General features: G+C 45.5%; 1 long non-coding RNA gene across 5 annotated transcripts; it reads right to left on the reverse strand.

Annotated features, from left to right (window-relative positions):
• Positions 1–23234: 23234 nt before the first annotated feature.
• On the reverse strand, positions 23235–37441 carry LOC142836548 (uncharacterized). 5 transcript variants are annotated; one of them, XR_012908109.1, is made up of 4 exons: positions 37365–37441; positions 36745–36912; positions 25379–25543; positions 23235–24104 (listed from the first exon to the last, which is right to left on the reverse strand). It is a non-coding gene; the product is annotated as an uncharacterized LOC142836548 (long non-coding RNA). The 5 variants fall into 5 exon arrangements; XR_012908106.1 differs by having other exon boundaries at positions 25379–26990; XR_012908107.1 differs by lacking the exon at positions 37365–37441 and adding an exon at positions 37028–37119 and having other exon boundaries at positions 25379–26990.
• Positions 37442–72089: the final 34648 nt, after the last annotated feature.

The following is a 72089-nucleotide window of genomic DNA, read 5'->3' on the forward strand; positions in this document are numbered from 1 at the left end:
AGCCACTTCCCCAACCTTTCAAGGCTCATCTTTGTCTTCAGCTTTCCTAATAAAGTAAGCACAGAACTGAGGGAGGGGAAGGCACACCTATGTGTAGGTTGGCTTTCCGTTACTGTAACAAACTAGGAGAAAAATAAACACAAAGGGCCTGTTTTAAATCATGTTTTCAGAGATACATGTGTGGTGGGTCCCTGCTGCTTTGGGGTCCATGGCAAGGCGGTGGTGTATCAAGGCGGATCTTACGGTGAGGTAACAAAGTTACTTATGTAACGGCTTCCAGGAAGTGAAAGAGACACAGGAAGGGAATACTCCACACCCATACACATACACAATGACCCAACTTTCTCCTGTAAGGCTGACCTACTAAAGACTCCAGTACTTCCCAATAGCACCATGGGCCGAAGACGGAGCTTTTATACCACAGGCCTGTTGGGAACATTTATGATCCATATTATATTACCTAAATAGTACACAGAACTTCACCAAAGGGTTTATTAAACAAAACTTTAGAATCCGCTAATTGGACAGCAAATTGTCACTAATGCTGTGGAATCAGCAATTTTATTCAAGAGAATTTGTTAAATCTGTCTCAGCACATCAGGGTCGGTTTGCATAGTTCATGAGAAGATAGAAATATCCTCATTATACAGCGATGATCAAAATCCTGAGTCCATCTCACAGTCCAGGCTGTGAGAGCTGGGAAGTGAGTCTGTTGGCTTTAGGTCCACGGTCTTTGAAAGTAAATGTTAATTCTAAAATTGTAGTAGAATCAGGTCCTTGGATATAATTAGTGAAGACATATGTGCTTTCCCTATCTGTCCTAGTTGGTGCTCTGTTTCTATGATAAAACACTGACCAAAAGCAACTTGGGGAGGCGTGATAGTCTGAATGTATTTGGATCCCATAAGGTCATAGGAAGTGTCACTATTAAGAGGTGTGACCTTATTGGAGGAGGCTGGATAACACACATCTTTAACCAGATCTCAAGGCTGGAGGGCACACCTTTAATCTGGGCCACATCTTCTGTTGGAAGTGTGTCACTGTGGGGGCGGGTTTTGTGGTCTTTTTCTCGAGCGTCACTCAGTGTGACAGTCAGGCGACTTCCTGTTGCCTGCAGGATCTAGGACACTCGGCTATTTCCCCAGAACCTTGCCTGCCTGCAAGCCACCATGCTCCCCACAATGATGGACTGAAACTCTGAACTGTAAATGAGCCACTACAATAAAATATTTTCTTTATAAGAGTTACCGTGGTCATGGTGTCTCTTCACAGCAATAAAAACCCAAACTAAGGCTGGAGGAAGGGTTTATTTCAACTTCTAGCACGCGGCCCATTGTGAAGTCAAGGCAGGAGCTGAAGCAAGGTGTGTGAAGGAATGCTACTGACCAACTTGTTCTCTGTGACTTCCTTAGCCTGTTTCTTATCCCTCCCAGGACCACCTGCCCAGAGGGGTCACTGCCTTCCTACATCAATCACTAATCAAGAAAATGCCTCAGTCTGATAAAGGCATCTTCTCAATTGAGAGTCCCTGGCTTGTGTCAAGTAGACAAAACAAAAACAAACAAACAGAAACCAAAAACCACCCACCCAGCACACCAGCTCAGTGTCCATGGAGGGAAAGAGCATGGTGTTTAAACATGGATGGTCGTGGTACGCATGTATTCAAAGACAAGAAAGAGACGAATGCAGTGAGTGGAAGCTAAGGCTTAATTAGAGTTACATAGTTACAACCCTCGTTCCTTTAGTCATTCACGTATTTCTGCTTTCTGAATTAACACAGACCCAGCCCCATGAGAACCTGGAGCAGTCCCGGGGACAGCTCCGTAGGGGCAGCCACTCTACTTAGTGAGCTGGCCTTAGCAGATGAGGCCTGTCACCTTGTGCACAGGTCACATGGCCCATAATAAAGGCTAAGCAGAGAATATAGCTAGGCACTTTTCCAGGAACACCAGCGGTTGACTCATAGCTGACGGCAGTGGCGAGGTCACTGTCATGGCACCCAGCTAAGGATGTCAGGATCCTTGGGTGGTGTATGGCTTTCAGCTCCAGAGAGAAGGGACATACGCACTCCAGTAGGGAAAGGAACACAAGATGCAGCCCCATTAGAAACCAGTGAGCCTTGAGGAAGAACCCCTGAAGCTTGCTGTCAAGGCCTGTTAGGAGCTCAGGCCAGGCCATACTGAAAGTCGTGAAGCCACTGTTCCTAGCTGTGTGAAGGCTGGGAGTGGGACCATGAGGTGGAGGTGGCAAAGGATATAGTTTCACAGGTGGTAAAATCAACCAGATAGGCAGGTTTTAAGCCCTGTGACACGCTAACCCTATCATGTACCTATCAGAAGGGGGAGCGATGAAGATTTACTTCAAGGCTTCCTGATATTTCCATTAATGCTGGTCTCAAAAATAGTCAAAAATCGATCCTGCGCTGTTTCCTTTAATGAAGAAGGCCTTTGCCCCTCTGTGTGAGGAAGACAGGAGTAAATAGCCACCCAAGCTAGATGACTGGAGGAGAGTGTTATGGAGGGGTCGTTTACAAAGGGGTGGGGTTGGGAGTGCTCTCCTAGCATATATGAGGCCCTGGGTTCCATCTCCAAATCCATGAAAAACAAGAAAACTAAACAACAACCACAAAAACCCACAAAGGTGTGGGCAGGATTGAGGAAACCAAAGGGATTAGCAATGTTGAGCTCTAGTGGGCTGCTCTGCCTCCTGGGACAGAAAGGGTATCATGTGGAGATCAGTTTCCACTGTGGTCTTCATAAGGAGATGCCTTAGTTAGGATTGAGATTGCTGTGATGAAACATCGTGATTAAGGCAACTTATATCTAATTGGGGACTTGTTTATTGTTTCAGAGGGCTCGTCCATGAGCATCATGGATGGTATCAAGCATGGCAGCCAGTAGGCATGGCATTGGAGCATTAGCTGAGAGCTACACCCTGGTTGGCAGTTAGGAGGCTAAGCCTGGCAGGGGCTTCTGAAACCTCAAAGCCCACCCCAAAGACACACCTCCTCCAATAAGACCCCGCCCCCAATCCTTTCCAAACAGTTCCACTGACTGGGGACCTCACATTCAAACAAATATGAGCCAATGGGAGGCATTCTTATTCAAACCATGGGCATATACACCACAAACCCACCGTCTCCTCTCTCACCCATCTCCTACCACCTTGTGCTGGCTAAAGCCAATCCAAAGCCAAAAGTCAGGCAGGCGAGCAGAACAATGTGGAGAAGAGTGGAGAGTGAGCCAGGAGGGTCAAGGAGAAGGCAGTCTGCCTGGCTCCAGTGGAGATCCGTAGTAAGATGATGACAAGAGACCTCACAGAACAAGCAAAAGTCTGCATTAGTGAAGACGGCCAAGATGGGCTCCAAGTGGCTTCTTATTGTGTTTAATATCGGTTCACATGTCTATAGTCACTGATAGACAGGAGGGCAGAAACTGGGCTCTCGTCTTTGGCCTTACCCCAGCACAGAATCTGGCACATAGCCTGCCCAGTAGCCATTCACTGACTGGTTGGCTAAATGAATAAGAAAGAGAAGAAAGTATTACATCCTGGTAAATTTAATTTTCTTGTCAAGTGAATTTTTATCCAAAAAGAAAAACAATCACAGAAAACCCCTTTGATCTTCTTCCTCCATGTTTGAAAACCCTTTCTAAAGTATAATATTGGCTGTTGCAGCCATTCAGAAAGGATTATGCTAAGCTTGGAGGAATATGTCTTTGATGACTGTGAGTCGAGCAGCACTCAGGGCTGTCAATCTAAACTGGAAGTGTGGGCAACAGGGCCAACTTGCAAGGCACCAAAGACACAAATAAACAAACACATTGGAATCGCCATAGCCGATCACACTGGCAGTTTATTCTGCCAAGAATTCTCTTCAAGGCTACATGTTCTATATTTTCCCCTAAGTGTAAGCATTGAAGTTAATTTAGGATTGGGGTTAGATACCAAGGAACAGAGATTTTACTTCTCCATTGAAGACCCTTTTTTTGGTCACTGCTTTTATTTTAACTTCTTTTTCTGGAACTTACCCAGATTTCCAAAATGACGTGACTATCTTTACTGCATTAAGTATTCAGACTCTATTTCTTATTGCTCTTGCAAAGATCATCTAACTCTCTCATCTGTCTAGCAGGGCTTGGATAGGCCATTTCATCTTTCAAAACAGAAGAAACCTATAGGATATTCCTTTGCATTGTGTTAATATATGTCCCTATGATTGGCTTAATAAAGAAACTGACTGGCCAATAGCTGGACAGGATAAGGTTAGGAGGGAGAACCAGACTAAAGACCCTGGGAAGAAGGACAGAGTCAGAGGAGTCACCAGCGAGACATGGAGAGGAAACAGAATGTGCATGATGAAAGAGAGGTAATGCCACACAACAGAATATAGATTAATATAAATGGATTAATTTAACTTGTAGGAGCTAGTTAGTAGTAAGCCTGATCTATTGGCCAAGCATTTATAATTAATATTTAGTCTCCATGTTGGTTATTTGGGAACTGGTGGGAAGGAAAGAAAAGTCTGCCTACAGAAATCATTGCAATTTTCTCAAACTATCTCTATAATCTGAATTCCATTTGAAGCTCTTTAATAAACTCCTTCAGACCTGGTAGAATAATCCTGAAATCTTAAGGGTCACTCGCCTGCCTCCCCTGGAGTTTTGGAGGTGGCCTGCTAGGAATTTTGCCACAAGTCTGCCTCCATCAGAGAACTCTGACTCCTACAACCAACAAGAGGATTGCGGCCCCACATGTAAGTATACTTAAGTATGTCCCTCATCCTCTCCTTCCTTCTCCAACCCCATCCTAAGCTTTTCATCTTGCACTGCTGTCTTCCCTGATTACCTTTGGAACCTATGAATGACCGTGGCGGCTCACCTAAGAATGCCCATCTTAGTTTAATCCTAACATATTTAAGAAGTGGGAAATCATGTTTTAATACAAGCATAAAGTTTAGGCTCAAAACAAATGCTGAGTCATACTACATACCAGAAAATGCATTTAACAGAACCATTGAAAAATTACCAGCTACAGATAAGTAAATGTACTGTCTAACTTTTAAAAATATGCTAATAGTGTTGTGTGTGTGTGTGTGTTTTCAATAAAATGGAAGAACATGTCTATTTTTTCCTTAAGACACTAGAGCTCAGGGCCTGGTTTGAGCTTGCAAGCTCTCTACCACCTACCTGTATCACCACAGACTTCCTGCCACTTTTGATATCAAGAGAGGACTTCACTAAGTTGTCCAGGTTGGCCTTGAATTTGCAGTGGCACCAGGCTTACAGACAGGCCTATGCCACCAGGCTCAGTAAACAACCCTGCTTATAGAAATCTTTTTTTCTCTCAAATAAATAATGTCAGAGATGTTTTTCCATGTTGTTAATCTTTCATGTTATTAGAAATGACTGCATAATATTCCAATTTGGCTGTGTTTATAACTTATTCAACAAATGTCTTATTCGTCTCTGAGGCTCTGATGGTTACTGTTATGCCTGAGTACACACCAGTATAAAGAAATAGCTCTAGGAGAATTACTGGATCAAGGAGTGCACATAATACTGAAGCTACATGAATGAAGTCTGGAGTCTGATCTATTGGGAGAATTGAGAATTAGGATCAGAGGAAAATGTGGCTCTTTGGGAGGAATGACAAAAACATCACTGATGACAGAGACCATAACGTCTTCAGAGAGGGGTATAAGGAAACTTTGACAACAACAGCAGCTCCTGGGAGAATAGAGTCCAGGGTCCATGCTGCCATTCAGAACTCTGAGCAGTCTCTGCAGTTAATGGAAAACTGTCTCTGTTGAGTGGACAACTCCACTCTTCTCCAGAAAGCTCTTGTGTGTTCCATCAGTGAAATATTTCTATGCTGTAAAACAGGTGGCAAGTTCAGAATCTTACCTGAGTGAGAGAAAGAGGGGAGGAAAGGAAGAAAACATGGAAAGGGGGAGAACTTGCTAAAAGAAGTGGGTGTTAGTTTTATGTTTGTTGGGTTTTTTGAGATTTTAGATTTTGTTTTGTTTTTTGTTTCTGCTGTTGCCTTTGTTTTTTTGGTAAGGATTATAGATCTCACAGAGCTCTTTGGGACTCCATCACTGTGGATCCCATGGGCTCTGTGAACTCCATCACTGTAGACCCCATGGGCTCTGTGGACTCCATCACTGTGGACCCCATGGGCTCTGTGGACTCCATCACTGTGGATCCCATGGGCTCTGTGGACTCCATCACTGTGGATCCCATGGGCTCTGTGGACTCCATGACTGTGGATCCCATGGATCTCTGTGGACTCCATGACTGTGGATCCCATGGGCTCTGCGGACTCCATCACTGTGGATCCCATGGATCTCTGTGGACTCCATGACTGTGGATCCCATGGATCTCTGTGGACTCCATGACTGTGGATCCCATGGATCTCTGTGGACTCCATGACTGTGGATCCCATGGATCTCTGTGGACTCCATGACTGTGGATCCCATGGGCTCTGCAGACTCCATCACTGTGGATCCCAAGGGCTCTGCGGACTCCATCACTGTGGATCCCATGGGCTCTGTAAACTCCATCACTGTGGATCCCATGGGCTCTGCGGACTCCATCACTGTGGATCCTATGGGGCTCTGCGGACTCCATCACTGTGGATCCCATGGATCTCTGCGGACTCCATCACTGTGGATCCCATGGGCTCTGTGGACTCCATCACTGTGGATCCCATGGGCTCTGTGGACTCCATCACTGTGGATCCCATGGGCTCTGTGGACTCCATCACTGTGGATCCCATGGGCTCTGCGGACTCCATCACTGTGGATCCCATGGGCTCTGCGGACTCCATCACTGTGGATCCCATGGGCTCTGTAAACTCCATCACTGTGGATCCCATGGGCTCTGTGGACTCCATCACGGTGGATCCCATGGGCTCTGTGAACTCCATCACTGTAGATCCCATGGATCTCTGTGGACTCCATGACTGTGGATCCCATGGGCTCTGTGGACTCCATCACTGTGGATCCTATGGGGCTCTGCGGACTCCATCACTGTGGATCCCATGGATCTCTGCGGACTCCATCACTGTGGATCCCATGGGCTCTGCGGACTCCATCACTGTGGATCCCATGGGCTCTGTGGACTCCATCACTGTGGATCCCATGGGCTCTGCGGACTCCATCACTGTGGATCCCATGGGCTCTGTGGACTCCATCACTGTGGATCCCATGGATCTCTGTGGACTCCATCACTGTGGATCCCATGGGCTCTGTAAACTCCATCACTGTGGATCCCATGGGCTCTGTAAACTCCATCACTGTGGATCCCATGGGCTCTGTGGACTCCATCACGGTGGATCCCATGGGCTCTGTGAACTCCATCACTGTAGATCCCATGGATCTCTGTGGACTCCATGACTGTGGATCCCATGGGCTCTGTGGACTCCATCACTGTGGATCCTATGGGGCTCTGCGGACTCCATCACTGTGGATCCCATGGATCTCTGCGGACTCCATCACTGTGGATCCCATGGGCTCTGCGGACTCCATCACTGTGGATCCCATGGGCTCTGTGGACTCCATCACTGTGGATCCCATGGGCTCTGCGGACTCCATCACTGTGGATCCCATGGGCTCTGCGGACTCCATCACTGTGGATCCCATGGGCTCTGTGGACTCCATCACTGTGGATCCCATGGGCTCTGTGGACTCCATGACTGTGGATCCCATGGGCTCTGTGGACTCCATCACTGTGGATCCCATGGATCTCTGTGGACTCCATGACTGTGGATCCCATGGGCTCTGTGGACTCCATCACTGTGGATCCCATGGATCTCTGTGGACTCCATCACTGTGGATCCCATGGGCTCTGTGGACTCCATCACTGTGGATCCCATGGGCTCTGCGGACTCCATCACTGTGGATCCCATGGGCTCTGTGGACTCCATCACTGTGGATCCCATGGATCTCTGTGGACTCCATCACTGTGGATCCCATGGGCTCTGTGGACTCCATCACTGTGGATCCCATGGGCTCTGTGAACTCCATCACTGTAGACCCCATGGGCTCTGTGGACTCCATCACTGTGGATCCCATGGATCTCTGTGGACTCCATCACGGTGGATCCCATGGGCTCTGTGGACTCCATCACTGTGGATCCCATGGGCTCTGTGGACTCCATGACTGTGGATCCCATGGATCTCTGTGGACTCCATGACTGTGGATCCTATGGGGCTCTGTGGACTCCATCACTGTGGATCCCATGGGCTCTGTGGACTCCATGACTGTGGATCCCATGGGCTCTGTGGACTCCATCACTGTGGATCCCATGGATCTCTGTGGACTCCATCACTGTGGATCCCATGGGCTCTGTGGACTCCATCACGGTGGATCCCATGGGCTCTGTGGACTCCATCACGGTGGATCCCATGGGCTCTGTGGACTCCATCACGGTGGATCCCATGGAGTGCTGTAGAGCCCATCATTGTGGTCCCTCCAGGCATCATCCAATGACCCTTGAAATATTGATGCAAAACATCTCTATGGACGCGTTTGTCTCCACTGTGACTAGCCAGGCCAGGGTGTTGTCCCAGTTGCTTTGACACAGCACTGAAATAGCGGTTCACATAAATATAGAAGGCTGTGCATTTCCAGCATAGTCCACAAATGGGCTGGGGGAGGGATTCTGAGACTGTACCCAATGATGCCATTTCAATTATAACTCTAGGAAATTAACGGTAGAGGGCATCAACCATTGTCTTAAATAACTATGGAATGTATCTTCATTTCTATGGCACAGCAAGTGTGCCCAGAGCAAACATGCAGGACATTTGCAGAGGAAGGAAAGAGAGAAGACCAAAGAAGGGAGACTAAAAATAGAAAAGAGAGAGAAGGGGAGAAAAGACAGACTAGAGGGGGGAAATGCCTGGCTTCATTGCATCAGAAGCATGAAAGTCATGATTTGGGGAACTACCCTGAAGACTTCCTGGACAAGGAGTCCTGGAAATACTCCATCCTCTTCCTCTCCACAGCAGGGGGTGTGGAATTCCTAAACACTGACCCTTCCAGTCCTGCCCCCTCTCACATGTACTCAGCAGACCCTCCCGGAAACAACTGGGGGACTATAGGATCCTTGGTGAGCAACTGTATTGATGCTGTAGAAACGCATTTCTATGAAGTCCCATCATGTGAGCACGCCATGTAGGTCCTAACAAGACCTGAGTTAAGGATCTTTGGCGTCCGTGCTTTCTGAGTGCCTGCTTTTGCACCGACCTGGGCAAGATCATAAGCCCTGCTTACAACACTGTCACCTGGGATGGAGGGCCGTCTCAGCTGACAGCAGAGACTGGCAGGAGCCTGGAAAAGTACAATAATATTCGAAGTTGCCTTCAGTCTTATTTTTATTTGTGCTAATTTGCATGACTGGTGGATGCCAAAAGAAGATATTTTTCTTTCTCCTCGGAATAGCTTCATTTTAAAATATCGTTCTTTACAGAGTGCCCAAATATCGCCGTGGTGAATAATGAGGCAGATGGAAAGTGGGAAGGGCGGGGCAAGTTCAAAATGCTTCACACTCGGCAGAGTCGCTTAATTTTTCAGCTTTCCAGCCTCCCTCTCTTTTGCTCATCCGAGGGCGCCATGCCCTCCATCCATCCTGTGGAGACGCCACCGCCAGAGAGCCCCCACCAAACTCCATCGACCTCCTACACAAAGCCTATTTGAAGGGCGCGAGCTCGCGCGCGGCAGCTGCCCTCCGCAGGTTCAGCGTGACTCATTCTATGAGCGAGGGAAAGCTTCCAGGCTGTGGGACTTGGCTACTTGCAACTCTGCCGGAAGCATCCATCACTTTGCAGAGACGTGAAAAACAATCCAATGTCTCATCGGATCATAGACACTTAGGAACTGGAGCTGCAAGGAGTTCTTTTTCCCTTTCTGAGCAGGCGATATCAGAAGCTACCGGCAGCTAAACGTTTGACTGATTTGGGTGCACAGCTTTGTTTTTAGGAGACTAGAGTGTATCTGTCTGGTTCCCAGAATGGCAGGCGCCATAGTGCGGAGCTCCAGCGTTATTTCCCAGCCCTAGTGCATAGCTGTCTCTCCCTCCTCTACCCAAAGCCTCATCGCCCTCCCAGGTCCTTGCAAAATGTCAGCTGTTCTTCCAGGAAGCCTCGCCCGTGTACCAGTTCATCTCGTCACCAAACAATTTAGAGATTAATAATGTAGCAACAGGAGAGAGATTAAAAGGCCATCTGGTGAACAAGCCCAAGCTCAGCTTAAAATACCTACAGCACCAGAAAGGGATGAGTACACAAAGAGCAAGGACTGGGGCATCAGGGCCTTTTCAACTCAGCATCTAAATCGGCTACTTCCTAGCTGTGTCCATTTGTGTGGGTCACTTAACTTCTTCCTGCAGTTCAGGGACTGCAAATCATCCTCCCTCCAAAGGGCTTTAGAAATGAGTTTATTGTCATTGGAAACAGCCTAGTGTAAATGGCATAAGCATATTAAACCTGCCGCAGGATTGACCATCGTCCATCCTGGAGGAACACCACTGACCTTGGGGCTGCTAGAGCCAGACTGACAATGTGCTTGGCAATACCCTTCACATCTGACTATAGAGGTCTGTGAATGCCCGGGTCTAGACAAAAAGGCTCACTGTCTCTGACCCTCATGGGTTCTGCGTGTTCAAACTCACAACATCAAAGTACATTCATTCATTCAACCAACAGACACATGAGCCTTATGTACTGGCTGCTCATCTTGGAGCTGACAAGCATCCTTACCCCCCAAGGACTACTGCTGTAACAGGAAACAGGCGGCACATTGGAGACTTAGGGAGGTCAGGACTGGCCCACCTAAGTAGATGGTGGCGGAGCAAAGAGCAGAGGAAATGAGAAAGCAGGCAGTGAGGGACAGGGGTGACGTCATAATACCCCCTCTTCTCCCCACAGCCCCGAGCATCGGGACAACGGGAATTCACGGAAAGTACTATGGAGTGGGAGATGGTAGTCAGAGAGTGAGGCTGGGTGTCTGTCAAAAGGGCAGAGAGACCTGATCACTCTTTGGAGCAGGGTCATTTATCCCTCAACAGCTCTGGCTACGCGTGGGAAGCCACAGGTGGTGGTTGTGAGGATAACGAACACTGGCCACCTTCAGGAGGACTACCCCAACTGAGAACCTGAACTCTGAAACTCAGGCTCCTTTGAGTCTGCTCAAAGGTGCTCCTTCCTGTTCTGACCTGATCCCCCCCATAGGTGGTCCAGAGAGAATCGTTAAAAATTGCTCAGTATTTGTATTCATTGGGCTTATCTTATTGAAGATAAACTGAAGACAGAGACTAATTCTTACACCTGAACTGCCCACAATTTCCTTAGGGCTAAGAAATAATAATCACCGACAGTTGCTGAATCTTCACCACAAACCATGGCACCGGGTACTTCTAGGCACCAACTCTTTCGGTTGTCAGGCCTGCTACTCAGTGAGGTGGAACTTTTATTTCCAAATGAGATGTAGAGGCACAGAGAGCGTAGACACTTCATTTGAGGTCACGTGGTGAAAGGGAATTAGTCTTTAGAGAAGTTGATCTTGACCTGTAGTCACAACCCGCTTGGGGTCGAATGCCCCTTTCACAGGGGTCACATATCAGATATTTGCGTTATGATTCATAACAGTACAATTACAGTTATGAAGTAGCAATGAAAATGATTTTACGGTTAGGGGTCGCCACAACGTGAGGAATTATATTAAAGAGTCACAGCAGTAGGAAGACTGAGAACCACTGGTCTAGACGGACAATAGACAGACAGCTGCAACCTGAACTGTGAATTCCTGAGTTTCATCTTCTGAAGCCCTGGACCCCAGGACCTCACAATGGGTCTGTAGTTGGTGGCAGGGCTTTTGAAGAGGTAATTCAGATAAAGTAAGGTCATTATGGGGTGCGCTGAGCCAGGGACCAGCATCCTTACAAGAAGGTTGAATACAAACAGGCATGTGAGGAAGATGTAGTGACATAGAAAGACAGGTCACCTCTAAAACCAAAGTTCTCCTCAAAAGGAGTCATCCTGGCTGACAACTGGATCCCAAACCACAGCTTCAGGACCATGAAGCAATCAGTTTCTGTTGCTTCTACCTCCCAAGCCTGTGGTATTTTGCCACGGCAGCCCTAGAAAATGAACTCAGAGAGCTAATGAAAGCTGAAAGATGACCCGGGAAAGCTTCCTTTCTGGTTACCCAGTGTGTCCCAACCATGGCTCCTAGGGCAGCATGAAGAGGGCTCAGCCAGCTCCTGTAGATCAGCACCCAGTTGATGAAATGTCCAGGGCTTCCTCAGGGTCACCTCACCAAGAGGCAAAGCTTCATTAGAGTTTAAAAGAAAAACAACTGCTCAGGCAAATGAGAAATAGAAGCTGCTGCCTGGCAAAAGGAGAGCTAACCCATTGGGTTCAGAAGTGGGAGTCAGCTGCGTGGTGGACAGACAGCCACATGGTGGAGAGGCAGCCACATGGTGGACAGACAGCCACGTGGTGGAACAGGAAGGCTTCAGAGAAAGAGTAAGAAAACGCAACGTGTTAAAGAGGGACATGCCCAAGTTCAAGCCAGCATCAGAAAAGAAGAAGGAAATAGTTACACCAATCTGAGTCTGTGCTCAGAAAGGCAGGGATACCAGGTTTCTGGGAAGAAAAGGGGCATTATCTCATTAAAGGGATAGTTACTCTACTTATCTCTGAATGGATGTTAGGTCTTTACTGGGACCAAAGAGCCCATGGTCTTGGCCAGAAGGACAGCGCATTCCCTTAATGAGCCTTCAACGCTAGCACAGCAGTGAGAATATAAAGGTGACCAGAAACTCATTGTATGTCTGCAGAACAATCCTGAAGACACAGTTAGGCCTCTAACTACACAGGATCTGTATCCATTGATCCAACCAGACATGGGTGGCAATTTTTTTTTTTAAAATGACAATTGTGTTGAGCATGCATGGACTATTTTTCTTCTCATCGCCATTCCACAAACAACACAACAGAATAACTATGTATCTAGCACTCACGTTACACTGGGAATTATTAGTGTTCTAAAGGTAGTTCAGATATATGGAGGATTTGTAATATATGCTATTTTACACAAAGGATGTGAGTAGCCAAGCCAGCTAAGGTCCTGAAGTCAACCCCTGAGGGAATGACTATAATTTTAAATTTGACTTTAAGCAACCATTCAGACATAGGTGCGCTGGGATGAGAGCTGAGAAGTCCAAGACTACAATGCTGTGGAAGCAGAAGTTAATAAAAGTCAACCCAGTGAGAGTGGTCAGCAAGAGCTTGCAAGTCCAGTACAGGGAAGAGCTTAGCAAGCCCAAGATCTGTATGTATGTGTACACACACACACAGACACACACACACACACATATAAACACACACACACACACAGAGAGAGAGAGAGAGAGAGAGAGAGGAAGAAAGAAGAGGAGGGGAAGGAAGAGAGGAGTTTTTGTCTCCCTCTCTCTCTCTCTCTCTCTCTCTCTCTCTCTCTCTCTCTCACACACATACACACACACACACACACACACACAGAGAGAGAGAGTGTTGCACAATGAGAGGGGGGAGCATAGATCAAAACCATTTTACCCTCATGCATTTATGAGCCACCTTCAAAAGGTCCCATCACACTCAGGTCAGAGCAATCCATTCAGTTTCCCGTATTCCAGCTGCTGTACTTGGCCCTCGCTCCACTCCCTCCTTTCCAAAAGAATACCAGCAATAGCTAAATGACTTTTGCTAACTGTATCTCAAAAAATATGACTGGTAGCCTAATGCTCTACCTGGCTCAAGATCTGTTAAGAGAATTTTGTTCTTAAATCCATTGCTCAGAAAGGCTTTGTTTCTCTTCCAATAAGAGGACAAGATGTATAAAATTCATTAGACTTAGTGTAGCGGTCACTAGGTTTCCCGTTCACCGTTGCTACTAGGAGGCTTGACATGATTAAGATCAATAGTTGCACCGGTGTTGGTATTGTTTGTTTACTCCTGATTTTCTATTCCTAATCACTTATGACTCCCTTGAATTTATTTTGCTGAGCATTCTGAGGGAAAGAAGTAACAAAATGTAAGTGAGTCTTACCTGCCTCTGGACCAACTTCCCAAACTAAAATCCTAACTAATCCCTGTCCCTTGGTGGTTGTTGCAGTCTCTCAGCCACTCTGACTTAACAGTGACATCGACATAGCCCAATTCGGCCCCCACTGAGAATCTGAGAATAACTCAAGCTTGGTATATATACTTTATCTATTGCTATTTTAAAACTTTCCCCCCAAACTTAGCAATTCCAACAACAAGCATTTCCTGTGGCTACCCAGTTTCCATGTTTAGGGATCCCAGGAGCTGCTGAGCTGAGCAGCCCTACAGGGAGAGTCTGATGTCTCTGGTAAGGTTGCAGGCAAGATGCTATCCAGGGTCACAGACAGGTGAAGGCTCACAGGTCAGGCATTGCTGCATGAGCCTCTCTATAAGGCTGTTGGAGTGTTTCATAAGAGAGTAGCTGATTTTCCCCAAAGAAAATGAAGAGAGAGAGAGCACGCACAATGGCCACAATGCCTTTCATGACCAATGCTAGAGAGTCATACTGCAACCTTTCTGCCATCTGTGTATTAGAGTTGAGTTACCATGTGCTGAGGGTGATCTAGGGGGAGGGGCAGGCTCTGCCTTGCAAAAGGAGGGGCAGCGAAGAACTTAAAATGAATAGAAACCACCACTCAGTGTGAAGTTTTCTTCCATTTTCTGAAGTCCTGAGGTAGCTGGAGCACAGCTGGGTACTCAGCACGTCTTTGCCCAGACGCAAAGCAAGGTAGAAAAAAAAGCAGAGGAGACAGCATTTGCCAATTGGGAAATCAATTTCCCGATTGATGGACACACGTCAGGAAAGTGTCTGCAACTGCCTGGTGCCTCCTCATTCCACACACAGTGGGGACTTTGAAGACAGCACCTTGGATTCAGAAACTGCTGGGATGTTTTTCTCACAGTTCTGGAGGCTGGGAAGTCCATGGTCAAAGACTTTTGGTGCCAGAATGGTTGGCATTTCACGGGGGTCAGTTTTTAATAAGCAGCGATTTCCTGCGGCCCTCTGAAGAGAGATTCAGATTCGCAGGGCAAGCTTTTGAGCAGTGGATCTCAACTGTCAATTTACTAAGTCTAGAATCTCATCCAGAGATGGGCCTCTGGGCATGTGGGCGGGAGGGCATCTTAACTGAAGCAGGAAGGTCTGTCCACTGTGGGTGGCATGATGCCCTGGGCTGGAATCCTACACTGCATGGAAAGGAGAAAGTGCACAGAGCACAGACATTCATCTCTGCTCCCAGGCTGCAGAAGTGACCGGCTGCCTCCAGCTCCTGCTGCCAATCTTGTCACCAAGGTGGGTTATACCCTTGGACTGTGAAGTAGGGAGAGCCATTTCTCTCTTTTCTCAGAGTATTATTTAGATTTAGATTAATTCATTTTATGTCGATGAATAGTTTGTTCACATATATGTCTGTGCCTGTTGCCTGCAGAAGTCAGAAGAGGGCATTGGGTTGATTGGAACTGGAGTTGTGAACAGGTGTGAGCTGCCATGTAGGTGCTGGGAATTGAACCCAGGTCCTCTGGAAGAGCAGCTAGTGCTCTTAACAACTGTCCCGGTCTCTCTAGCCCCTTGGCAGAACATTTTATCACAATAAAAATAAACTTAACTAAGATAGTACTCCCACCTCATCACTTTCCAGAGGTCCCACTCCTAGTGCCATTATCTTGGGTGTCAGTTTCAACAGAGAAATTTTGTGGGTGCGTTGGTCACTTTTGTCTTGCTGTGACAAATGCCTAGAAGAAGGATATCATTTGTCTCACAGTGTGAAGGGTGTGCGTCCTGGCAAAGGGACGGTGGTGGCAGATTCGGGGTCCATAGTCAAGAAGCAGAGAAAGAGCAGGAAGAGGGACTGGGCTACAAAGCCTAATGGTCCACACATGCACAACCTCCCCAAGTATCCACTTTTTCTAGCCAAGTTCTACCTCCTCAGCGTGCCCAGTTTTCCAAAACAGCCCTACCAGCCGTGGCCAAATGTTCAGACACGTGAGCCTGTAGGGGGCATATCAACTCAAACTGCAATCGTGGGAGATGCAGAGACTCGACTTTATGTGGGAATAAAAGAAAGGACCAATTCTTCAAAGAGGAGGGGAACAGCGCTCCTGGCCAACCCCAAAGATCATCTCCTCTTGAGACAGAATTGAAGACTAAGAAATCCGCACATCATTCTGTTTTCTAGATCTTTCTTGCTAGATCCCAGGTGACTCTCAGAGTCCATATGAGAGATAAGAGCTGAATCCATCACTGGAGAGATGGGGGTGCTGGCAAATGAGAAATGAGAACACCCTCCAGACGATTGCAGACCCACACCAGTGGTCAGGAGAGTGGGTCACCTGGGGCAGGGATGCCCCACTCCTCCCTTCTCGCTTCTCTTCAGCTGGAGAGCGCCCTTCCTTCTGTTATGCCCCTGATGATTCCTTCCCAGGGCAAACAGCCTGAGTGCTGAGGGCAACTCTCAAAGGAGTGGGCTTCTCTCCTTCAGAAAGCAATCTCCGCCCTTGCAAAAACACCATAAAATACTCCAATACACACCAGCTAAGTAACCGGATCTGTGAGGTGTTTAACACTCCTGTCATGTGGGAATTAAGTAGCCGGGAAAAAAAAAAGAACCAGCCAGCAAGTATCTTATGGAATAAAGCATGCAGCTTGAAGCCCTATATATTTTTTCTTTATTAAGAAACTTAGATGCCTAAATGTGCTCATTCAATATAATTAAGTCCACCTTGGGTTCTTATTCCCTTGGTCACATACCACATCTATATTCTGATCTACAGTCCCTATATTCTGATGCCACTGTCCCTCTTGGACTGAGTTCTGCACCTTCCCAGGCACACAACAAGTCCCTGGGCTTGCCATTTTATGATCACCTACAGATGAGTGGCCTGGCAGAAGAGGGTCTTAAGGTGTATTCCTGAGGTAGTCACAATGCATTGGGAGCATTTGTCTTGACTGCCGCCCTTAACTGGCCCAGAGTTACCACCTGGTGCAATCTGCCATCCCTAGGTTGGGGCAGCAAACACTGGGGAGGGAAAGGCTAAGACAGATGAGAAGGGGGTGCTGCTACCATGCTAATGGATTGCTTCAATAGCAGCAGCTCATCTCTGCAGAAAACAGCAGCATGAGGTAAGATCCAAGGAGTAAGCACTGCCTAATGGGACAGGAGAAGGAATAACAATGTGAAAGCCATTATAGCGTTCCTGTCAGAGGTGACGATGCCTGTCAGAATTCACACTGTGGTTACAGAGACAGAGACCAGAGAGCTAGAGGAAGATTAGTGACATTGGGAGTCTGCAGAGTCCATGTTGATGAGCGGCGGGGATTACAGATGTCTCTTGGGTTCTGACCCAGCTACCGAGAAGACAGTGAAAAAAATAGAGGAGGAGGAAGGAGATGGGAGTTGCAAAACCTGTTGGGTGCTCCATCACCATGGAGATTGGAAGCAGATGGGGACACCACAGTTTAGGAAATGGGATGACCAAACCAATAAGGCTCGAGCGAACAAGGGGATGAGATTTATCGCGGCCCCACACTGCCGGGTGCTGACATTTCCTACAGGGTGGACAGGAGCAAGCCGTGTTTACAGCAAGCTTGCTCTCAGTTTGAGGTTTGATCAGCTAGGTCTGTCTGGAGGGTCACAGAACCAAGGACAGAAAATTCGAAAGCTCCAGACCATGTGTTAAAATTTAGGGAGGGCTCTAGCTGATTCCTGAAAACTGCTCCTATGTTACAGATTCTTCAGTTAATCTACACAGTATGATTTCTCCCATCTGTGACCCAAGAAAGAAAAGCAACATCCCTGATGTTGGTGCTGCTGGATGTTTTGTGGCCAAAATCAGATGGCTTTGCAAACAGCACTATCCAAAGGAGTACAAAGCAGGTTTCCAGTTAAGACCAGCCAGGTGGGTTCCTCAGATGGGCTGAACACTTAAAAAAAAACTCACCCTGGCTTGGCCGCTTGGCTCCTACTGTTAGGTTGGTGCCTGGTCCTATGACTGTGCTTCTTAAAGCCAAAGGGACTTTTTTTTTTTTTTTTTTTTTTTTAAGCAGCCTCCTCCAACTCCAAGCTCTGTAGTGGTTTTTATTTTAGATTTCAACATTCCTACCCTATCCCTCCCTGTCCCTGCCTCCTTCCAGTCACAGGTGCCATAAAGTGACAAGAAATGTTTGAATCCATCCCAACATACCCTGTAAGTCATTTCCTCGAGTACTGAGCTGGTTTTGTAAGCACTCCAATTACCTGGAGAGCCCCATGTGCCCCGAGGCATATGGGCCAGCTGAGAGTCCTGTCCCCATCCACACGACAGGGTACATGACATGTCAGGGTGGAAGACACTCCTGCCTGTGCTCCTGCAGCATGGGGCAGGGGAGGGGAGCGAGACCTTATCTCAACTCTGCTGACAGCCCCGGGGCTTGGCTTCCTTTTTTAAAAAGCTGCCTCTGTTCCTGCACACATGCTTCCATCCCCAATGAGATTTCAAACCCTTGGCATTTGCTTTAAAGGTGAGCCTGCTTTGAAGACTGGTGGGAATCTCAATCACGTTCCTATTCACAGTCAAGGAGGGAGTAGAAACTAAAAATACCAGCCTTTCGGATTTCTCTTTCTCTTCTGAAGCACTGAGGAGAGCCTCACCAAGTCCTCTAAGGGAGTCAGAGAGAATGACTGGCTCCCCTGCACCAGCGCTGACACCCTGTGGCAGGGTCCGGTCCAGATGCCCAGGACCTCTCAACGGGGTGCTGCCGCCAGGATTCCAAGGCCGTTTTCCCAAACATGTAAAATGAAGTCTCCTTAATGCAGCGCATATTTACCAAGCAAGACAATTTGGTTGTGGAAAAAGTCTCAGAGACACCAGGACGTTCGGATTATTGAGAGCCAAATTAGCGGACAAGTATTATCCACTCTGTGTGGGCCTCGACACCGAGCCGTTCTCGTGTTATTAGCAGGCCGTTGAGACCAGACAGCGCCTCAGGCCACACTCTCTCGCCCCCTGCCCAGGCTGCGCTGATGATGCCGGCAGGTGGATATGGTGTTGGGAGGTCAGTCAGTCTTTTCTAAAAGAAGAAATGTTCCTTTAAAGGGCGGGGGCGGGGTCCTTTGAAATCTGTCTGCTGGTTTTTTTCTTCTTCTTTCTGTCTTTTGGAATCAGATTTAAATTAAGACTAGATGAATCACTCTGCCAGTGCCTCACAGAAACAGAGATACCTTAAGAGGGCCAGAAGTATGGACCGTGAGGTTGTATACAAACTGTTCTCCCAATCTGGGGGCTTTCCTCTGTCTGGAGAAAGGCAGCTGGCAAAATACCGATCTTTCTTGCCCACTAGGGTCAGGTTGACCCTTGGCAAAGTATGTGGGCATTCTGATTGGCAGGCTGCATTCTGATTGGCAGGCTGGCTAGCCATCCCTGGCCAAGGTAGTAGCCATTTGGTAGGACCATATCGAAACTAACTAATAAAGCTAATTAACAGGAAGCTTAATGAACTTATTAACCACCCAACAGTGGAGGAATTGCTAAAAGGTCACTTCAGGACCAGCCGGTCCTTTGCCATCCAATTTCAGCTCAAAGACAAAGTAAGAAAAATATTTACCAAGTAAAACTGAACAAAAGGAAAAATTGCGGAAGATCACAGGCGCCATGGTAACACTCCGTTCCGAGTGCCTCGTGCCTCCAGAAGACAAGCGATAATGATGACAATTTCTGGAAAATTGTATTAGATAATGCTTGCCACCGAGGCTTAAGCGACTCAGCCATTGTTCCCTTGCGTTAAACTTATTTATTCCTTTCATTTGAAATCCCAGGGAGATAAACTCACCCAGAAGAAAACAAGTGGTTTTTGGGATAAACTGCCGAAGAGATTTGCCAGTGCAGCAGGCATGACACCTGGTGACAGAGAAGTGACGGTCTTAGTGGGTCCCATCCGCCCTTCCTCGCTCCCTGTGCCCACCTGGGCCCATCCCAAAGCTCCTCCTGACGGTATGGTGTCTATCAGATGCTTCCAAATCCACAGAGGCCATGATGGAAAGATGGAGGTCTGACCATGACCAATGGAGATTTAATGACCAACTCTGATAGTCGTTGGCTCTATGTCTTGAACAGGTGCCTTGACTACACTGGGCTTAACTTGCAGTGTATTAAGAAATAAAGGTAGTAAGACCTGAGTTATTTACACATTCCCAGCATGAAGCCAGGGCCCCATAAATCATATTATCAATGTAAGTGGACTGTTTACATAACAGGGAGCAAGGGGGCTGCTTCCTCGATAAGCTCTTACTGTATACTCTTCTTCTGTACCAGGACCCTGGGTCACTTTGAAACAATGACGCCTTTGGCAACCAAGTATTTAACAATGGCCATCTCCAAGGGGGGTCATTATAATGACTTGAGAGGGCCGGGTTTCGAGCTGGGAACTAGTTAATAACACGTCTGACTCCATCAAAGCTGTTCTCGGGTGGCTACAAGTTGTGATTCTCAAACTCTTTGGAACTGGTACACCTCCACAGTCTTAGGAATGTACTGATGAGCCTGTATTGGTGTCCCATTTGTGCTGAAGCAAATAACTCTAAGTGCAGTTAAATGTCATAGTGCAAGACACCTGGATATCTTAGTGGCCAGAAATACAAAATAGGGCCCACTGGGCTCAGGTCAAGGTGCCAGCATGGTTGACTAACAGGAGTCTGGTTGTCTGCCTTGTTCAGCTTTCAGAGGCCACCTGTACTGCTCGTGGTCCATTCCTTACGTCATTGTGGCTTCTTTCCCGAGCCTTGCATCTACTTATTCTGCTTTGCTTGTTTCTCTCTGTCCCTTTGTGAGGAACAAGATGAGTGAGGAACGAGATCCCATCTGATGAATCCAGGGTTATTGCTTCTTCTAAAGGTCTTTAGCTCAACCATGTTTATGCAGTTTCTAGAGGTTCAGGTATGTACAGTTTGGGAGAGTCAGTCTTTGCTTCCATTACAGGATGCACCCGGAGCTGCCTCACACACACACATACTCCCACGGCTGTAGAGCCATTCTGCAAAGGTGGGCTGAGCGCTATGAAACCGTGAGCCCAAATAAATCCTTCCTCCCTCAAGCCGTGTCTGTTGGTACGTGTGCTCACAACAATAAGGAAAGTCCCTGATAGAGTGACAGTGTACATCATAAGTGAGAAGTCATAAAACTACGAACTCTTTATTGTTATGATAAATTATATTGGTCTGTTCTGAACAGCCTTCCCTGGCATGTGGATTTATAATACCATCAGACTGGTCATTTGGAAAATATTGGCTCACTAGAAGGCAGACCAATCCTACATTCACACATTTCATGAGATAATAAAACATACTAATTAGTGTCATAACAAGCTTATCAGCAAAGCCTTACATACTGAGAAACAGCCAGTAAATATTCAAAAATTCTAATAGCTGCTTGATATCACAAAAGATGCCTTTAGCAGCAAACCCTGTTAGCTGATTTCTTCGAAGTTATGGCTTTGCCTATCACTATGGAAAAATGACTTCTAAATACTTATCTCAAGTAAAGATGATTCTGTGGGAGGGAGTAGCAAGTTCAGTTTGTCACTCAAGCAATTGCACAAATGATATTTTCCAAGGCAACCACAACAATGTGTCCTATAATATCAGGGCTTTATCATGTATTACATTTTGTCACGCAATATTAAAAATAATTAGTAAAGTGACTGCTACTTGTTTTTGCTTCATCAAGAACATTTATATGTAAAAATGATTTGGTTTTCCAGTGTTTCTGTGTTTAGTTTACTGTGAATCTTTCTAATGAAGAAGAGGATGATCCCAGGAGGACTGGCTGCCCATACAGTGGCAGGTAAGGCAGTCTTACCTGTGAGTGCCTTTGCACCACGTTAGCAAATACCAGTGTGATGATGACCCTGTGAAACTCATGATTTTCCTGGGAGCTTAAAATTTCTCTCATATGAAAGACTAAATATGTGTCTTAGTTAGGGTTTCTATGGCATGGTAAGAGACACCATGACCATGGCAACACTTACATGGAAAACATTATTGGGGGGGCTTGCTTACAGTTTCAGAGGTTCAGTCCATTATCATCAGGATGAGGAGCATGGTAGCACACAGACAGACGTGGTGCTGGAGGAGCAGCTGAGAGTCCTACATCTTGAAGTCAACAGGAAGTTGACTGAGACACTGGGAGGTATCCTGAGCATAGGAAACCTCAAAGCCCGCCCCCACAACGACACACTTCCTTAACAAGGCCATACCTACTCCACCAAAGCCACACCTCCTAACAATGCCACTCCATATTATGGGGGCCAATTATATACAACCACCACAGTATTTTTCTGAATAACTTCATAATTTTGTTCTGAGAAGCAAACTTCGTTAGCGTATGTAAAAGTGATTGCATGTGTGGGAAGAGGAGCAGCTAGAGGGCAGCGTCAGAGAGCGTCCTCCCTTTCTTTCTAGTTTATTATTTGAGCATGGTTTCTGGCTCAAGCCTCTCCACAACTTGGCATGGTCAGGCTTAGCCACTCTGATAAACATGTAGTACTTATTAAAGTGATTTGAATACAGAAAAATACATGGGCAAATGCAAGCCTTGATTAACAGTGCCTCTATCTTATATAATCTTGGGATCTGTAAATGTAGCTTGCATAAACTTTCTCATCATTAAATCAGCTGTACTTTCCAAGGATTTGGGGTTATTTTTGGATTTTTTAATAAGACTCTGATGGGATTTTTATTTATTCAATTTTTTAAAGTTCTGATGACTAATCTGCAAAAATAATATCTTTGTATCTTTCTCTCCAAATTCTCTATGTTATTTTATATCAATATTTATATCTAGTCAAACAGACAAGCCCTTGAAGAAACTTAAAAATTAGAAGGCCATTTGACTACTGCGTCCCAATGACGCTGACGATTCCTGTTGACATTTGTTTGGTCCATACATCATTAAATTAGTTCTTATTTTCAGTGCAACAGCAACTCCAGCTAGAGGATTTAGAACTTGAGATAACTGGAGGCAGAATTGTAGACAGTCCTCCCACAGCCACGTCTTAAATAGGACTAATCTACACAATGCAATCTATCTCACAGCCATTCCCAGAACCACCCTGAGTCTCCTGCCAGCGGGCTTCGCTAACTCTGATTACTGGGGAGAAAAAAATAGAACATTAAGTAGAGAAGACCAGTATGATGTCTAAAAATAGGCACTAATTAGATATGCTTTTAAAAAAAAGACAAAGGCTTAGATCCTTGTTTTTCCTCTCAATGTTAATTTATTGTATAACTGCATATTGTTAATAAACCGTTTTCACTGGTGTTAATGAGTTGACAATTTATAAAACTCCTTTAGATAGGTTATCTCACTAAATTGAGTTGGAATATTTATTTCAGAATTTTTTTTAAAAAAAAGAGAAAGAAAACTGGGATGTCAGAAAAGCTAAGTGATGCATCTAATTACCCTCTATTAGCTTTTATTGCTGTGTAACAGATTGCCACAGACATGGTGACTAAGCAACACGTACGTATTTAGCATATGCCACGTGCACAGGTCAGGAGCCCAGGCACACTTTGGCTAAGCCCTCTACTCTGAAATCAAGGTCCTGGTAAGAGTTGCAGACTCACGTCAGGCTTGGCGTTCTTTTCCAAACTCACATCGTGGCTGCAGAATGCAGTTTCTTGTAGTTGTTCCTTAAAGCTTGAACTGCCAGACTTCCTGCTGTTGTCAGCTGGGTTCTGTCTCAGCTCCCAGATGTCCTCCTGGGGTCCCAGTCACTTGACCACATGGCAGCCCACTTCTAAGGCAGCAGGGAAACCTCTCTCCAGCTGGCGGGTGATGGTGTCTTTTTTTTCTGTACTGCGTGACTATCCTTACATCCGTCAGTCAGCTGTCCATCGCGGTGCTATCTTAAAGAAAAAGGTTGATTTTGTCACAGAGTCTCAGAAGTTTCAGCTCACAATTCTGATCCTCATCTCCTTGGGCCTGTGGCCAGACAGAGTACCATGGTGGAAACCTGCTGCCAATCAAGATCACTCCTATCATGGCAGCTGGAAAGCAGAAGACAGAAGAAGGGAATGAACCAGGATTCCAAATCAAATTGAGCCAATGATCTCAATACCCTCATCAAGAGCACACGCCCAGTGCCCTCTTCGTTCCTCTAGGTCACACCTCCCAAGGGTTCTGTTACCTCCCAATACTGTCAAAGGCTGGCAACCAAGTCTTTTACATGTGGGCATTTAAGAGCCAAGCCCATAACTTAACAGCTTTGCCCTTTAACACAAATTAATTCTTGGAGCCACCGTCCATTATGACAACAGGTACCAAGCACTCCCAAAAGGAGGGTTCATGGTGTTTGTACCAAGGAATGAGAATGTTAGGGTCATCTTAGAACAATGCCCTCCCCAGATAGCAAGTTATGACAGCCATAACTGTCATATTTCAGACCCAGATGAGTCAAGAGCTCTTCTTACAAGCTGAGTTATGGGTCATCAAAGGCCTGAGCACCAGTGTGTCACTCCAAGTGACATCCATCTCTCTTCAGATACCCTTTGCCCACGGAAGATACAACTGAAGTGTATTCAGAAGGACCCGGATTAGGTCGTGGACAAGGGCTGGTCCAGTCTAAAGTGGTCACAAATGCACCCTGGGGACAGGAACTAGAACTGTTGATGGGAACTTTCCCTGGGTGGCCAACAGCACTGACTCATCGTGTTCACAGATATGGCAGGCCTGTTGGCGTGTGGCTGCCAGCTCCCTTTGTGGAACCACTGTCTTCGCTTCTTCTCATAGGCTTCCCCTAACCCTGACCAGAACCAACATTACCTCCGGCCTCCAGCCCCCTGGTTTCTACTGTTTGTTTAACATTTGTTTCCATGGCTAACAAATGGTCATCTTATGACATCCTCCTACCACAGGAGACTCTCCTGGGGAGGTCACCAGTAGTTACACTAAGTGCTTCCACAGCCTGTCTTGTACCATGGTTTGGCCTTGTGGCTCAGCAGTCTCTGATGGAGATCACCTGATCAGGCCTTCTCCTTGTCCATTCCGAGAATTTTCTCACACTGTTCATCTCTGATTTTTTTCCACTTGATCTGGCAGTTGTGGATGAGGAGAGGACATTGGGGGGTGATGAAGAAATCACAGATGGAGGAACATGGAGGGCTGTCTGTCCCTTCAACCTGAGTCCTTTCCCAGAGCACTCCCCTGAGAAAGACCTGGTGGTCTACAATGTGATGTTGGGAATTGGCTATTTCTGCCGACTTGGCACATCTGATTTCATTGCTGCATCCACTCCTGCGTCCTGGCTGAGTGCAGCACTTACCATAGAGTGCAAAGCTGGTCAGAGGCTGAAGAAGTACCTGGCAATCCCACCACCATGTAACCATTTTCTTCTGGTGACTTCATAGAGTCTCCTCATCGTCAACACCGAGCACTCTAAAGCCTCGGGTATTGGCACCAGATATTCTGGGTCTTGGTCATGGATACCCTTGATATGACATTGAAATTTTTGGTCAGTTTAAGCACTGGGAAGTCATTTTCTTATTTAGGGGCTGGCCAAAAGAGATGAGAAAATTGGTGCCGGCACATTGCCAGCCAAGAGCCCTGGTGACAATGGAGAATCTCTCAGTTTATAACAATGTGACAGTGGGTTAAGAATATCAATAGTGAAATGATTGCTCTGACATTGTGGCTAACAAAAGACCAGATAAACACACACACTAAACAACACGCTTAGATGCTGCTACCACTGTTCTCATTCTTGTGATAGATAAGACACCAAATTCATCAGTAGAGGGACACGTGCAGAACCCTAAGTGGTAAAGCAAGCTTTGAATCCAGGTCCTCTTTCCCCTCTCTTGACAGATGTTTCACCGACTGATGTCCACACTTCGGGGTTCCATTTCCACTGGGCCAGCTGCCTTCTCCATCAAGAGGAGTAACAGAGTCACTGTTAGACCATATGGTACCTTTCCATGAGTCAGAACAAGGTATTCCTTCATCAAAACACTGGGATGTTCTCTGCCAAAAAGATTCTGGCGGATAAATAAACATATACATCTCCCACATCTTCAATCCGTCTGGCAGTACTCCTGAGGTGGTTCAGTGTCCAATCTCACAGTTCCGTGAAGCAACCCCTGGGGAAGAGGCACAAATTGTCTTGTATGGTCTAATTCAGTGTTAATAGGATTGGTCAGGACTGTTGTGTCTTGAGCCCAGAAGGCTTGCTCTCTTATAGGAGTTTGAGAGTTCTATGTCTCTACTGTAATGGAAGATAGCTTCCAGACGACTCAGAAACATTAGCAGGCGTCTGTTTTCTCCAGTTTCCCATTCCTTTGTGAGCTCTGAAAACCCAGGGGTGGTTAATCACAACATGTAGCTGACCCCCACTTCTCCCCAGGGCCATGACAAACCACAAAGATGACAAACCTCAGGCCAGTGTGCAGGGAACCTACCAGAACTGTGAAATTGAGTACAGCAGAGCAGGTAACCCAGCGAGATCATCCCATAATGTTCCCTCTCCATCCGGAGACCACCCGGTAGCTCTGTTTGTTCTGAAAACTGCAAATGGGGAGGGATATGGAGGGAGGCAGGCTCGCGGAAGCATCCTTGAAATGACTCACGGGGTATTTGTTCTCCAAGGTGGAGTCTGAGGCGGGAGTGCGAGAACACTAATATGGCATCCAGGGAGCTCAGAAGGACTGGGAGGTGTGGTTCCCTGCTGCTGCTTTGGCTGCTGCCTGTGTCAGTAATGAGCAGGGCTTCTGATTTTTATTCCTGGTGTATGGATTTTTTCTGCCTTCGGAAGGAATTACTAAAGTTAATGCTAACATCATTTGGAAGAAGGATTTCAGTCTCCAAAGCCCGAAAGATCACCAGTGGTCCACGGTTCCTTCATCTCCAAGAACCTCTGTTTCCTCATCTGTCTGACCAAACTGGTGAAGGGTGAGAAGACACAGAGCATTTGTCTAGGAGTCTGGCATCTAATACCTACATAATAATAAAGAACAATTTATTAATACTATGTCTGACTTTTCCCTGAGAGACGTGAGAGTACTCTCCAGTCTTGGACCATGCAGCAGTTTCTCCTACACTCAGCATTTGGACCTTGAAAGAAATGCTCCAAGAATGCAAAACCTTGGTGAAGAATTAATTCTGCAAGGGGCATAAATTTGTGTGCACAATCATGCTGCCAGCCTCACCTCTGCCCTCCAGTTCTCCTGGTGTGGATTGTGGCAGCAATTTTAGCAGAGCCCAGTCTCCTGAGCCGAGGAGATAAGCCAGTATAGGCAGTCCAATAAGAAGAGGCATTTAGCCGAATACTCTTGTTATTACGCTGCATGGTTCTCTTCGGATCCTGTTCCAGCTGCTCCTACTGCTTCTGCATCTCTGCTGTCAAACCTAGATCAAGACATGGGCCATGGAGAAGAGGACCAGAGAGTCTGGGTACAGCCAGGGACAGACGAGCCTGAATGGCTCATCCCCTTAATGACTTCTCTTTGAGACAGGATTTCTCTTTGTAACAGCCCTGGTTGTCCTGGCTAGCCTTGAACTCACAGAGAATCGCCTACCTCTGTCTCCCAAGTGCTGGGTTAAAGGCATGTGCAGTCACCGCCTAGCTTAGAGAGAACATTTTTGTTGTTGTTGTTGTTTTGTTTTGGATTTTGATTTTCCAAATTCATCCAAAGATCTGGGATGGAACCTGGCATCCCATGTGTAGAAAGTACACATTCTACAACTGAGCAACACCCTTGTCCAGTAGAGATTTTCAAAGCCAGGAAAAGAGGATGAAGTGGTGAGTGAAAACGACCGAGATGTGAAAGACCCAGAGCTTTTCCAGCTTGGCTGTGCAGATTGCGTGGTGCACACCAAAACAGCCATCCTTGAGCGGTCCCCAGAGAGGCTAACATCGCCTCTCCTTTGTCACAAGTCAGAGGAGTGCACAGCTGTGCTGTCCCCAGTCACCTTTCATCTCTCCAAGGACTCTGAACAGAGTTGGAAGTCTAGCTTGAGGCCACGCAGGGCTGAGCATCTCAGAGGGACTCTGAAAGCCGAGGAGCACTGCACTGAAGAAAACGACGATAATTTTGTTCCTTTGAATTCTGTTTCCCTACTTGCCACTTGTCACCTTGGGGATTACATGCTGTGGAAGGTAGAGGGTTATGGACTGTGTCTTGGTAAAATACAGGTCTGTCTCCAGCACAGCTCATCCTCCTGACAGGGGGGCCATGGTGACACTCAATTTTTTTCCTTAAACAGTAATCTAGTGCCTAGATTCATGAGCTTTTTTTAAAAAAATTATTATATTGACTAATTAAGTTTTGTGTGTGCACGTGGCACACTGTGCAAGTAGGTCAGAGGACAACTTGCAGGAACTGCTGCTTCTCCTTCCCACGGATGGGATCCAAGTTCTCAGGCTCGGTGGCAAGAGTCCTCATCCACTGAGCCAGGTCGTTGGTCCTCAGATTCTTAAACTGTGGGGCATGACCTCACACAGGGTTGTGCAACTCAAAGTGCGTGCCACAAGAAATTTTAAACAGTAAAGGGCTCTGACGACACAGGGACCAAAAATTAATTTAAAATCAAACCTGATCTGAGTCTGGGGATGTTTCTGGCAGGAGCTTGCTCTTGCTCCATTGTATGACTTCACTGCGGCCTTGGTTCTCAACACACCACACACACATTTTTGCCCTGAAAGTGCTACAAAGACACAAATGTCATCTGAAACCTGCATTGTATGTCATGAATTAGTGGTTTACCGTATGTACCATGTTCTGTACATTCCAGAACAATGCAAGTATTAGCATCGAATCAGTAGAACTTTGGATTGCATCGGGTTCAAACATTTGATTTTCAAAATTGCTGTTTGAGTTGCTGCCTTCTGTTTAATATTTTTAATTACTGAGTACATTTGGGCTTGGGAAGACTTCCCCAGCAATTTCTGAAAAGGCCCTAAACATGTGCCTACTATTTTGCACTATGTATTAATGCAAAGCACTGTTATCGGCATTTTTGATCATAACATCAAAATATGATCGATTCTGAAAAGTGTTGAAGATTCCATAGTAACAATATCCAGCCAAGGTTAATTCTTATGTAAAAAACAAACACATGAATTCATATCTGGAGCATGCAAATTTGCTTCAATCTCCAATAAACTCTAAGTTATGTGTATACCAAAAAGTTGTGTTGTGTGTGTGTGTGTGTGTGTGTGTGCTCACCCGTGTGCACACATACACGTGCATGTATCTAGAAGTCAGAGACCAATCTCAGCTGAGGTTCCCCAGGTGCTTTCCACATTTATTTTTTTGAGATAAGTTCTCTCGCTGACCTGCTGGGACTCATCAAATCGATGAGGCAGGCTGGCTAGTGAGCCCTCAGCATCTGTCTCTTCCTCCCCAGGGCTATGATTACAAACACGTGCCACCACGTCCAGGTTTCTTTACATGGCTTCTTGGGATCAAATACAGGTCCTCCGACTTGTAAGGCAGACACTTTACCAAAAGTTTTGTCTCCAGGACCCCCAAATAATTATTCTAAAATAAATTTCTTTGTGACTTACTTGTGGAAAATGTCTGATTTATGTGCCTATTTTATGGCTATGTATACCCTGAGTCATAGAAGAACTTCTCAGGCACAAAGGGACCACACAAGGGGAGATGTCTATGAAGTCCCCATTGAGCAGATACAATTAGATTTAAATTCAGGGCAGAGAAGTGAAATTTTGCTGTAGAAAAGTCAGGGCTGAGCCAAATAGCTGTCCTGACTGATGTCAAGAAGGGTTTTTCCTAAGAGACCACCTTTCTCTGTGAGGAGGCATGTTGGGAGCAGTGAGACACCAGATCCTGAATTTCTTGTAATCCCCTGATCTGAGTGCCTACAGCTGCTCTGAGCACGAGACCTTCAGGAGTTCCTGATGGCAGGAGAGTGGTTTCTGGTGGGTTTGGCTGGGGCGTGGCTATCTCTATATAATCTGCCCCTGAACACAATAAAGAGGGCATTCTTGGGGAATTCAAGGATGACCCATGTCGCTGTCTCTCTCTGTCTGTGTGTGTCTGAGTATTTTAATCTCCAGCCCCCTTGCCCGAAGCTCGGTAACTTGGTAATAGCGCACAGAGCGCAGACACGGGGGCGCGGTGCGCGGCAGAGGAGGACTTAGCAAGGAACTACCTGCTGTCTGTTAGTCAATAGCAATCAAATGGTGGCAGACATACCCTAAAGTATCATGACCTTGTTGAATGACCATCAAGACAAGAGAGGGACTTCATTTCTTCCACACTGTGAAGTGGACAAGAGAAGAAAGCTCTGCCATGTCTCCAGAATAAGTAATAACACTGTATACTGCTCCTGAGGCCATCGCCTTCCTGGCCTATAATAGCATAATATGGTCCAACTCTTCAAGGGTGGGGATAAAAAGAGCTATCTGATGTCTGGGTAAACACCTTAGAAAATTTCATTTGTTTTTGGTGATTTCTGTTTCTTTGTGCTTCGCCTTGGTTTGCCTTTTGCTTCTGCCTCCTTCTTTGGTGGTTTGTTCTGGAGGTTCAGACTGAAAGGGTGGTGTGAAGAGTCTCCCAGAACCGTCGGAGGGAAGGGAAAGAAAGGATGCTTCAGCGTAGGCTTGTTTTCTCATGCAGCCTGTGGAAGCTGGATAGTGGGCTCCTGAAGCAGAGACCTGCGGCTTAATGGCACTGAAGAGAAGCCGGGGGTGGGTGCTGGAGTGATGGAAATGAGAACGAAGCTGCACAAGCGTGGGGGAGAGAAGGAAGAGGGAGGTTGCTAGGCAACTTCCCAGGGCAGAGGAGAGAAGTCTTGGGGGAGGAGGTACCTTCAAGGGCACCACTTTTTGCAGTGGGTGGCTACATGTGGTGGAACAAACAGACCCAAGAGAGGTTGGTCACACCTAGCTGGCAGTTCTAGAGACGCTTCTTGCAATAATAAACAGTCAGGAGGAGACCAGGGTACCAAGACCCAGGAGTGTGGCAAATGGCCTGAGCAGCAGCTCGGATGCAAAACAAAAAGCCCAAACTGTTTATTCTACAACTTGTACCATGGAGAACAGAGCGGTCCAACTGGCGGAGGCTAGGAGCTGTAGTTGAAAAACACATTTGCTAAGTGCAAAGTAGGTACCATGCTTTGGGGTACCTCCTGGGAGGGAAAGAGAATCATAAAATCCTTACCCTCGTCAGCCCCTCACCAAGCCTTGCCAAGGAGATGTGAATTGCTGGGTGGGTGTAGCTGCAGAGCAGAAACAACGCCTTGTAGGTATGGCTTGACCATCCTACAGGGCAGGGCTGTGGGCTCTGGAGTAGTGGTGGCCTTGAGGGATGCGGGTGATGATGGTACCCGCGTCAGAGGGGTTGCTATGAGAACTAAATGAGTTCACAGCTATAAGGTGTGAAGCACAACATCCAGCAAATGATGAGGTTTGCTCAGTAATTTCTAAACCGAAAAAGGAGGCCAAGAGCTCAGTCCTGAGTAGGGCATGAGACTCTCTCCGTCCACACGCATTTTATAAATGCAGCTGCAGCTAGAAGAGGCCTGGAGGTTGGGAGCCAACTGCTTGCCCAGTTTGCCATTGTAGGTTCTTTGCTCATCCTAACAGAGAGTGCATACCATTGAAAGACACCTTCTCTGAGGAGGAGGCCATGCCTTGAAGCTCAGAAACGCAGGTCAGAGTAGAAGCATATCTGAAAAAAATACAACTGTCAATTCCCTCCTCCTGTTTTCTTGTTTTCCTTTGCTGTCACCTGGAGTGAGGAAGAATGGGCGTGTGATATGGTACATGATATTTTCCGTCCAGAGTCTGCTTGATCATGTCTGCTCAATTCCTTTCTCTTTCCTCCCTCCCCATCTACAAAGCCTCAAGATTGCTCCTCAGTCTCCCTAGAATAATTCCAATGCCCTTATTGCTCCTTCGTGCATACTGGAAGTTCATCATTTCCAGCTGTCTTGGCCAGACAAATGCACTGCTGGTTGAACAAACAACTTTAGACCTGAAGATAGACACACAGTGTCTCAGTCCTTCCCATCTATGATGAGCTGAGGTCTAGACAAGAGTATCCTAAAGGCCCATGTGCTGAAAGTCTTAGCCTCCTGCCTATTACATTATTAGTTGACGGAATCTGGAGGAACTACTGCATTCTTGGAGGAAATAAGGTCGCTGCAGGTGCCTTTGAAGGGCCCTGACCTTGACCTCTCTTCTTCCCAGATGTCAGGCTGCAGCTCACCACATGCTCCAGCCATGACATGATATCGGACCACATGTTCCAGAATGAGGACACATCATCATGGATGGAAGCCTCCAAAGAAGTGAGCCAAAATATACCTTTTTCCATTTTAAGTTCATTTACTTTGGGCATTTGTTATAGCAACAGAAACTTGATTGGCAGACAATCAGCTGACACTCAGAGGTAACTCTGGCTATACAATACACAGGGCTTTATGGCACAAACCCTTGCTGAGAAAGAGACAGGAAGAAAATGCTGCCACAGAAGCAGGGGGAGACCTGAAAATGCATTTCTTTTATGACGAAGGCTGCCTTGCCACACCCACTGTTCTCTTCCCAGCAGACCACCAAGGACTACATAGAAGAGAAAGGCATATGGCTGAGACCACCTTCCACCCTAAGGATGTGGCCAGAAGGGAGAGGCTCTTAAATTAGGAAAGCCTCCATTGTCTGACCCAACCCAGATAAAGTCTGAGAGTCTCTTGCTTGATACCACATCTGAGGGCATCTAACTGGGGACAGGCAGAGAGTGCCCTTTCAATGTCTCCTTCCTGTGACAAGCCATCATCTCTGTCTAAGTACTGGGACATCTTTGGGGGAGGGAGTGAATGCCGCCATGGCTCCCTAGGTGAGGACTCTTCAGGCCCCATGTGGCTGGTCGGCTATCCCCACCTGCCTCCATCTGTTGCGCTGGCCTTATGCCTGCTTGCAAGTACACTGGACCCTTGACCTTAGGCACACATCCAAGGCCTCACAGGCTTAGATGGCCAGTCTGAGTCATGCTGAAGGTGCCATCTGTCCTGCAGGAAGACTGCCCCCCTTGTCGGTCCAAAAGCACTGGCTCCTTATTTTAATCACAGCTGGTAGCTGCTATTTGCTGAACAGAAATACGTGAACAGTCAGCAAAGGGAGGCTTGTACGTAGTTCAGGGGCAGCTTCAGATTTCCGCTGGACATTTCAAACAGTGCAGGCTTACCTGCAGAAACAGGGACCCCAAACTCATAATCAATGAAATTAGAAAATCACCCAAGAATAAAGAATGAGAAGGACTCTTAGAAAAACAGAGAAATATTTCAGTAATTGGCAGAATAACTCAGTAATATTTTTTTTTCTAATCTGCTACAGTTTACAGGGCAAATGTTGCCCAGTGGCCTATGTTGTTAAAATCTAGTCTCTAGCCCGAGGCAACGAGGAAAGGGTGGAACCTTTAAGAGATGGGGTCTGGAAGAAGGTAGTCAGGCTTTAGGGGACACACCCTGGAAGGGGCATTTGGACTCTGGCCCTCTTTGTTGTTTTGAGATGTCACATGGTGAGCTGCTATCTTTGCTGCGTGCTCCCTCCATCCCAAGTACAGACAGTGGGCCAACCTCCATCCACAACTATGAGCCAGCATCACCCTTCCCTCTTTTTAAGTTGACTCTCTCGGGGCAGGGGGTTGTCACAATAAAGAAAAACTACACGTCGCAAAAATCAAAACTGGCAGAAAGGCTCTTAAGGTTTCTCTGAGGATGATTCGGAGGAAGGTCCACACTTCCCACCCTACACCATCTCAGAACACACCCAGGCTTCTCACAGAGAAGTAACAAGATGAGGGGCTCCCTGCAGGTATCCAGGCAGGGAAGCGAGCCGACGAAGAGATGAGAATGAAAACCTGGTTCAGATTGACTTCGTCAACCCGGATCAGACTTTGGGGAGTCTAATGCCAGAAGGTTTATTGTAGGCACATTGAAACACAACAGAATTTGGAAAAGGTTTTCCAGGCAACAATAATTCCCATAATTATTCCAGTTTCAGTTGTCCAATAAAGCTTAAAGTGTGACTATGTAGAAACTCCTTACATGTGGCCCTGAGGGTGTTCTGTCTGGAATCTAGTGCAGTCTCTGACCAATAGCATAGAGGTCAGAGGGTCATACCCTGCGTGGGACATGTCCCCTAAGGTCGGATAATGTCCTAGGGAGGGGAGAGTCTAGGATATTCATTCTGGAGAATTTGGGTGAGGTCTGTCTCCACAGACAGCAAAATGTTTACCAGATCATTAACAAAATCCACTTCCAGCCACCTGGGCAGGAAAGCAAGCATTTTATCTCCTCCATTGAGAAGAGGTCCCTCCCTGTGTGTTTCAAATTCCTGGTTTCCTTAGTGATCTGTGGGCGTAAGGACTTTTGTGGCCCCAACAGCAAAAGTCCAACATTTCACGTCATCAAAGTGTAGCCCCAGACATAACACTATTGTTTTTCAAGTCTTGGCAGTGAAAAGGTTAAAGGGAATGCCTCTGTCTCAAAGGCCTCTGGGTAGAACTGGAAGCAATTACTAACAAAGCTAGCTCCAAGGCAATCCTTAAGCTTGTATTTGTTCCCAAAGTTTATTGGACACAGTCAGTTGCTCCTTCAAGCTCCAGTGGCCTTAGTCCTTTCTACCTCAGTGACATCTCAGAGTGTTTTTATAGTCTCTCTCTCCCGAGTGTTCCAGCACACCAGATACTGACAGCTACAAGCTGGATCGTTCCAGGGTCTTATCCACCTCCTTGCATTTAATTCTTGAGTATTTGTTTAAAAATTCTCCATTTTCTCATTTGAGTTTGCCTTGCAGTGAATGCTTAGCTGGGGGCAGGTGTAGAGGAAGATGGGGCCTGAGCACCTTTTCTGCAGAAAGGCAACTTCCTCTGAACATTCCCTCCAGCTTACTGCAGGTTTGAGCCAGTGGCAGAAAGGAGAAGCAAACATTGCAGAGAACTGCACGACTGTGCTTTGTCTAGTAAATCTATTCCCTATGCCTGGACTTACATTGCATGGGAGTGGAGGCCTAGCACACAGAGATCCTACCTCGTGACCCACAGTTAGGATGTGGCAAAGTAGGGGTTTGAACCTAGGACGTCTATCTCTGAAGTCCCCGTCTAGGAGAGTCTTGTTTCTGGCTTGAGCAATACCGTCTCATGATGCTCTTATGACAACCATGCATCCAGTGACTGCTGGCCCACAGCTGATACTGTTTTACCATTCCAGTAAAACCTCTGTCCAGTGCTCTGTCAGATTCCTTATGCTTTGGTCTCGGAAGAACATAGTCCTGATTCCTCAGCTTTTTGTCAAGCCTTTTCCTACACTAACCCTGCTCAGCTGTTCAGCTAAGTTCCAGCCATTAGATTTTTGGACAGGTGTGAGAAACCAGCATCCAGAAACTCCAAAATATCCCGGAGACTCATGGCCAGTCTCTGAGAGGTCCCCTTGAAGTCATTCTCACTTGGCTTTGTAAGAAAAGTGCCAGTGTCTGAGAGTGTTCTCCAAGGAAATTCTGCCCCTGTGAGTTTTTTCAGAATTTCTTAAATATCTCAAAGTGAGCTCAGGGCTAAAGGCCATCAATTTTGCTTCAGGTGTTTTGGTTAATGTTTGATGGTAGATCTGAAATCCACTGTTCCCTGCCTTTGGGTCCATGGCCAAAACTCAAAAGTTAGAAAGAATAAAGTCCACGGTTAATATCTCCTTACACACAGAGAAGGCAGGGCTTTCCCAAGCAAAACGCTGACATAAAACAGCTGCTTCCTCCATAGAAAGAAAAAACAAGAAAGGTAGATCGGAAGGGGACAATAAAAGACTGAGAAACGAAAGGGCAAATAAAAAGGGAGAGGGAGGGAGGGAGGGAGAGAGAGAGAGAGAGAGAGAGAGAGAGAGAGAGAGAGAGAGAGAGAGAGAGAGAGAGAACCATCACAGACATGGCTGACACAACACACAGGACTCTTTATTTATGAAGTTTTTTGTGAAATCGCCTAAAAACTACTGTTAAAGAAAAACATTATTGCTGCTGTTTTGCAGTTAAGAAAACTCAGCCTAGGGCCAACTTTTACAGGTGCCCTGACATAGGTAACTAAGAAAAATGAAAGTTTAGGCAGTTATGGTATAACCTCAGCACTCAAGAGGTTGAGGCAGGAGGATGATCAGCTCAAATCCACTCTGGAACCTATCCCAGACAAGCGTCCCAAAATTAAATTCGAAAAGCACTTGCCTGAGGACCAAAACTCATACATTCATGCATACATGCCCACATACGAATATACATAAAAAGGGAAGAGACCCTAGCGCCGCAATCCCCTGTGGGGCATCTAGGAGTTTTGCATTAGGCTCCACCCCTTCAAGTTTCTACCATCTCTCGGTAGCTCCAGGCTGTGGTGAGACACTTGCGATTCAAACTTCAGCATGTCTATTTCATGATTAGCAAACTTGGGAAGCATCCTGACTTGCACCTAGGATTTCGTCCTCCCTTGCTTCTCCCCATCTGTCTGGTAAGTTGTTCTTCAATGCTATTCCCCTTTATCTTTTCTATTCTGAGAACCTCCTAACTCCAACCTTCCACCTCTCTGCTTTCCCACCTCACATCTGGGCTTGTAGCTTCAACTGTGGTCATTGTGATGGTGACCCCCAAGCTCCGCCTCCAGTCCATATGTCTCGGCTACCCAACCCACTTGGTACCTCATGTGTTGTTGTCCAAGGATGAGCAGCAACGGATCCGCCTGGAAACTTTCTTCCCATGGTCCTCCTCGCTTCAAGTTCTCTCCTCTAGTTGTTCCAGAAGCCTCTTTGACCTTGTCTCTTCCCAAGCCCTGTCTCTTCAGGCATGATGGTGATCCTTTTGGTTTTCTGCCAGCAGAGAGCATCCATTAGTCAGCCATTTCTCAGGCTCCACCTCCACCTTTGGAGGCAGGTCCCCAGGCTCTTACGGGAACACCAAGAAGTCATGTTATGGTCTCCTCACTTGGCTCTAGACTCCTTAACGTCTTCTCCATACAGAAATTCAAAGTGAGCCTTCTGAATGTCATTTGGGTCGTACCAAACAGCTGCCAGAACTGTCTCTGTCTACCACCTGTTCACGGTACCTGCAGTACAACCACACTTCCTCCTGCAGCCTGCAACCCCGCATGGGCTGGCCACCAGCAGCTGGCTACCATCGTCTCCTTCAACCCTCCTTCACCTTCACACCCCACCCCTGTCCTAGCATCCCCCGCCTCCACCCCTTTCATTAGACCCTGTTTGATCTTGTTCTTCTTTCTGCCCCAAACGTTCACCCTTCAGATAATCACGCTGTTTCTGACCTATGTTTAAATATCATTTTGATGGGTTCCCTCCTGTCTCTGCATCAGTATTATATACTTCATCTGTAGCATCCCCAATTTTCCTGGTTTCTCCTGTTTTCAGAATCCTTGCCTCCTCTTCTGCTCCAGTTGCCACAGAACATTGACTCCATGGGAGCTCCCACCAGGGTATTGTAGACACAACCTGGCAGAACCTTCCTACATGGCACACCATATGCCTCCCGCCTCACACCTCAGGCATCTCTACATGTGCCAAGTAGTGGATGCCACACAGGAACAACCCACAGTTTTGAAGTTAATACCCTGAGGGGTGTAGAAACCTGCAAATTCCTCCCTTGTATAGAGTGTCCAAGCACCTCGGCTCTTGTGGCCAATCAGGAAGCAGTTCTGTGGGGTGTGGAGGTCATTTGCCCTTGGGCTCCCAAGCAGGAGCCATCAGAGGACACACCTGGTGCTCCTTCTCCAGCCTGTCTGCCTCCTTTGGTTCTCCTTTGCTCTTGCATCCTGGAAAGAGAAAAGAAAAGCACATATGCCTAGTTTGTTTGATTTTTTAAAAATTTTTAGAGATAGTTTCAAGTAGCCCAACCTGTCCTCAAACTCATTATGCAGGCAAGGTTGACCTTGAACTTCTGATCCTCCTGCCTTCCACCTCACAAGTACTAGGGTTCAGGTGTGCTGGAACTGAAAGGCAGGGTCTCCTGACTGCTAGGCAACCAGTCCACCAAGTGAGCTACATCTGCAGTCCCATCAGCTCTAGTTTTAAGCACTGTGTTCTGAAAATACACACACACACACACACACACACACTTCCTATCACATCTCTTCTTTATTTTCCCTCTCTGCTTATCAGCACATGGGACACCATATATATTTATTGACTCGTTTTGTTGTCTGCCTGCCTCTTCACTCCAATATAATTTTCATGAGTTCTCTTCTATTGAGTTTACTATTGTACCCTACGCATCTAAAATATAGGAAGTACTCAATAAACATTTGTTGAAGGAATGAATAGGTGTGAAAAGGAGCTTGTCTGGGAAAAGCTACACAAATTCATGGTCTCTACAGCTGCTGGCTTAGAGGAAGGAGCTCTTTGAAGACGGGCAGAGCCTCAGGCAGGGCTGATGCGGGAGTCTGGTGGGGAAGAACCACTTAGAAGCAGGTTGGTCACTCCCTAGAGGTGAGGCAGGTGCAGGGGCTCTGCCAATACGCACCCACTTTCACCGAAGTCTTACCATGAGCTGCTCTGAATACAGGAGCCTCACACATCTTGAAAGGAATATGTTATGGCGATGTCAACTGCCTTTCCCAAATCTTTAATGCTTCATCTACACCGCTTTACATTTGGAGTTAAAATATACTTTGACTTTAGGTAACATTTTTGTTTCTATTGAAAAAAAAAACCCTATTCAAGTCTACAGTATTCTAGTTATATTTTTTTTTTTTACCCAGAAAATTACCTTTCACAGGAAGAAAATGCTAAAACCATATCAAATGTTCCATGGACTCAAGTGTGACATAAATAAATTCCGAATGGGAGAACTGATTCTGAGCATCACCCCCATAGGAGTTATCCCACCTTCCCATCCCCTGCCAAGGCAAACACAGGTATCTCTGTGATCAGCTTGGAAATCAGCCATATCAGGAGGCTTTTACAGCAGTTAAGCAATATATTTATTTGAAATACAGACTGCCTGTGAAATAGCTAAAATTACTTGCCTACTGGAAACAAGATCAATAGAGAATAATAGCAAGTTGTGAAGGACTTTGAATCTGGAGAACCCTATTTTATCTCAAGTACAGTCTACTGAACAAGGAGGGTCTGTGATGAGAGACACAGCGAACTTCAGAAGAACAGTATCTGTGAAGGCTAAACTGCTATAGCGGAACATACAGACACCGTACATCTTGATTTTAGAAAATCAGTCACCATGCCATTTCTTAAGGGCAACGTGGAGAAATGAAGCCCTTCTTCATGTGATCAGTGTGACAACCGGTATGCAATTATATATTTTACATATGACAGACTTCTGGTACATAACAACTGTTAGATAAATGCAAGTTATTATTGGCAAACTTGCAATAGTCACCCAAAGAGAAGCACCATCTGAAAAATGATCATGTGTAAGAAAAGTTAAATGTATCTGTTATCAAGCGGGCAGGACTGGGGCTCAGCCAATCCCATGGAGAAGCTAAGTCAGTGAGCAGGGTCCGGAGAGCGTCTGATGCTGGCCCCCTTGGAGGCCGGTAGATAGAATGAGGACTCAGCGATTATCTGGATTGTGTCAAAACCAAGTGAGAACCGCTGCTCTACTCGTGACAGCCAAGATACGGGGTCAGCCGAGAGGCCCATCAACTGATGAATGCAGAAACATGGTTCATTTTACAAGGGAATTTCACTCAGCCATAGAGGAGAATGAGATCCTGATGTTTTCAGGAAATGGATGAATCTGGATATCACTGTGAGGCAGAATAAACCAGATTCAGAAAGAGCAAATACCTCTTATTCCCTCTCCTATTTGGAAACTATAACTCTCTATAGGGTGTGTGTATATGACAATAAATACGTATATATGACTTGAAAGCAGAAAGGCACCCTGAGAAGGGAGAAAGATCTAAAGGGTGAGAGGAGATGATGGGAAACACACGACAGGGAAGCTGTAGGACCACTTGGAGGAGAGTGGGGGAGTGAACAAGAACCAAGTCTAGTGACGTGTATGTGTGTCAATGTCACCTTGAACTCACTGCTTCATATGCTAACTAAAATCATTACAGGATCATTTTTGGAAGGCAGATCTGGGATTACAAAGATGCAGAAGTTCCGGGGACTGCTGGGTATGTTTGGTGTCTTGATTGTGGTGCTAGTCTCAAGGATTTTTATGCACACCAAAAACCTTTCCAAGTGCAGACTGGCAAGATGATTCAGTAGGTTAAAGTCACTTTTCGCCAAGTTTTATGACTTGAATTTAATGCCTGGGACCTACGTGGTGGAAGGAAAGCTCCATCCCCTACAAGTTGTCTTCTGACCTCTGCATGAATGCCATGGCACACACACACACACACACACACACACACACACAGAGAGAGAGAGAGAGAGAGAGAGAGAGAGAGAGAGAGAGAGAGAGAGAGAGAGAGAGAGAGAGAGAGAGAGACGGTGGAGCAGAGACAACAGGCAGGAGACATGTGGCTGGATCGGAGACAAAGAGCTGAGGGCCTACATCTTGAGTCATAAGCAGGAGCTAGAGAGAGCTAATTCAAAATAGTTTGAGTCCTTTGAAACCCTAAAGCCCCAGTGATGCATTTCCTCCAGCAATGCCACACTTCCCAATGCTCTCCAAAGAGCCACCAGCTTGCCACCGGGTATCCAAATGCCCATGACTATTGAGGGCCATCTCCTTCACCCACCACACAAGGCGATGCAGAAAGCATGCAAACTGTGGGATCTTCAAGGCCCTGATTCCAAGCAACAACTGTCCACCAAGGTCTTAGCTTTTTAAACCTGAAGGCATCCTCCCCTAAGTCCACTCCAACCTCTTTTCCCTCCTCTAGACTTTATGGCACCAGAAATTGTGTCCTTTTTATGAGGTACCAGGGGTCCACACGGGCTTTCCTCATTGTTCTTCTGCATTGTTTGTTAAAGGATTCAGCAAGCCCAATTAATAATACTCAACAAACTAATAAGATAAAGATTAGGCTGTGTGGAAACCAAGGCAGGATTTTCACCACTGACGTTGAAGTAGCTGAACTCACCTGACACAGGCAGCTCTCCTTCCCAAAGCACTGGTTCTGCCCTGACAACCACACAGAGGAACAAAGAGGATTTTTTTTTCCTGTGGTTGACTATCTCCTGAGATAAAGGAGAAGTGTGTTGGGGACTGTGGACCCCCCAGACCCTGAATTTCCTGTAAACAACTTGTTTTCTATGCTTGCAGCTGCTCCAAGTAAAACAGCTTGTGTTCTTGTGTTTGCAGCTGCTCTGAGCACGAGACTTGGGAGTGGTTTCTGGTGGCTGCAGCTGAAAGATCCCGAGAGCTAGGGCGTGGCCAGAGCCCTATATAAGCTGCCCCTGACCACAATAAAGGGGGCAGTCTTGTTTCAAGGATGACCTGTGTCTCTGTCTGTGTGTCTTTGTGTGTTTAAATCTTCAGGCCCTTGCCCAAGACTCTCAAATCGTCCACAGTGTAGGTGGTGCGCTACAGGCTTTAGTACCGTAGTATGTGTAGTAGCGCAGACGGTATAGACATGGAAACACAGTTAGTGAGGTAAAGTTCCCCACGACTTCCTATCCATAGCATGTTCCTCCTCTTTTCTCAGGAGGGCGAGACAGAGCGTGTAATATAGACTCTCTCTGCATTGGACAAAGTCTCCAGAGCAGAAAGGAAGTCCTCCTGTCAATCACACCCCTGCCAACATCCTTCTGTTCTTGCATTTCTGGTTGTGAGCCTAGCCATCTCTCCAGTCATGTCCCTATGTTCCTATTCTTCCTTTTGACATTTTCTCCAGTGCCTGGCATTGTGCTGAGAAAATGAAAGAGACAGTAAGAGACTGGGTGGATGAATGAGGAAAGTGTATTTCAGGACAAGGAACTAAAGGGGAAGAAAGCAATGGGGGACGGAAGGAAGGGGAAGTGATGGAGATGAAAACATCAGTGGCTAAGGCTGTGGCCCTGATGGCAGGTGATCTGAGTTCAGATCCTATTCAGTCCCTATTACTCTGAGAAAGGCACTTAAACTCTCCCTTGTCGGTACTCAGTCCAGTTGTGAGCCTTGAGTGTGTTCAGGCCCATAAAGGGGCTAAAATAGTGCTGACAGACTCTGGCCTGTAGCTCAGTCTCATCTAGTATCTGGCTTTTGAAACTAGAATATAACAGCAGCAGCCATGCCCACTCAGAGATGATGGTTTGCTGCCTGCAGCATCTTCTACAACAGTATCCTCGCCCCTCTGCAAGGGAAAAAGCAGATGGGCAGAGAGCCCAAGGCCAGCACGGCCTGAGGCATCTACCACCTCTCCTTTGGAGACAAAGAAGCTTCAGCTAACGCCTACTGCAGACCCATAAGTTCCATTCTTTATTTGGGGACTGTGTGTGTGTGTGTGTGTGTGCGCGCGCGCGCGCGCACGTGTGCATGTGCTTGTCTCCATGCACATATGGGTGGATGGGCATATTTGTACATGTGGAGATCAGAGGTCATCACCAAATTCTCCCTTAATCATTCTCCATCTTATTTCCTTTCTAAAAATTTATTTATTTTTCATCATGACTTCAGTTTCCTCTCCCTCCTGAACTCACTTCCCTGCCCCCGGTATCAACAAAGCATGGCATATCAAGTTGGTATGACTAAGCACCTCTCCTTGTATTAAGGCTGGGTAAGGCAATCCAGTGAGGAACAGGCTCCCAAGAGCCAGCCAAAGCACTAGACAGCCCCTCTCCCCATTGTTAGGAGTCCCACAAGTGGACCAAGCTACACAACTGTCACATTTATGTATAGGGCTTAGGTCAGTCCCACGCAGGCTCCCTGGTTGTTGGTTCAGACTCTGTGAGTTCCTATGAGCCACCTTGGTTGTTTCTGTGGGTTTTCTTGTGATGTCCTTGACCCCTCTGGCTCCTACATCCATTTTATGTCTTGAGACAAGGTCTCTCACTGTGTGTGGAACTCTCTCGCTTAGCTAGACTGGTTGGCCAGATACCCCTGGGGATCCTCCCTCCTCAGCCTCCCTAGTGCTGACATCACAGGGACTCATCACTTTCCTTGATTTCTATCGTGGCTGCTGGGGATCTGAACTCAGGCCCTCATACATTTGTGGTGAGTACTTTACCAATTAAGCCATTTCTGCAGCCTCGAAAGCTCCATTCTTCAATTCTAAAAGGGAGACTTAGGCTGTGTGTCCTTTCTCATTAAAGCAGATCTCAAATTTTGCAATGCAACTTCAGGAGCCCTCCCTCTACTTTGCATATGGCATTGACTCTGCTTCTGGTTCTTTACACTGGGAGCTTAGGTTCTCCAAGTTAGAGCTGAGTTATTCATTGCTTGCATGTGCTGCCTCGAACAAAATTAATACCTGGGGACTGCATGCTCAGTGCAGATATTCACCTCCCCCTCTCTCTCACACACACACTATAAACCCTAGCGATGAAGCACTAGGAACCACTGGACTTTGATCCTGTAGCAGTGACAGGTGGATCTTTGTACCCCTATCCTGCCTCTTTACCTCTTTATTTTCTCCTCAACTGTGGGGCTAGTGGCAGCCCTGCCCTCCTGGAAGAGCCTGCACCTACAAATGGCATTTATTTAGTTTCCTCTGGGGCCCTTGGCCTCCCCTGAGAGGCTTAGAAGTCCATGATGAGCTATCCCCTTTTGGCAAGCTTGAGTGTGGAGACAGGTGCTGCCCCTCACATTCCACGGCAGGTGTTCCAGAGAATTCCTACCATGCTTCTTGGGCAGCCACATTGGCTCCTGTTCCTCAACACTACTGGTCGCTCTCACAGAGAATCTGTCACCCCATCAAAGCTGGTCCTTGGCCTTTTTACCCAAAACCCTTCACACTGACTGAAAGCCCAATGGCCTTGGGAACCTCCCAGGTCCTCTGCACCCCTGCCCCTCCCCCAAAGGAGGTTGGATAGCCACAGAGTCCTTTAACTCAAGCGCTGATTCCTGTTTGAGGTCAGGGCACCCTCATTGCTATAAATTCCATGCAACAGGGTTAGCAGCTGGCTTGAGCGTTGACTTGCTCTTAGGGCAGATGGCTGACCCCACCACCTGCGAAAGCCTCCGCAGGAGCTTGGCTTCTCTGCCTCGCTGACTTCCTCTGGTCTCAATCCTCAGTTTCGAGGGGAAAAAAAACTTCAGTGAGCTCTGAGAAGCCTGAGTTTCCCCAAGTCTCCTTGGAGTTCAAAGATGAAGTCAATGTTTGCCTCCAAGAAAGAACCCATTAGCTGCCATTGCCAGCCGCGGGTGTTTTTTCTTAGCAGACACAGACTTCCCAGAACCTTCACAGGTCGCCAGGTCAACAGCTTAGCATGCAGAATCTGCAAATGCCGGTGGTTTCCTGCTCTGAACTGCCAGGTACAGTTGAGCTGTTTCTTCCAGCTCCGTGGTCTGGCTCCCCAGAAGGGACCATGCTGAAAAGTACCTGCCACATTCTGCAGATGAATCCCGGGTCCCATATGGCAGACTGCAAACCTAAGACAGAGCTGGAAACCCAAATGCCTCTCCTGGGTGTCTGGCACACTCTGTATCCAGCTTGGCTTGAAAGAAGGGCTTTTCTTTCTTTCCGATTTTTCTTCATTTCCTTTTTCTTTATGGTGTTTGTATTCCCCTAAGACCCAATAAGTAGATACGTATTTGTAAAGTAATGGGTAAAAATTATTACTGGGTTTTTTTAAATGTGATTTCTGATGTTCCCATTTTTATTTAATTCAGCAATGACAGTTATACTGACAGCCATACTTATTCATGGTCTCGATAAATCGTCTTTGCCTAATACTGCATTAAGCACTATTTGCAAAGTAGCATCTTTGGATGACTTCTGCCACCACATTCAGGGCCTTTGCTACCCAACCTCCTCAGGGGCTGCCAACATCTTAGCAACGTCGGCTCTTCATTATAGGATTCCATCTGGGGCAGATAGATATCTCAGAGCTGGCACAGGAGGCCGCCTTTCTTGGATACATGGCCCCCCAAATGACAGGTTCATCCTGGGCTGACTGTTGCAGCATACGTCCTGGGAACAGACTCACTCCAATCAGAGAGAGGCCACTGAATGGGCCTTTTTAATTACACCCCTCCCCACCTCACTTATTAAGATGTTTGGCACACGCTGACGGTGGAGATTTTTCTGCATGGTTCTTTTGGGAGCTACCTAGATGACTTTGGCAGAAAAGTGGCATATAAATAACATTTAGGATTATTATTATTATTATTATCGAACTAGGCTCTCATCCTGTGTAACTGGGAATTCTAATGCTCCAACTTGCTTGTTATAAATACTGTACCCATCATCCCTTCATACAGCAGGGACGTGGTAGGGGACTGTGTGAGGTACAGATCTGTTCATTGAAGCTGGTCTGAGAATCATCCTACATGTATAAAACACATCACGATAAATAATTCTCTCCTTTTGGGCAATCCACTCACCCTCTACGTCTCCAGGGATATAAGCAGCAGGCAGACTTTACATGGATTTTAGCAATGGAAAACAGATAGGTATTATGGGTGAGACTACAGAACAAGTGACATTAACCTGGTCCCAGGGTGAGATCACAGCTGGTCTCATCCCAGAGATAGAGAGTGGGGATGTTCAAATATCTTCACAGCTTGAGAAAAGAGCTTCCCCTTAGGATCAGGTACCCATTCCCAAGTTGACCATTGTGCTTTTGGCCAGCTTCTGACTCAGTGCCGTGTTCCACCCTTCACACTGGGGTGGTGATAAGGCACCCACAGAAAGCCCCTGCTCTCGGGAAGCTCGACCCTAATGTTACATCAACAAATGAGTAAATGTACAAACTAATGCCAGAGGCAAAGTTCAAAGCAAATACACATAAAGTCAACACAACAAAGAACAGCTGTGGGTCAGCACAAAGACACTTCCATAGGCTTGGGAGCAAACAGAAGAGTGATGCCAGATGACGTGGGAGGCCACAGGAAAAGGTCTGTCATTCCGTTAGCTCAGTGGCCACTGGACAGGGCAGAAGGGGCTGCAGGCTGCTCCGTATAGCCACCCTCCCGCTTGGTTTAGAGCAAAGCCTTCTGAGTTTCATGCCCACACAGTTAGAGCCTTTTGGCATGTATGTGTGGTCATGTGACTAAGGTCTTGTCAACTAATAAGCTGCGGGCAGAAGAGACCAGTTCTACTCTTAATAAGATCTGCCACGTGTTTCCCTGTTTCTGTCCCCCCCCCCCCCCCATTGCACTTGCTGCGATGACTATACGGCTAGAGAGCCAGACTCAAGCCCCAACAGCATGAAGCAACCCTGGGGTATGGTGAGCGACAACATAGAATTTGTTATGAAATACTCATTTCCCTTTGCTTGAGCCATCGCATTGGTTTTACTGTTTTTGTTGTTGTTGTTGTTGCTATGGTAGCTTAGGCTGCATCCTAATACAGAATGTTTTAAACAGGAGCAGTTTAAATGTCAATGAGATTAATCCACCTGCCACGTGGATCCAGATGGAAAAATAACAGGTTGCAAGTACATGAAGAGACCACCCAGGAACCTAGTGCAGTCACCCAAAGACATTGATGGCTTGGGATAGTGTTATGATCTGATTACAAAATGTCCCCCACAGGCTCATCTTGCAAACACTCCAGTGGATGGCCTTATTATGGAGTGGTGGAAACTTCGGGAGGTGGAGCCTAGTTGAAGGAAGTTGGTCACTAGAGACATGTCCTTGGTGATATCTTGTCCTGGTTTCTCCTATATTCCCCTTTTCTCTGATTCCTGTCTATAAGAACATCTTCTATCCCAGGCTTCCACGGCTGTGATGTTCTACCCACATACATAAAAGCAAGAAACCATGAGCTAAACCCTTTGAAGACATGAGCTAAACCCTCTAAAACCATGAGCCCAAATCTATCTTCCTTCCTAAGCTGTCTTCTTGTGTCCTTTGGTCACAGTGACAAGATGAAAGGTGACTCTGGTAGTCTCTCTGCACATAATAACAGGTTACAGGGAGTTGGAGACCCATGTTTGGAAACTGGATGTCTGGGTGGAGGGTTCAGGGAAGAGAAGTCAAAGCAATGGATAAGATCCTTCAGTGATTTCTCCAGATCCTCTTAGGTATCTGAGGAGACCTTGGCATCTCTGACATAGGAACCTCTCATTCTCTGAGGTAACAACTGCCACAACTGTCAGCCTAATAGTTTTCCCTACAGATACCTCTCTCATGTGCCAGATTTAAGTTGAAACGTTGTATGTAACAGAAGGAATCCCTGCTGGTTTAAAACATAAAAACGTTTTGGGGGAAGGATGATGATGTTGATCACAGAAGTCAAGTGTAGCCATAAATTTAAAAAAGGATGAGAAATAAGGACTAGAAAGATGACAGGAACTAATCAAATGTTCTTAGCTCTTTATCCCCAAGCAGACAATTTCTTTTCCTACACAAATGACCAAGGATGGCTGTCTCCAGCTTCTGAATGTATATACCTTCCCACAAGCAAACTGTGCAAATCCAAATAGGTATGTGCCCACCTTAGATTCCTGGGGATGGTATGGGAATTTAACTAGTTCTGGTGAGGAAGGAGTGCCTCACCTGTCCACACATACTAACTAGAACAAGTCACTAAGAAGCATTCATGTGAGCCAGGCAGCATCTCCCACCCTAGGGGTGTTCTAACACAGCTCAGACTGAGTACAGTTCATGTCAAGTTCATGAAGACACAGCACTCCATGGCCCACTGGCTCTTTCCACCCTCTACTTCAGAGCTAACTAGAAGCTATCCCCAGCTGATAAATATCTTTCTTATCTTTAAAAATTTCTTGAGCAGAAGGTTTCATTGATTTCCTGGGGACTCTTGCAGGGACTCACAAACACTTTCAAGTTGTTTATCCCCCCATGCTCTCCACAGCTTATATCAGCTGCTCATTTGTCCTGCAATGGTTTACCTGTTGGGGAGCTGGGCCGGAGTGGGTGTGCAATCCTACAGACAAATTACACCAAGTGTGAACCTGAGTCTCACAAATTTATCTGAAGTCCTGAATCTTAGATTTGTTGTTCTAAAACCTTCTTTTCTGCAAATATGTGAGCCAAGCTTCCAATTAGTCCAGTGTCCCTCTTCCCCTTACCTACCCTCAAATGCTTATTTTTTATTCCCATCCAGGGCTCCCTCTCCCTACTTCTCAGAATGAAGTTTTAAAATTGAGCTATAAGAATGGATATAGCAGCTCTTTATCTGTCAGAGAAAGATTAGCTGAGGATAGTTATGGGCCCCAGGCAAAGATAGGAATGCAGCCTGCCTCTTAAAGGCTTGATTGGGAAGGTTTTATTGTTATTATAAAGATGCTCTTTCCTTTAAAAGTTTACAGCTAGGTTTTTTTCTTCTTTTAGTCACAGAAGGTCATGTACTTTTTTTATTAGATACTTCTCAGTTTTAAGGCTGAGATTTACTTAATAACACATACAGTTGAGCAATGAGGACGATGGGAACTGAGCAGGACCTCGATGGAGTTTCGCCAGGACCTCAACACCATGAACCATGAGCCTCTGGGTGTCATGTGAGGTCACAACCTCCCACCACAGAACAAGCCCACAGTAGGAGTAGAGATGTATGTTTTTCACATGTCAAGGCACTCAAAGAATGACCTTTTGATTTGCTTTATATCTTGTGTTTCCTTCGACATTTTTATTATACAACTAATAATTATGATACAACATATAAGAGGTATTCTAAAATATAATCTTATTATTTTATGTATTTTAAATTTCATGTTCATGGCATTTATAACCAGTTATCATCATTTCTTACTGTCACTAAACTGATCAGTGCTTTATATTTTTACGTTTTAAATTGTGGTATTAAGACACACATAACATTAAACTTACCGGTTTAACTACTTTTAAGCGTACAATCTAGTGACGTTTGGTAATTACATAGTATGTGCAACTACTATCTATTTCCAGAGATTTCATCTCAAACAAAGGTGTGATACCCATGTAACAATTACTCCCCATGCTCCTTTCCCCTGCGTAACTCCTGGTATCCTCTATCCCAGTTTCTGTGTCTTGGAGTTTGACCTATTTAAGCTACTGCATATAAATAAAATGCCCAGTATTTATTCTACTGTCTTAATAAGATGTCATACCCCATCTCTTCAGCCCCTTGACTACAGACCTCTCAAATCTTATGCAAGAGGCCTGTGATCATCCATTACAGCCAGTGGTCTTCCCATTGGAAGACCTACTGTCTGCACACTATTTGCTGAGTGCATGGGAAACCTGCAAGCCAACCATTCCTTTCCTTCAACTCCTACTTAAGAAAGCAAGGCTCCTACAGGTGGTACCACACAATCAGGCAGCAGCAAGCCAGGAATTCACTAAGGTCATCCAATACCTTGCTGTTATGCCATTCCTCCAGCTCTGCCAAAGAAACGCTATCCATCTGCCAGCCTCTCCGTGTCACCGAGATGTCCTCTAGATCCTTGCTGAGGGTTAAAACCATCCTCATTATCCGATCTACACTCAAAACTTAAGGCTGGGAGAAACACATCCCTGTTGACGGTGTGGGCACTTTCTCCAGAGGTAGCTCAGTAATGAAGCAGCCAGCTTGGCCTCTGAAACTGTAGTAGTTTGAATGAGAATCTTTCCTATAGAAATGTTCAATACTTTTCCCTATCACTAGCTGATAAGTGCTTTTATAGTTTCCTTATTTTTTAATTGTGGTATTGACATGCATGTAACATTAGTGGCTTTTGAATGCTTGGACCCTAGTTGGTAAAGCTGTTGCTGGAGGCTTAGGAGGTGTGGCTTTGTTGGAGGAAGTGTGTCATTGGAGGAGGTGGTTTTCAAAGTTTAAATGTACATAGCATTTTGCGCTCTCTCTCTTTCTTCTTCTTCCTCTTCTTCTTCTTCCTCTTCTTCCTCTTCTCTTCTTCTTCTTCTTCTTCCTCTTCTCTTCCTCTTCTTCTTCTTCTTCTTCTTCTTCTTCTTCTTCTTCTTCTTCTTCTTCTTCTTCTCCTTCTCCTCCTCCTCCTCCTCCTCCTCCTCCTCCTCCTTCTCCTTCTCCTTCTCCTTCTTCTTCTTCTTCTTCTTGTGGTTCAAGATGTAAGTTTCTTTTGCCATCTGTCTCTGTCATGGACTCTAACCCCCTGGAACCATAAAGGCCAAATAAACTCTTTTTTTCTCTAAGTTGTCCTGGCCATGTGTTTTATCACAGCCATAGGAAAATAACTGATACAACAACTAAATGATCTTATCCAAGTGACTTATTCTTTGTGATGCCGTTTCTAATCTAAAACGTGGGGGCGGGGTGATGATGATGATGATGTCGGTCTTACTGACGAGTTCTTCTGATACTCAAATAAATTCTCCCAGTATACTAAGAGCAGAACCCAGAGCCTAGAACACATTAGGTACATGATGTTGGCAAGACTATAACTCATGTTTATAGTAAATCAATCCTTACGTCTCTTTGGTTGAAAGAGTCATTGTTGAAAGCTACATATCTGTCATCTATCTACCAATTTATCTGTTAGAACACTTTCTGATCCAAGTAAACAAAATGATAGCTCAATCTGGCTTAAACTCGACTTTAAAATACCTTAAAAACTTGAAAATAGTTTAAGCCCATGGGTAAAGTGGCTTCCAGACACGACAAAGTCGGTAGAGAAGGATGCCGCTGTAATCTGCTTCTTTCTGTTAGCTGTATTCTGCCACCTGAGCATCAGCCTCCTGTGAAGCCTATGGATGAGAGGGCTTCCAGTGTGACTGTGGCTTTGTGCTTGAGATCTGGAAAGAGGGATCTCTACTGCTTGGAATTCCTGCCTTACCCTATTCTGCCCTGCTGCAGACCAAATGAGTTCCAATAACCATTCTTTAACCAATAAAAGCAACACATATACAGAAGGACTTCCCACACCACCAAGGGAACTTGGGCCAAATCTACAGCCTCAAGTCTCTTTGCCTCCAAGATGAAACACACAGAATTGGCAGACAATTTCAGAGGTATTACACTCTCCAGATTAACAACACTCTACGGAGATATTCTAAATGTCAACAAACACAAAGCCAGATTTTCAAGAAGTTATATGTCTGAATCTCTCTCTCTCTCTCTCTCTCTCTCTCTCTCTCTCTCTCTCTCTCTCTCTCTCTCTCGTGGTGTGTATGTCTGTGTGTCTGTGTATCTGTGTGAGTGTGTTTGTGTGAAAGAGAGAGAGAGACAGAGACAGGAGAACAGGGACAGAGCCCAGAAGTTTGCACATAGTAGGTAAGAACTGAACCACTGAGCTGCATCCCAGTCCAAAACAGTTGTTTGGTTCTTAGAATTAGTGTTACTGAACTGTCAGTGTTACACTAAGGTTCTCTTCTTCAGCCGTAACTTCTTAGTAGGAACAAACAAAAAGCAGACTGACATCCCCAAAGCAGATTACTGAATTTTATTTTATGGATAAAAAGAAGCACATCTTTTCACCATATTTTCCTGTCCTCTCGAACCCTTAAGCAACATAAGCTTATGGCTCAATTTGAAGAAAAGATGGGATTAGTGTTTCTGTGCTTACACCAGTTTCTGACTAGAGACCCTGAACATCAAAGATGAAAGAAATAAAACCATTTCATAAGAATTTCAGCACAAGGGGTTAGGAAGGCAGCTCAGCTCATTAAAGCTGTAGCTGGTCAACAGTGAGGGCTGGAGTCTGGGTCCCCAGAACCTACCTAAGTGCTGGATGGATGGGGAAGGAAGAGAAAAGGAATATCCATAGGATGGTGGCTGATGTGGGAGTGTCATATATCAATCTGTTGATTTCATTGGCTAAGCAATAAAGGAACTGCCTCGGCCCATTTCATTGGTTAGAAGATAGGTGGGAGGAGTAGACAGAACAGAATGCCGGGAGGAAGAGGAAGTGAGCTCAGACTCCACAGCTCTGCTCTCCGGAGCAGACGCCTCAGGAGAGATGCCATGCTACCTGCTCCAGGGAAGACGCACACCATGCCCCAGCTCCGACCCAGGATGGACTTAGGCTAGAATCTTCCCGGTAAGCGCACCTAGGGGCACTACACAGATGATTAGAAATGGGCCAGAGCAGTGTTTAAAAGAATACAGTGTCCGTGTAATTATTTGGGGCATAAGCTAGCCGGGCAGGGCAGGCGGCTGGGGTGTTTGGGGACGCAGCCCCGCCGCCGCTCCATATTACTTCAAATGACGCCCAGACGTGTGGCTAACTAAACCCACTTACAAAACCTGAGAAGGCTTAAAAATAAGGGAGAGAGCATTTAACACAGATTTTTGCTGTTTGTTGGTGGCGTGCTGTAGAGAGATTTCCTGATTCAGCAACAGCAGCAGAAAAAAAGCTGCGTTATTTTAAAGTGTGGCTTCCCGGGGCTGTGCCGCCAGTGCAAAATCTGGCTTTATGTTTGTGTTCCCGCTTGGGATCGGAAGGAGAGTGCTCTGAGACCTTGACGATGACTCAGAGCTCCCCGCCTGCTCCTGGGCAGAAGGCAGAATCAGGCTTAGGCAGGCGGAAGAGCATGGCGGATTCCTGCCGCCATACAGGGACGTGTTTTCAGACTGCGCAGTGCTCTGCGTGTCAGATTTGGATGTTACTTGGATGAAAAGAATTTCTGTGCTACACGCTCAGTCTCAGAATTAAAGTGCTGAGTGCCACTCCTACCTGGTGATGGAGCTAGCACAAAATGGTACGTCCTCCATTTTGAAATTTTCCTGACTCAGCTTTAGCTGCAAAACCCTGCAGCTCATTAAGAGGTCCTGCCACGAAACACTTAAACAGTGTTGATGAAAAGCTGAACACATGCTTTTCGGTTTTCAGCCGTAGCAGGAAAAAAGCTGTGCCGTTTAAAAATGCCGGCTTTCTGGGCCATCCTGCCAGGGCAAACTCTGACTGTTTGAGGCAGGAGGGCCGGCTACCGAGAGAGGACTTGAGTGTTGTCTGTTGTAGCTTGCTGGCTGGCAGGGACCTTGAATGCCATAGAGGTGTGGCTATAAACATGGCTGCAGCCTGTATATCCGCCATGAGGCTGGAAAGCTAAGGAATGGACTGGATCTAGCTGGCAAAGCTACGCCTTTAGTCCTACAGAGATTGCTTGGCAAATTAAAGACTCACGTGGTCAGAAAAAGAGAGATATACAGTAAAGAGAGATTCAAAGACAGAGAAAACTTCTGAATGGTTTAAAGTGTGTTAAAAATATATGCAAGCTGAAAGTTGAAGTTCTTAAAGCAAAAAACAAAAAAAGGAAGAGAGTTGTTGTGTGTACACACCTTTAATCCCAACACTTGGGAGGCAGAAGGAGATAGACCTCTGTGACTTCAAGGTGTGGTAGCACACGCCTTTAATCCCAGTGCCTAGAAGGCAGAGACGAACAGATCTCTGTGAGTTCAAGGTGTAGTTGCAAACACCTTTAATCCCAATGCCTGGGAGGCAGAGACGGGCGGATCTCTGAGAGTTCAAAGACAGCCTGGTCAAAGATGTACGCTCAAAAAGCAAAAAGTTAACCTAGGAATGTCACAGCTTAGATTCTTAAGCGCCTAATGATTTAAAGGTGCAAATCAAAAGTGCTCCTGGATAGTAAAAAATTGCAGATTCACAATAGGACAGATTCAGACCACTAAATGAATCACACTGAATGTACGTTGGCTTGGGAGAGAGAAGAAAAAGAATATAGAGAATAAAGTTAATGGTTTAAAAAGAAAAAAGTAAAAGTAAAGTCTTTAAAGAGACAGAGTACAGATAGTTAAGAGATTAAAATAAATAAAGAAAAATAAGCCGCGTAAAAATGAAAAATTCACAGAAAGTCTGGATTATGTACATTGTGTTTTCTTTAAAATTTTTGACTGTAAAGGAGCTAAGTACAGAGAGAAATTTCATTATATGGGCTGCCAAATGGAAACAGAACGGATATCATGAGGGTATAACTTTGAAATTTGGATCTAAGGACATGATGCTTTGGAAAGGAGTTTCTTGTTTTGTTTTCACAGAGGATGAGACCCTGTTCATTTCTTCAATTCCGATTTGGTATGATGGACCACGTCCTCCTGAAGGGTTGCTGTGAACATCTTCAGAAAATTGCTTTGCTCAACTGCCAACTGAGATGAAACTAGCACACAGGTTATACCATGAAAGACCTAATTAACGACGCCCCCATTCAGCAGGAAGCAGTTTGGAGAGAAAAAACTGCGCCCATGTTCCCAAATATGGTTTATAAATGTTCTTTTACATTTAAAGGGGGATATGATATAGATATGAATAATTTGCATTAGTATAGATTTTGCTTTATTGATAGAGATTTATGGTCAATTTTGTTATATGTATAAATGTTTCTGATGTAACTTTTACTTGATAACTGTTTTGTTATATGTAATTTTGCTATGTTAAGGTTAAAGCCTTCCTTTTTTTGTTTAAACAGAAAAAGGGGAAGTGATGTGGGAGTGTCATATATCAATCTGTTGATTTCATTGGCTAAGCAATAAAGGAACTGCCTCGGCCCATTTCATTGGTTAGAAGATAGGTGGGAGGAGTAGACAGAACAGAATGCCGGGAGGAAGAGGAAGTGAGCTCAGACTCCACAGCTCTGCTCTCCGGAGCAGACGCCTCAGGAGAGATGCCATGCTACCTGCTCCAGGGAAGACGCACACCATGCCCCAGCTCCGACCCAGGATGGACTTAGGCTAGAATCTTCCCGGTAAGCGCACCTAGGGGCGCTACACAGATGATTAGAAATGGGCCAGAGCAGTGTTTAAAAGAATACAGTGTCCGTGTAATTATTTGGGGCATAAGCTAGCCGGGCAGGGCAGGCGGCTGGGGTGTTTGGGGACGCAGCCCCGCCGCCGCTCCATATTACTACAGGTGGCCAGTGACAAGCCATAATGGAAGCTTTGGATTTGATTGAAAGATCCTGCTTCAAAGAGGAAGGTGGAAGAGCAATCAAGAATGATTCCTGAAATCAACCTCAGTCCTCCACATGCACACATACATAAGAGCATGTGCATTCACACACACATGCATGCACACCAAACACGTTAACACACACACACGGAAAAGGGAAAAGTGGTGTGAGAAGTCCTTCTGTACATGTGTGGCTTTTATTGGTTAATGTAAAGAATCTACCTTGGCCTGTGATAGGGTAGAATAGAACTAGGCAGGGAAGACTTAACTGAATGCTGGAAGAAAGAAGGTGGAGTCAGAAGAAGCCATGTAGCCCCCAAGGGAGACAGACACAGGACAGAACCTTGCCAATAAGCCACAGCCACACGACAATACAGAAATTAATAGAAATGGGTTAAATTAAGATGTAAGAACTAGCCAATAAAAAGCTAGAGCTAATAGGCTAAGCAGTGATTTAATTAATACAGTTTCTGTGTGGTTATTTCAGGACTGAGCAGCCAGGAACAAACAAGCAGGCTTCTACTACAAAAAAGAACTCAACATGGGCATATCCACACACTGACGCAGACCCAGTGTTCATACAAAGCACTATCCTGCCGGTCTAGATTCCATCCCCAAAAAGGATCCTCTGAGGTAGAGCCAGTGAAGGAGACAGTGTGTTCTTCGATCAGGTTCCTCTGTGTTTTGCTGAGTCACCACTCTGTCTCTGGAATGCAGTGTTGCGTATGTATGTTCTTAGTGTTCTCTTACCATCCAGCACAAACTGCATGCTTGGGCTGGTCCTTGCTACAGCCTCAAATCTCACATACACTCTAGAACATGTCTGCTTGTGGGCATCCCCAGTTTTATTCCCTACAATACCAGGACTTAGGTAAACTCTCAACTAATAATCAGCTTCCAAGTGAAATTTTAAATAAAAATTTTACTCTTTTCCTAACAATAATTTTCTTTTCTTTTAACTCAATTAAGTTTTTATATTGTGTATAAATTTTTATTTGAAAGAAACAAGGCAGTAATAAATACAAAAAGGATCCAATTTACGGAAAACATTCATATTTACTATGTTAATTTTAGCATTAATTGTTCATTTTAAAAATAAGAAATACAAATGTTCAATTAGATGCATTCATAAAATTAAACATATTTCAGTTAAAATTATGTTTACAAAGAGTTTGCAATAAAATGGAATTTTTAATTTGTTTATAATAGTAGCTTTTAAAAAACAGCAGGCAAGATTTAATATGTATTTTTTGACAAGAAAATGAGCTAGGCTAACACAGTCTTTTTCACTACAAAAATAGAAATGTTGGATTAAAGTCTTGGGAATACATTTGAACTGACAGCAGAGGAACAAAAGTAGAAAGGGAAATGCAGAAGAGGGCCAGCAAAAGGAGACTCATGGTTGATAGAAAAAAACAGGGATTGAAAAGCAAAAACAGTGCCTTGCAAACCTGTCGCGGAAGCCCAAGAGAACCTCAGCTAACTAGTACTGGTGTATCTGCACTGGGACAGATGCTGACATACTGAGACCAGACAAGGCAGAAAAGTAACTGAAGTTCATGTGTGAAACCAAACCCCTTCCATCCTGTGAAAATGTGACCCAGACAGCACCAATAAAACTTGGCTCTTTCCATAACAGGAAGAAAGAACTCCCAACCATCCAACACATCTAATAAATGTATCACTTATAAGAGCCCAAATGTATGTTATTCTTTGAATGAAGATTCAGGCTAAGAGACAAGTGAAAAATAAGTCTCAGATGGGTGAATTTCTAAAACCTGGGTGGAGAAGTGGGGAATCTGACACAAACAAAAGACAAATATAATTTGAAGGGGAAGCGATATTCAGAAGAATTAGTACCGAATTGAAAAAAAATCTGACACAAATAGTTTTAAAGGGTTATTTAACTATTATTATTAAATTTTAAGTTATTTTATAAAATAAAAGATATATACTAAAAGACTTAGATATTAAAAACATAACCTTAAAAGTAAATACCTAATAAAACATGAGATTAGAATCAGCTGAAGAGAGAATTACTAAAGTAGAAAACAAATATGAGGAAATTATTTAGAAAAATACAGAGCGATAATGAAATGTAAATTCAGTCTGATTTAAGAAATTAGAAAGGAAACAATAGACAGATAGATATAAAAAATAAATCCCAAATACAGGTAACTGATATCACTGGTGAGTCAGGAAATATAATTTTACAAAAAGAACCAGGTATCTAAAAAAAAAAAACTGCCACCCAAGAGTGAAGTAAAAGATAGTAAACCGTGTTGAGTTTCTCCCTCACCATACCTTGCTGAAAGAGCCACAGAAGAGTTAATTAATTGGACGTAATTTGAAGGAAGACTATAGAAGTAGAACACAAAGTATTACTGAGAAATGGGAAATTGTAATTGCGATATAAAGAAGCACTGGCTGTAGAAAGAGAAGACAGGTACCATCAGATTGTTTTAAAATATTTCCGTCTTCCTTGTGAAATTTCTTCTTGTTTTAATCTTTACAGAAGGTTTTGTCTTAAAATCTGCCTTTCTGATATAAATGTTATTATCTTGAGCCAACCATCCTTAATGTTTAGAATGTTCCCTAACAGCCTTTATAAATAAAAAGAAAACACATGCTGTTTTTTCCAGGAAGATTCTGATTTAGCAATATGCACAATTAATGTGTAATATTAATATCCTACCCACTGCCTTTTGACTTCTACGTCTCTTCCTTTTCCAAGTTGTTAAGCAGCCTTTATTATAAATGAGTCTTTAATTTCATATTTTAGGAGTGTGAGAAACTTCCTAACAGATCTTATTCTTTGATGCAAAGTCTATTAATGTTTGTTCTACAGAAAGCCTTCTCCCGCAGAGCAAGACAGTAAAAGGGAAGCCAAGGTTAATGGAATAAAAAGGAAGCAACATCATCATTACTTACAAATAATGTAAGTTTTTGATGTAGAAAATCCAATAAATTTTTCATATAAAGTATCAAAATTATTAGTGATTTCAGCAGCTATGCTAAGTGTGTCATGCCGATGAATGTGGCATCATTTACATTATCATGTCTAGAGGGTAAATCATGCGGCATTGTTAGACTAGGTCTATAAATCAAAAAGTATATTTATTGCTATTTGCACAGGAGCACAGACATCCTCTCAAACCAAAGCATTTATAGCAAAATAAAGCAGCATCTGTGTATATAAGAGCCATTAGGGAACATTTCCAAACTCAAAATGGCTGACTGAAGGGACTTACACTTCAGCATGGTTGTTCATCACTGAAGGAAGTCAGGACAGGAACTCAAACAGGGCAGGATCCCGGAGACAGGACCTGAGGCAGAGGCCATGGGGGTAGCTGCGTACTGGCTTGTTTCCCATGTCTTTCTCAGCCCATCTTCTTATAGAACTCAGGACCAGCAGCCCAGGGATGCCACCATGCATCAAGAGCTGGGCCCTCCCCTACTGATCACTAATTGAGAAGATGCCTTACTGCTGGATCTCATGGAGGCGTTTCCTCAGCTGAGGCTCCTCCCTCTAATGACTCTAGCTTGTGTCAAGCTGACATACAAAACCAGCCAGTACAGATATACTGTTTTATAATTAGAATAGGAAAATCCATTTTAAAGCAAAATTTAAAAGCTCTGGAATCCAGAGACACCCCACATTTGTGCCTTGTTCCAACACCTCCCTGAGCTGGTCCTCTAACTAGCCAGCGAGGTCTCGGCAGCCCCAAATCCTTCCTGCCTCATTAGCTCCATCAATTCTTTAATTCTCAGCTGAAAAACAAGTAAACTTTCTCCTTTCCTCAGCAGCATTATGCCTTAATTTCTCCCTACTGTGCTTTCAGCAGTCTGATCCTTGAGTCATATGATGATACACTCATCACAAAGCCTTCACCAGATGCACAGCGTCTTACACTCTTGAGGGGTAGCCGGGCAGAGGACTCGGGAGACAGGTCTGTCCTTAGCGCACAAGTCAGCCAGGTGCTGGGATGCGAAGGTGCCCCTGTGTCTAAAACTCCACGATGTTGACCCTTCTGCTCAACTGTTGTCCCTCGTTGGGTTCTTTTCTGAGGTTTTGATTCTACTGGAAGAAACATTGGGCAGCACTACTTAGACCCCCTCATAAACAGGGAGGCAGTAAATGAAGACAGATCCATTCTCTCAGAATTTGTACTGGGACTACCTCACAGCCAATTCCCACCTCTCGAAGGGTGAACTCTTGGGAAGGTTGGAGGCAAAGCTGATTCTACTAAGATATTTGACTCATGGTCTATCTGTGAATTTCCACTAAGAAAGACCTTTCCGTCTGCTCAGTCTGTTCTACAGAAATCGCACATCCAGTTGTTCAGAATTTGGGCAGCACCCAACAGTCTTATGTCCAAGGACTTGAGTCATGAACATGAGTGAGAAGAGCCACCAGGAAGCTTCTCTTGAGACAGACAAAAATTGCCAGTATAGGAGGCTTGTTTACCTGTCCCTAAATTCAAAACAAGGTTCCTTTTCTGAGGCCAGGGATAAGGCCAGGCTAGCCTCCCCCCTCCCCCCCCCCCGTGCCCTGGAGGTGGGGGCTGCACCTCAGTGACTCAATGGTGGTCTTTTGGCCCTTATCTCTCACTCAAAAGCTCTACCTGGGCTACCATGGTCACTTCCATGACCTGTTTGGGTTTATTACAGATGCCTATAAATGTGCTTGTTGAGATGAGTGTGAACCCCAGACACTATACATAAAATCTAAGAATCTTATAAGTGATAGGAATGTTCCTCGAATTCAGTGGGCAATCTAAAAGAATTGAAGATTTAGCTAGTTATGCAACCATCTGCTCAGTAAACAGTACTATACCTTGGCCCTATGCATCAGGCCCCTGCAGGACTTTGAGGTTGAAGGCGAATGCTGCACAATTCCTGTTCTGAGGCTCAGCCTAATCCAGAGGGCACAGACGACTCAGCAGCATGCAAACACGCACGGCTCTCCAAAGCTTACTTGTTTTATGGGATGCCCGTGTGACGTTCCACTAACAAAGACATCTGCAGGTTTGCATGACAGAACTTGTTCTGGAGAGAGTGCCAAGTTGACTCCATGGCCAAGGCCTAGAGTTGGCCAGCTAGATTAGAGTCCTGGGTCCAACACTTCAGGCTCTGTGGCTCTGGGCTGTAACACAATGACTAATACTTAGTGAGCGCACTCTGTAGACAAGCACTGTGAAAAACACTCCCACACACATTTTTCTCGTGAACTATGTATTATAGCTGTAGGAGGGACAGACAGCTTCCATTGTAAAGACCAGGAAACGAGCAAATGCTGAGATGAGTTTGGGGCTGGCCATGTCTTAGCTACTTTCCTACTGCTGTGATCAAACACCACAACTAAGGCAACTTGTAAAATAAAGTGTTTAATTCAGGGTTTATAGATCCAGAGGATGAGTCCCTGACTGCCATGGTGGGGAACATGCAGCAGGCAGTTAGGCATGGCTGGGGCGGTTGCTGAGAGCTTACATCTTGAGACACAAGACAGACAGTGCTAACTAGGAAGGCTGGTGGGTTTTTGAAACCTCAAAGCCCGGCCCAGTGACACATCTCTTCCAACAAGGTCACACTCCTAATCTTTCCCAGACAACTCTAGCAACTAGGGACTGTAACAAGTCTTTCTTTGGACTGCCAGTTCACAAAAATGACTTGGAGACTTTTATCAATTATGAAAGTGTGGTCTTAGTTTAGGCTTGCTCCTAACTAGTTCTTATAACTTAAATTAATCCATATCTTTTAATCTACATTCTTTTACATGGCTCAGTCACTTTAATTCTGTACCGCCCTTCCTGCTTCCCCTCCGTCTGGCTAGTGACCCCCTCCCTTTCTTCTTTTCAGAGCTCTCTCTATTCGGAAGTCCTATTTATACCTCCAGCCTAGCTATTGGCCACTTAGCTTTTAATTAAACCAATCACAGTGACATATCTTTACACAATGCAATCAAATATCTTGCAACAGAGGACCAAGCACTCAAATACATGAGCCCATGAAGGTTATTCTCATTCAAACCATCACAGGACACACGGTGATTATTGGGGGTAAACCCCTGTGACAGTGGTGAAGAAGAAGCTAGATTGAGAAGAAGAGAAGATACACTCTTCTGAACACTGATGAAATCCTGGGGCTCTGGAGAGTGTCCCCTGATGGAATGGTCCCATCACTTGCCCACATCCTTCAGTCACTGGGTGCAGATGGAAGAAAGATCTAGTGAGACAGCTCTCTGTTGCTGAGGGTACCTGTGGGAGCAGACAGCTTAAGGAAAAGTCCTAGCAATGTGTTTCTACAGCTACTATAAGAGGCTACCCTACCAAACTGCTAGAAGGATTAGAAATCCCTTGGATAATGCACTTGGCACAAAGTGTTGAAATACATTGATGTTACTCAACGCAGGTGCTGGAATAAAGGATATCATGGTAACTCCTGGAAGATACTACTCAAAGAAGTGCTGGACTTTGATTGGACCTTACAGCTCATTCTCCCCTCCCTTGTCTTGTTTCAGCCATTGATGCTGAAGCCCACCCAGCTACAAGCACAGCATCAGAAATGACCGTAGCTAAGAGAGGCCATCAGTGGGTGGTGGTGGTGCTAGGAGTGAACTAGAAGTCTGGGTGCCTGAAGTTAACATTGGGTGGACTTGTGCTGTGAGCCTTCAGTGAAGACATTTTATAAGGGGTGATGGTCATTGAGAAATGCTCTGGTTGAGCGTGATGTCACCTGTTGGTGGCAGGGCAGTGACGAGGTGGCCACAGCCATTGGGAGCCCCTGAGTCTGAGCTCTTGCAGGAGCCAGAGAGAGCGGCATCTGTGTGGACTTCACGGTTGAGAGGACCGTGATAGACTGCAGTGAGAAGCAAGCCCATATTTTCCAATTACTCTCAGCAAGACCTGTTCTTAAAATACCGAGATGACAACTGAGAAGATGAGGAGCAGGCGTTCGGAACACGTGCCGAACATCCTCAGAGTCCCCTGCTTAGTGCTGCCCGTCACAGCCTTCAGCGGGGGCTAATTGTCTGCTGTGCGTGGCATTTGGAGAAGATGGTTAATTTGTCTATTATATTTAATTTGGAACCGTGAGAGGCAAATGGTTTCTTTTTTTTTTTTTGTTCTTCTCTACGTGTTTGTAAAGTACTCCATATCTTCCCAAGCATTTGCTTTGTGTAGTCTCTAATTTTTTTCAACCTGTGTCTTTATGCAGAAGCCATCTAGTATAGCTCCTCTCATTGCTGGTCCATACATACTTGTCAGAGCAGCCCTCGAACCTAACTGGTGCCAAATTCGAAGCGTGGGTGCCGACACCTTCTGTGCCTTCCTCTTTCCTCACCCTCCTGATCTCTTAGATGTAGACTCCACGACCACTCAACTAAAATCCTGACAGCTTCCAGCAGGGCCAACCCTTCATACTGTTTCCTCGGCCCCTGCATCTCTTGGCCCTTCACCCTTTCAGATCATCCCTGATTTTCTTACAGCGTGAATGGTAGGTAGTGCAGACGATTTTAAACTGAGTTCACTGAATCAACTGCAGCTTCCTAGAGTACTGTGCTGGGAAGAAAATTCAGGGTGCGTCAAGGATGCAGGGATTGATTAAGATGCCTGTCGTAGGGGTGAAAAGGGGAGAAGTGACTTTTTATTTTTCGGTTTGCTGCACTTAGTCCTTTTATTCCTTGTTTCTCCTTTGCATCCTCTGCTTAGGAACCTGACTTCTTGATGTCTATTGGGGCTGATATGCAGGTACTGGGAGGATTAGGTGAGACGAAGTATAGAAGCCACCTAACTCTACTGGATTCTGAGTCGATAACAATCGTTATTGATACCCTAGGTTTCTTCCACTGTCTTCATAGATCTTCTTCATTCAATATTCTGTCCTTTTTTATGTGACTTAGCACACACCTAGTCTCCACTGCTCCCTCACAGCCCACATACTCTAAGAAAGGAGGCAGAATAGGAGGGGGGTAATGTATATAAAGAACAAACAAAACTCCAGAAGGTGAAATTGTTCCCTTGCCTGGGAGTTAGTGCATTTGTTTTTTGTTTTTTTGTTTGTTTGTTTTTCAATCAGATCAAAGCTTTGGAAGGAAAAAAAGAAAAAGAAAATGATTGTCTTCCTACCTCTTGCAGAGATGCAACTCTTCACACCAGAAAAACTGCCCTCGAAGAACTTTGACCTCTGACTCCACAGCAGGGCATCCAATCACCCGAGGCCTCCTGTCTGTGTTCTCCTATGCTCCCCCTCTCCAAACCATAGGGGTTGGGAAACAGAAGCAAGGAGGGTAGATGAAAACAGAGTGGGAAGACTGAGAAGGAAGGAAGCAAGGGCCAAAGGTGGAGCCGTGCTCTCCAGAGCCCAGGGGCCTCAGCCTTACCTGCAGACCTCACACTGGCCCGCCCATTGTGGGAGGCCTTCAGTGTGGGTCTCATCCATCTCAAGAAAGGTTTCGGACTTCTGTTTTGACACAAAATTTTGATCTCATGTTTTTTCTTTTCTCCAGTGCCACAGGCTACTGGGAAGCCTATGGTAGTCACAAATATGGCTGCTGCTTCATCTTTCTGGTTACCCAGGCTTTCCTAGGAGCCTTGGAGAAGAGTTTCAGCCCCAGAAATCCCTGCTCCACCCTATCTCAGGATAACAGGTTTTCTCCTCCCACACCGCTCAATAAATGTGACTTGAGAAAAGGGAGTTGGCCCCTCGTAGACTTCTCCATCCCTGCTTCAGCCAGGTTCAGAACACTAGCAGTGGGCATTTTTAACTCAGGAGCTGGCACTTGTTCACTGGGTACTGTTCAATCCTTTGGTAACCTGCAGGAACTTTCCTCAGTAGTATGACAGGCAAAGTCTCAAGAGCTGCCCAGCCTGTTGCTGCTGGCCTCTAGGCATGGTGGGCACTCAGAAGGAAACCTCAACAGGAGCCCTAGTATACAGGAAGGGCTGAGTACAGATTCTAGTGCACCCCAACTCTGAGACTCCACCATCAAAGAAAAGCCCCTCCTAAGCATAAACACATTTGTTGCCTCACGGTATAAAACTGCCGTATAAAGAAACCCATTAGCCCCCCCAGGCACTGTGTCCTCTGGGATCTCCACTCACAAGGATATTCTATCTTTTTAATGAATAAAACATGGGCCGATTGCCTAAAATTAAAAAGTGCAATGGTAATGAATAATTCTCAGAATCCCAAAGCCCATTTGCGTGGGGTAGAGACCAGGAAAGCCAGGATGAGGGGATCCTGGCTTAGCAATGCTGTTCACCCAGGGGATGTTTCTCTTCCCACCTAGAGGCTGTTGCGAGTGATGTTCCTTCCCCTCTCCTACCCACAGAGGAGCCGGCCCTGTGTGCAGACGCTGCTGCAGGCTCTTCTGTAGAAGTGTGGCACACCCTCCACCTAGCATCACCTCAGGGTTCTTGCTGTTTCTTGGCTAACAGCTGTGCAGACAGGCTAACCCTAAACACAAGGGCTGGACTCTGAGTTCCCATCCAAGATGCCACTGTCTTCCCAGCTATAGGTCCAGAAGTGTGAAGACAGCTAAGAAGTGCCATCCTCCAGTGGAGGGGCCACAAAAAGGAATCGGGAAGTCATTAAGCATTGCAGTGAGGAGGCAGGAAAGGATTTATAAGAATCTCCCATGCACAGACTTGTAGTATGGGCAAGGCTGGCCCCATCACCAGCAAGGCCCCCTTGACAAATGCAAATGTTAAGGCCCATGCTCGAAAGGCAAAGTAAAAGAAGAGAGAAAAAAACATGAAGTCTTTCTTTGGTCTCTTATCATGAAGCATTTGCTCTCGTGATGGTTAATATTGGGGGTCAACTAGAGGGGGATCTTGAATCACCTAGTGGGGGGCGACCTTCTGGGAAGGTCTGAAGGAGCTTCCAGATTGGGCTAATGAGGTGGCAAGACCCAGTCTAAATGTGGGCTGCACCATTCCATGGGCTCCCGTCCTAAAAGAATAAAAACAGAGGAAGTCAGCTGGGCAACAGTTATCATCTGTCTCTGCTTCCTGACGGTGATATAACGTGAATCCTGCCCCTGCCATGACAAACTGTACCCGCCAACCGAGGGCTCAGATAAAACCTTCATTAATTTGCCTTTGTCAGTGTTTTGTCACGGCCATGAGGAAAGTAACTAAAACAGCTATTTAATGTTGTTCTAAATAAAGAAAAATTAAACTTTGAAATTAGCCCCGATTTTACCATTCTGCTTTATATTGCCACAACAACATCATTTTTAAATGCAGAATTTAAAAGCATTTAACTCGTATGCAGAAGTACTGACACCACACAATTTGTATTTTATAGCTTGCATATGCATGCTGTCAACCTTTAAATAACAAGCAGAGAGATTCCCTAAGGACAAATGGTGTATATTTGGAAATAAACAGGCACGGCTGCAATGCAGAGGAGACATGTCTTAGGAATCAGGAGCAATGCAAGGAGGCTGGTGCATGGGAAGCATCGCATGATAAAATGAGGAGGGTAACATAAGGTCTATTGAAATGATGCTCAGTTATAGGCTCAATAAGAGGAGTGGTATCATCCTTGGAATATTAAGTGTGTGTGTGTGTGTGTGTGTGTGTGTGTGTGTGCGTGCACAAATGCTGGAAATTTATGAGGGGTGTTTTTCTTAACCACTCTTAGCCTATCCATTGAGGCAGGGTTTCCTACTGAATCTGGAGCTCACTGATCTGCTAGACAGCTTGCTTGGGGATCTTTTATCTCTACATCCCAGTTGCTGAGATTATAGCTAAATTCTGAGGATCCAAAATCTGGTTCTCACATTTATGCATCAAGAACCCTACCCAGTGAGCCACTTCTCCAGTCCTCCAGTAAAGTCTTTTATGGTCATTCTTGTGGGGCCTAAGTACACAAGGTCCCTTCCTCTGTGACCTTTATGCTGTGCTAACTTATTTTCTGGTGGAATTGCTGTTGGGAGTTGATACAAGTGACTCCAGTTTGGTTGTAGCAACTTTGAGAACATGTAGCTTATCCTCTGGCGAGCAGCAGCAACGCTGCACAAGAGTAGCTCAGCTGTCTTTGTCTCTTTTCCTAACCGGGTCTACCAGCTCTCTCTCTATCACATCCATGGCTCTCCTCCTCATCCACCAGCTCTTACACTCTTTCTGCCCACTCTTCCATGGTCTCCCCTGGACCCTGGATGGTTGGTTCCCATCCGCAGCTGAGCACTTAGGCTTCCTGATTCTTGGCACTTGAATGAGAGGAGTCTCTGTGTCAACCACTGCATGATCTTACTGCAACAAGACACTTCTCCAACCAGACCGGAGAGTGATGCAAGTAGTACAGAGGGATAGATGAGCCTTCTGGGGTCTAAAAAGAACACACTATGTTAGTCTGTCTCCCATACTATAGCAAATACCTAAGCCAGTCTGTTTATGAAGAGAAAAGATTACAGTTTGTGGTTTTGGAGGTCTCTTTCCATAGTTGGGCAGAGCTGTTGCTTTTAGGCTGTTTGTGGGGATGAGGCCTTGTGTTTCATGTCTGGGGCTTTGCTGTAGCAAAACCCTTCACCGCATGGACAGGGAAAGAACAAAATAGAGAAGGACTGGGATCCCACATCCTTCAAGAACTTGCCCATCTAGGAGACATCTCTTGAAGTCCATTTCCTCCCAGTAATGCCACTGGTTATAAACCGAGCCCTTAGACATTGGGTGTTGGGGTACACTTGGTAACCCTATTGTGAAGTCTAAAGGAGAGCAGGAAGAATGCATTGAACCCCAGATTGAACAGCTGTTTAGAGGTGGGGGGTAAGACAGGGTGAACTTCAAAGGACTACTGAGACACCCAGCCCTAAGGAGGACAGTAGTTGTCCCCCCAGAGACTGACCATAGACCTATAAGAGCTTTGAAGAAGATGGGACAGGACTAAACTGGTCACTAGATTAAACAAATCTACCGAGATGTCTTCATGCCGGCTGGTCGGTGGGCAAGTGGGTCTCAGAACCAAACACTGCAATCAGTTCTCCAAGAACATCTCTGCTATCACACACTTTCAGCCTGCAGACAGCAGTCATCTGTGAAATCTCTGTCCTTCAGACATCGGTTGGGTATTGAGTGTTGAAAGGAATTATTTTAAATGTTAAATATGCATTTATCATCTTGCTCCAGAAACCCCCAAACACCTCATCATTTTGCTCCAAAGCGCTTATCCATTTTGCCATTGTATATGCATTTAGATGATTATTCTGATTAATGTCTGTCCTCTCAGCTTGACTAAGCTGCCTACGGGCCTGGACATATGAGCTCGCCGGTTTTTCCAGTTCTGCCAGATGTACCGTCACTGGTGGTATGGAAGCACACAATTGTTTGGCTCATTTGGTATAGAATTGTGAGTACAGATCAACTGTCTTTGCTTTAACTTCTGAATACAGTTTGGATGGCAAGTGTATTCCAAATGATGCTATCCCTAGCTTATTCCCAAACAGACAGCATTATTCTTCAAGGAATCTCTCTGTGGTTGTGAAAGACTCAGCTAGAGACTGGTCTCCACACAGAAGTTGCTCTAGACTGGAGTATTCACAGTGACAGTTTTCCGATGAGTGCCAGTGACAGGTCTCGCTGTAGCTTGTTCAGTGTGCTGGGACAGTTTTACAGCAAGCAGAGATGAAAACTGCCTCTAGCGAGGGACACTGTCCTCCAATCCTCACAAAGACACCCTCTGGGCCAGTGCATCACAGCCCGGCCATTGTCATCTGGTGACTTAGTGCCTCACATCTTACTCCACAGTTGGGGAGTCCCTCACCCCATCGACTATGCCTGAGTGGATGTTGCTGCATCTCACTGTGAGAGGACAAGGTGGTGTGTGTGTGTGTGTGTGTGTGTGTGTGTGTGTGTGTGTGTGTGTGTAAACACATTCCTAAAAAGAAAAAAAGCACGCATACATATGTGTACACACACACACAAAGAGACTACATTTCTGTCTTAAATTTGAAAGTTCCAGGCTCTCTAAAATAGACCTATTTATTTCAAACATTGAAGACCTACAGGAGTATTTGATTTGTTTCAACTTGAAATATAACTATATCACCCCATACCCTCTCTCACTTTCTTTCTCCAAAAATAAATAAGAAAAAAATGTCTATACCCATCAATTCTAACAACTGGTCCCACAGATGGGTTACATGCCCCAAATGAGTATTCCAGGGCAGCAACCTGCAGATTAATTAGGCAGGAAATAATCTCCCAGGCACAGCACACTCTGTATTCTATAACAAGACTCAGGAATGATTTGTGCCCCTATTTATGACTTCAGGCACTTGCCTGTGCTCCCTCAAGTACTCTATTAAAAACTTTTTGATTAACTTGGTCCCAAAGTCAACTTCCTGTCTTGTGAGGTAAATAAATAAATAAATAAACAAATAAAAAAGGTTCCACACCCCTGCTCTGGGACAGCCACCCGGGTGCACCAGCAGGACTAGGCAGGATTCCTACACCAGGGACTTGGAGCATCATTCTCAGGTCTGATGGTACCTGAGGAACTCAAGGTTTGTCTGATTTATAAACACTCCATTGCACAGGCTGTGAAGTGCCCCCTTTCCTTTATTTTAAGGGCATCTGAGCTGTTGGGAAGTGGAAAGAGGTGGCTTTGGTTTTTATGGGGCTATAGTATTTCTCACTGTGAGATGACAAGGTGGTGTGTGTGTGTGTGTGTGTGTGTGTGTGTGTGTGTGTGTAAACACATTTCTAGTTTAGACCCAAGTCATAATAAATTTATGTACTAGTTACATTCAGCTCTAAATCATTTCACCAAGAGAAGTATGTTGGCTAGAAATTTAACTGCTCTCATTGGTGCCTCGGTAGCCACTCTTAGATAAGGAGGATGGAAGAGAGAAGGGAAAAACTCACCCACATTGCCAGCAAACAAAGGACAAAGACTTGCTCTTGTACAGATAAGTGCTCACTTGTGGACTGTCTTAATGGATTTTCAGAAAATCGCTGCAAAGCCGGAAAAAACAGAGATTCTAATGTTGATTTTTAAAATAAAAATAGAGAAGCTGATGCTTAGGGTAGAAAGAGGCCTTCTCAAATCCATACAGTTTGTAAGAGTCCCCGAACTTTGGAGATTGAGAAATTAAATAGTCAAATGTTCTCTTTAATCCTTTCTGACCCTACACTTTGTCTACAGCCGAACACCCACTAGAGACTCATTCTGTATTTTGGGCATTTTGGAGTAATCATTTAATAATCATTAATAAGGCTTCATTTCCTAAGGTTTGTACAGTTGCTGAAGGTTACATCCCGTTCATCAGATGGACCTAGACAGGACCAGACATGATCATGGATCAGACTATGGTAGGCAGACACACAATCACACTTGTTACTGGACTTGTGAAGGTATCATTGGGCAGTCTCCAGCTAATGTCTTGCATCTGCTGGAGACATTATATCATCAACCATAAGTTAATCCTCAGACCATATAACTCTAGATTCTTGGAGCAGATGAATCAAAGGATATTAATCATTCACTACTTCTACCTCTATCTGAAACTGAAATTCTCTGTCACTGCCTAAAACAAGCCCTTAGCCAAAATTAGCATGGAGGAACCTCAGCCAACACAGCTGAGTACTATTGGTTGTGATGCTCTTGATTGTACTGAGTACATAGTGTCTTGGATGAAAGTAGGCCCTTTGTACAGAAAAGAGATTTGTTTACTCCACAATTTCAATCATTGGAAAGTCCAAACAGCATGCCACTAGAATGTAGCAAAGGCCTCCAGGCTCCGTTGCAACATAGCAGATAAGTGGGCATGTGTGGTCACAGGCAAGAGAGCAGAGCCTAAAGCAAACCTCATAAGTGGAACTTGCTTTTTAATAAGCCGTGCTCTTCTCTCAAGAGTCAATCCAGTTCTGCGAGACTTGGCCACTCCTGTCCAGATGGAAATGTCTACAAGACCATGAGACACAGCGAGGATGTGTTCTGAGTAAGGCAGGGAGCAGTCTGAGCTGAGCCTCATGTTAAGAAAGTTGCTTGCGGCTTCTGAGCATATGCCAAAGTTGAGGGAGCAGAGACCTTTCAGAAAGAGACTGAAGCAGAACAGAGTGCAGGGTTTGTTTTTTTTTTTTTCTGACACCCTTGGTTTCAATCCCCTTAACAGCAGCAAGTTTGGTGGTCTGGAGATGAAAGAAACAATGTCCTGGAAGTCCCCTCCCTCCCCTTGACTGCCCGCTGACCAGTCTCTGTTACCACATGGAATCTTTGCTCTGAGAGAACTCGGCACTACCCTGCCTAGTTGTCTTAACCTACTCTTTCTCCAATGGGACTATCGGGAGTTAGTGAGATTGTATACAGGGACACTCTTAGTTACATTTCTACTGCATTGGCCCCAGGACCAATGCAAGTTACAGAAGGAAGGGATGGTTTGTTTGGGGCTTATGATTCCACAGATGTGGAGACTCCCAGCAAATAGGAAACAGGAAGAGTGTACTGGAAATTGTACGTGGCTTTTGAAACCTCAAAGGCCATCCCCAGGGACATACTTCCTCCACCAAGTCCACACCTCCTAACCCTGCCAAAAAGTGTTCTCAACTGGAAACCAAATATTCAGATACCCAAGAATATGGGCGACATGCCATTTAACCCACCACCAATGCCCAGCTCAATATTAAGTTAAAATATCACACTCCAGAAGCAACATAAACATTCCTCAGTAGAAGAAGGACTAATTATAACACTTCTAGACATGGTATTCTGGGTAAGTACTGAATATGTTTATTTAATCGTGCAAAAGAAATGCTTTTACTATTTAAAAATTGATATGAAATTATGAGAGTTGTATAATTGCATGTATAACCTTATATGCGTAGAGAAGCCAGAAGAAAATAAATCAAAGGGTTAAAGATCATTAACTCTTAGCACTGGGAGTTAAATGGAGTTAAGTTTGGTACCTCTCCAGGTTTTCCAAGTTAAATGTGGTGTTTTCTAGTTATAAAAGGATGTAGCCTTGAGGATCTGTGTCTGCTGGTGGTGGGTTGTGACAGGTCCACCATCCTCAGCATCTCCTGGAGACACTTCCAGGGTTTTTGAGTCAGTGGGTTTGGGGTGGGGCCTGAGAATCTGCCTTTGCGGTGGGTACTCTAGTGCTGGTGCTATTCCTGGTGCAGCATGCCTCTGAAGATTCTCTGCTCTAGGTATTTCCAGCAGAAAGAGGTTTCCTTTTAAGCAGAGCAGGAATAGGGCTGTAAATGCAATCACTGGATATACCAAAGGAAGGTAACTCTGGGGTGTGGCTTTCTGGTTCTAAGGCCACGATGCAGACGGAGATCATGAAGTTGCAACTAATACCCTGAGGTTAGGAAAACCGCAGGAAACATCTGCTGCCTTAGCAGCTGCCTCTCAGCCCTGAGCTTAGGAGTGGCAGGGATATGAGAATGTGCTCCAAAGCCCGCATGGATTGCAGCCTGTAATCCATCAGAAAGTGGCTCCTCTTCCTCTGCCTTCCAGACCCGCTAACAAACAAAGGTGTCTAGAACTCTGGTTTCCAGGCTTCTAGGCCCCGAGATACAAGGGAGAATGTGATGGGAAATGAAAGCAACAGATGAGAAACAATATCCAATACAGTGAAAAAGACAAACGGGAAAGGGAGAGAAGGAAAGCCGGGGAGGGGAGGGAAGGGGAGATAAAGCAGAAACTGAAGCAAAAGCACCAATCGGGTTTCATTTGAGGACAGAATCAAGTCAAGCAGTTTGGAATAGGGATTGCTGAAGCTTAACCAAGAGCAGGGAGCTCACAGGAGCAAATGGATGAGTTCAGTTATGCGGACAAAAGGATGCACTGACATCATATTTATAACATTAAGACAGCTCTTAGCTTGATGTCTGCAATTATAACCACAGAGCTTCGTGGTTCCTCCCACCTGACCTTTACCGAATACCACAAGTGATTCAGTCTGGATGACTAGATAAAAAATGTTTCTAGAACTACAGCACTCTGCGTAAGTAGAAAGAACCATTGCCTTGCCTTTTCATCTTGAGGTGGCCATCTAACTACTGAATTGTTGAAGAGGAGGTCAGAGCTTGTTTCTAAAAAAACCTCTGAGAAGCTGAAGAAAGCCCAAGACAAGATGGATGCACTTGGTCTCTCCCGAGTTGCCCCATGGACCAGTCTGGCTTGGGTGAAGAATCAAGTTCTGGAAAGCACGGCTTCGATGTAGGTGG

This window comes from Microtus pennsylvanicus, chromosome 16 (assembly GCF_037038515.1).
Source record: "Microtus pennsylvanicus isolate mMicPen1 chromosome 16, mMicPen1.hap1, whole genome shotgun sequence".
NCBI lineage: Eukaryota > Metazoa > Chordata > Mammalia > Rodentia > Cricetidae > Microtus > Microtus pennsylvanicus.